The sequence below is a fragment of the Seriola dumerili genome, unplaced genomic scaffold (genome assembly GCF_002260705.1).
Source record: "Seriola dumerili isolate Sdu_G_001 unplaced genomic scaffold, Sdu_1.0 BDQW01000331.1, whole genome shotgun sequence".
Classification (NCBI taxonomy): domain Eukaryota; kingdom Metazoa; phylum Chordata; class Actinopteri; order Carangiformes; family Carangidae; genus Seriola; species Seriola dumerili.
Genome location: NW_019174586.1, coordinates 2,939,705 through 3,009,489, shown reverse-complemented (window position 1 = coordinate 3,009,489; position 69,785 = coordinate 2,939,705). Strand labels below are relative to the sequence as shown.

At 40.8% G+C, this 69,785-nt stretch overlaps 8 protein-coding genes across 10 annotated transcripts in view; 4 read left to right on the top strand and 4 right to left on the bottom strand.

Moving 5' to 3' along the window:
- Nucleotides 1-1,030, top strand: part of mrpl11 (mitochondrial ribosomal protein L11) — a 44,827-nt gene extending 43,797 nt beyond the window's left edge. The window contains exon 6 of the mRNA XM_022760056.1: nt 787-1,030. Coding sequence (XP_022615777.1) covers nt 787-901 — 115 coding nt within the window. The 3' untranslated portion in view covers nt 902-1,030. The remainder of the gene's footprint in view (nt 1-786) is intronic.
- A 3,900-nt stretch (nt 1,031-4,930) lies between these two features.
- LOC111232690 (neuronal PAS domain-containing protein 4A-like) lies at nt 4,931-8,918 on the bottom strand. The gene is made up of 8 exons (XM_022760317.1): nt 8,744-8,918; nt 8,143-8,306; nt 7,946-8,048; nt 7,531-7,840; nt 7,286-7,395; nt 6,992-7,127; nt 5,100-6,883; nt 4,931-4,980 (listed from the first exon to the last, which is right to left on the bottom strand). The coding sequence occupies exons 1-8, from the start codon at nt 8,916-8,918 to the stop codon at nt 4,952-4,954; spliced, it is 2,811 nt and encodes a 936-aa protein (XP_022616038.1). The 3' UTR covers nt 4,931-4,951.
- Nucleotides 8,919-29,535: 20,617 nt separating this feature from the next.
- efemp2 (EGF containing fibulin like extracellular matrix protein 2) lies at nt 29,536-39,448 on the bottom strand. Its single transcript, XM_022760037.1, has 11 exons — nt 39,251-39,448; nt 35,436-35,704; nt 34,780-34,828; nt 34,440-34,628; nt 33,794-33,916; nt 33,529-33,645; nt 32,726-32,845; nt 32,520-32,639; nt 32,251-32,377; nt 31,351-31,546; nt 29,536-30,483 (listed from the first exon to the last, which is right to left on the bottom strand). The coding sequence occupies exons 2-11, from the start codon at nt 35,535-35,537 to the stop codon at nt 30,322-30,324; spliced, it is 1,305 nt and encodes a 434-aa protein (XP_022615758.1). The 5' UTR covers nt 35,538-35,704; nt 39,251-39,448; the 3' UTR covers nt 29,536-30,321.
- A 1,568-nt stretch (nt 39,449-41,016) lies between these two features.
- Nucleotides 41,017-45,341, bottom strand: fibp (FGF1 intracellular binding protein). Its single transcript, XM_022760271.1, has 11 exons — nt 44,990-45,341; nt 44,797-44,881; nt 44,263-44,461; nt 43,860-43,986; nt 43,448-43,548; nt 43,093-43,226; nt 42,450-42,558; nt 42,266-42,329; nt 42,062-42,148; nt 41,809-41,906; nt 41,017-41,270 (listed from the first exon to the last, which is right to left on the bottom strand). Exons 2-11 carry the CDS (start codon nt 44,879-44,881, stop codon nt 41,201-41,203), a joined length of 1,074 nt encoding a protein of 357 aa, XP_022615992.1. The 5' UTR covers nt 44,990-45,341; the 3' UTR covers nt 41,017-41,200.
- A 2,597-nt stretch (nt 45,342-47,938) lies between these two features.
- ccdc85b (coiled-coil domain containing 85B) lies at nt 47,939-50,640 on the top strand. Its single transcript, XM_022759819.1, has one exon. The coding sequence runs from the start codon at nt 48,745-48,747 to the stop codon at nt 49,348-49,350; it is 606 nt and encodes a 201-aa protein (XP_022615540.1). The 5' UTR covers nt 47,939-48,744; the 3' UTR covers nt 49,351-50,640.
- A 234-nt stretch (nt 50,641-50,874) lies between these two features.
- On the bottom strand, nt 50,875-55,341 carry fosl1 (FOS like 1, AP-1 transcription factor subunit). Its single transcript, XM_022759815.1, has 4 exons — nt 54,893-55,341; nt 54,272-54,529; nt 53,084-53,191; nt 50,875-52,966 (listed from the first exon to the last, which is right to left on the bottom strand). Exons 1-4 carry the CDS (start codon nt 55,001-55,003, stop codon nt 52,409-52,411), a joined length of 1,035 nt encoding a protein of 344 aa, XP_022615536.1. The 5' UTR covers nt 55,004-55,341; the 3' UTR covers nt 50,875-52,408.
- Nucleotides 55,342-59,303: 3,962 nt separating this feature from the next.
- Nucleotides 59,304-66,544, top strand: yif1a (Yip1 interacting factor homolog A, membrane trafficking protein). Of its 2 annotated transcripts, none has more exons than XM_022759817.1 (9): nt 59,304-59,386; nt 59,755-59,806; nt 60,837-61,084; nt 62,008-62,112; nt 63,897-63,975; nt 64,065-64,122; nt 64,221-64,376; nt 64,647-64,740; nt 65,289-66,544. In XM_022759817.1, the coding sequence occupies exons 2-9, from the start codon at nt 59,776-59,778 to the stop codon at nt 65,445-65,447; spliced, it is 930 nt and encodes a 309-aa protein (XP_022615538.1). In that variant the 5' UTR covers nt 59,304-59,386; nt 59,755-59,775; the 3' UTR covers nt 65,448-66,544. The 2 variants fall into 2 exon arrangements, with proteins under 2 accessions (XP_022615538.1, XP_022615539.1); XM_022759818.1 differs by having other exon boundaries at nt 59,338-59,382.
- A 786-nt stretch (nt 66,545-67,330) lies between these two features.
- The window catches only part of LOC111232619 (forkhead box protein N2-like), a 5,750-nt gene continuing 3,295 nt past the window's right edge, over nt 67,331-69,785 (top strand). The window contains exons 1-3 of one of the 2 annotated variants that reach the window (XM_022760219.1): nt 67,331-67,470; nt 68,333-68,987; nt 69,299-69,420. In XM_022760219.1, the coding sequence (XP_022615940.1) occupies nt 68,376-68,987; nt 69,299-69,420 (734 nt within the window). In that variant the 5' untranslated portion in view covers nt 67,331-67,470; nt 68,333-68,375. Of the gene's footprint in view, nt 67,471-68,329; nt 68,988-69,298; nt 69,421-69,785 lie in introns of both variants that reach the window. The other variant, XM_022760218.1, reaches the window with a different exon arrangement.

The following is a 69,785-nucleotide window of genomic DNA, read 5'->3' as shown; positions in this document are numbered from 1 at the left end:
AATCAGTAATAGAAATGATCATTAGTTGCTGCCATATATAGCATTTACTGTATACAGTCAACTAGGACACGTTGGTATTTGATTGCTTTAGATTTTACAGTAGTGGCGCCTCCTCACCCACTCCTGCAAACTTACCTGTGAAGAGCTTCGCATGTGAAGATCCACCTGTGCTCACTCTTCCACAGATGTTTATCATTCAGGCCGCGCACAGCATTATATTTATCTTGCTGCAGTCTCTTTTAGTTCAACGCTCAAGCAGAATCTCACTCAACTTCAACCTGCTGCTTCTGTCTCTACTTCAGTTAATGACTTCGTGCTCTTCCCACAATCCCTTTCTTCCCCTCACTTAAAACTTAACATGTCTTGCGGCTGCAGTGCATTATGATTTATTGAGAGTACTGTCAGTGGAGAAATTTCTCCCTGGATGGTTGTTGAACACTGTTGCACTGTGTTGAGACGAGAGAGAAACCATTCCTCTTTGACTCTGGCGCCAAGTCAAGTCAATGTTGCAGATAGCTGACAGATTGTCTGCAATCAAGTAAAATTTAATTTTGTTATTAAGTATCACTGCATCTCCACTGGAAACCTGCTGATGTGTTGTTTGTACAGTGATATTAAATTTTAAATCATGATGCCATCCTCAACATTTTGTCTTTCAGCCTTTTAACAGTGTTTATATTTTACTGTGGCTTCACTTCCTGTACTTATAAATCACACATTTAGGGTAACTGAGTATCATCTCTCTCTCTCTCTCTCTCTCTCTCTCTCTCTCTCTCTCTTCCTCAGTCTCTCAGCTGATGAATACAGAGTCTTCTTGGAGCAGAGGGAGGAGAAGTTGAAAGCTGATGCAGCAGCAGCTGCAGCCGCTGCAGCCGAAGCTTTGTCGAGTAAAAAGAAATGACGACCTTTACGTCCAAAACTGACCCTCATTCCTGTTTATATTGACTTTATACATGATGTACCACATTCAAACAAAAACACTGTTCATGTTGTTTGCGTCAGATCTTAATAAACAGTAAGTTATGTGATATATTTTTTTCTGTGTCCTTATTTACAGCTGATATTAAGATATATTTTAGAATGATTTAGAAGAATTTACATCAGATACATTTTGGCAACAAAAAGATCCACTCAAATTTTGGAAATATTTATGACGCTGAGTGTCTGATTTCCTCTGAGCTGAGCTAATGAAAGTGTAATTGCTCTGTCGTGGAAGGGTTTGTACATTCAGTCTCTTTGATGTTATTATCTTTTATTAACACTTCCGGAAGCGATTTGGCTTTTTGTCAGGTTGTGCAGATGGTTTCCTGCACATTTTACACACATCTTATCAGTCAGAGACCTAAAGGCTTCATCTCATGTATAATTGCAAAATTCACATGGACTAAGGGCGGGAGTATAACTCAATATTATTATTTATTGAGTTTAACTGGAATTATAACGTAATGTCATGATTAAGTTTGTGCAAGCACATACATGATCTTATTTCTCCTCAAATTTTGAAGTTTTTACACATGTAAAGTCTTTGGTTTCATCTAATGAAACAATTAATCAGTCAAACCAATTAAGTCATTCATCGAGTAAAAACACCAACTATTAACTGGTTACAGCTTCTCAAATGACGATTTTCTGTGTTTCTGTTCCCTGTAAGTTTTGTGTTTTCTATTGTTGGTCTGACAAAACATGCAGTTTAAAGAGAGAGAGAGACATTGGACTCTGAGATCTTGTGTTGAGCAATTTTCACACTGTCGTGACATTTTATATGTGAGTTTTCCTGCATTTACCATGACATAATATACTGTATTGTACCATGGTACAGTTGTATCATGGCAGCTCACTGGAGTGTGTGTGAAAATTTTAAAACACTTCGAATTAAAGTGATTCATAAATGTGGCCATTTGTTTTCCACCTTTTGTGTTACTTTCCCTCCACCACAGCTCAGCAAGGAGAAGCTGTCTGAAATACAAAGAGGGAACAGGTGTCTTCAGTCCACTGTGGACAGGAGGAACAATTTCAGCAACCAATAACTGAACTACATACATATAAGCACGTGAGTATTGTTTCAGGTCAGACTTTTAAAAATGTGAGCCTTTCCTTTAATATCCTAATATATAATTTCTACCACATCACTCAGCTGTACATGGACCCTACACTTATCTGTAAATAGTGCCATTTGGATCTTTATTACACCTGTAATGTTTTTTTTGGTTAAATGAACCTGAGATATAAAACTGTGTCCTTACACCTGCCCTCTTCATAACCTTTTCCTAACATGGCCTCTTACACAACACACAATATGCTCCTTTCTGGTGCAGTACTTATCTTTGCCAGAGGATAGCAGCAGTCAGCTGTGCAGCGCCGCCTCCTCTGCTCATCTTCACTCTGTCAGAGACACTGCAGCAGCTTGTGATGGAACAAAATGTTCGCTTGCCGAGAGAAAATATAATGTTCAGGGCTTTGCCTCATTACATATAATCGATTCTGTATCATCTATTTTGTAGCAGAGATGATGAGATCTGGCAGAAATGATATTGTAGGCCTCAGTCCATAAAACCCATCCTCTATTTTTTGTCTGTCATGATTTACAGAAAACAGGCAACTTATGTGTGTTTTTGTTCTGTGATTTTGGTTATGTTCACCTATTCATCCTGTGGCGACAGAGTATCAGTTTGTCCCACATCCCTTTTTACTGTACCTCTAATTTTAGCCTCCCCTTACTCTTTCTTTGTCTCCCCTCTCTCTCCCGCCCTCCCCTCTCTGATCCTTCTGAATGGAGGCTGAGAATAGATGGGAGGCTGTTTCAGTCAGAGCTCTTGAGCAGGAATGCCTATATATGGAGTCTTACACCACGCAGAGCGCTGATAGAGTTGCAGGTACATCGAGTGAATGTGGGCTACTGTGATTTGTAGAGGGGGGGGGGGGTTCATATGCCTACTACTATGTGTGTGTGTGCATCATCATAAGTGGGAGGCCATCTGTGTGAGCCTGTGTGCACGTCCTTGCACGCAAAAAACCTCGATGCCAAGTGTGTGCGTCAGTCTGAGTCAGATAGTGTCTCATTCTGTCTCGTCATGTGTGTGCGTCAGTGCTGTTGCTGAGCGAAACTCGCTCCAGGGGAAGAAATGGAGGAGAGTGTACGGGAGGGAGCGAAAAGAGGCAGGGATGGTGGGATGATGATGGTGATGGTGATGATGATGATGAGGAGGCTGAGGGAGGAACGGGGGGTTTGACTGTGACGACACAAATGCATCAGCCGCATTAAGTGCACTTTAATATAAATGCATTTGTATGGCAACCAAATACACTTATAAGCATCACATAAGAACACTGGTCCACAATGTCCATTCTGCAGTAAGTAAGATGTTTAGAATATATTCCATTTTAGGCAATAAAAATCTCTTTCTCATATATACAGACCAATAACTGTTTCATACAAATGTACAAATGTGTACAACCTTTCTGAAAAGAACATATGCCTATATCCACAGACATAATGCATATGCTTTAACATCTTTTTCAAATATCACACATACAATAATATAATTTTACACATGTATATTAACTTAGCCTTTAATAGCTAGAACGTAGGAATCAATCCTTTACTTGACCGTAGACAACTCTACGTGAGCATGTCGACACCATGGGAATAGTACCATTCTCAACCCGTGTCGCTTGGTAACTGAATAGAAATAGCACCCCATCCCTATTTTCATTTTTTAAAACAAAACTTTTGTATTCTAACCCCTCTCAAAAAAGAAGAATCACTCATTCACATAGTCAATTGTGCCTCACTACACCGCGCTCCAGTGGAGCAACGATGTAACTGTCCATGTTGAATGGACATGATAAAGAGTTCAGCAGGTCAGGGCCGTTTCAGGCACACAGGAGCCGCTATAAGCTGCCAGCATTGCAAATATTGATGCTGCAAGAATATCCAGCCGACTGCCCTCAAGCCAAGAGGGACCTGAAGAGCCCACATTCAGAGTCTAATGTACAGTACAACGTAGCAGTGGATTTGTGGCATGATCAGAGCTCCGGCAAACTTCCAGACAATCTGTTGTTTGGTGTTACATCTCGTAAAGCAATGGACACCTTCAACATTCTTGAGATCTTCACATGCCAGGATCTCTTCACATGTTCTCTTTTTTTGTTTGCACATCACATTGATACACAAGATTTTAGATGGAGAGATAAATATGAAATGTTAAAGGTCTGAAGCCGCAAACTCAAAGCTCAAAGTATCTCAAGTTTTTAAGTTGAATACTATTGTGAGTTTTGATGTAGCCTTTAAGGCTTTGAGGACTGGGTGCTATCAAACCAGAGCTGCACCAGCTCTGAAGGCTGAACAGAAGATTTCACAGCAAGAAATCTTTCCTCTTTTGATCTAGTGATAGTGGTTGGTCATTTTAAGTATGTAAACAATTTGTAAACAATTTGTAAACATTTGACTTCCAGTACATTTGAGGTTTGGGTTTGCGTTGCTGCATGTCAAGCAAAAAGTGCTATAATTCATCTCCCTATTAAAATAGCAAGAAATGTATTATTTTTTGTTCACAACAGAGTTTTCACTACGAGTGAATACAAGTGCGCGTCTGGAAGTTAAACAGCGCTTACAAGTTCAGAGATGTTTCTCTGTCTGATCATATCTGAAGCTCGTGTTACAGAGAAGCTGAAAGATACCACATGGACTCAAAACCCAGTCAGTTATGAGTCCATGTGGTTGCACCATCATGTAAATGTTGCACCAGGTTTGTAGTAGTATACAGATTAATGAGTGAACAAAAATATAAAGCCAATCTTTGTTCTGAGGAGACATGTAGGAGTTAAAGTCCTTAAGTTGTATATACATTATGTATATTTATACACTTAATTATTTTTTACTTTTCAGTAAAAGGGGCTCCACAAAATATGACAATATGCCATACTTAATGAAGTAAGTCACAGACTTATTTTAGAACGGAGGAACACTTCCACTCCCATCTGAAAGACAAAAAAGGAAAAGAGAGAAAGAAGAAGTTAGTGGTGCATTTTCAGAGAATGGTTTTTCATCCCATTTAACAAGACTGAGCTAAAATGCGAAAAACAAGACAGATTCTTACCTTTGTGGAAGCACTGTGGCGATGGATGACATTGGAGTTGATACAACTCAGGTTGTTGCCCTAAGCCAGGGGCGATCGAGGCACCTGCCCCAAACATGGGTTCCAGGACGGCCAGTTCCTCCAGGAGGGACTGAGTGCAAGACACGGCGGGCGTGGGCGAGCCAATGGGCATGGAGGTGGCGGGACTGGGGGAGGCAGTGAGGATGAGGGGAGGGGAAGCTGGGATGGAGGAGCAAGAGGACACTGGAGATGACACCACCTCGATCTCCATTGCTTCCTCCGCTAGCCCCTCCCCTTCCGCCATCACCCCAGCCTCAGCAGCCACAGTCGCCCCGCACCCAGCCATGGAGTTACATTGCGCCGATTGGACGCTACAGAAGTGGCCCACTCCCTCAAACTGGGAGGGTTGGCGCCAGCACACTGGGGTTTGAGGAGAGGTTGGGCTGGAGGGATTGGGCATAGGGGAGGTGCAGGGAGACGGGGAGGAGATGCCAGGGGACTGGGGAGGAGCGAAGTCGTCTTGGAGGAGGGTTTCTAGGATGCTCTCTTCAAACAGAGAGTCATCATCGTCTAGGAAGATGGGAATGTCCAGACCTCTCCATGCTTTGATGGGATAAAACTCCCTAAGCATATGGACTGAATCAACATCAGCAGTTTCTACAGTGGGAGACAGGAAGGGGGAGGGAGGGGAGGATGAGGGTGACATGGAGGGAGGAGAGAGTTTGGACAAGAGTGGATCCAGGTAGAATCCCTCTGCCAGTGAGCTGATATGCTGAGCTAAGAGAGAGATTTCTGCCCTCTCCTTCTCCCTCTCTCTCTCCAGGGAGAAGAAGGAGAGGCAGGGCTGTTTACCAGGTGATGCCTCAGGGGTGAGGAGGCCCTCAGGTGGACACTGGAGGGGCCCCAGTGGTACATCTACATACAGTGGACCCCGTACCTCGGGCAGGGTCATTACTGTGCAGTCACCGTCTCCGGGGCTGTCAGGTGTGGGGGGCAGTTTCTCATAAAGGGAGCCGCTGCAGGGCTCGACAGGGAAGAGGAGATCAGTGGATGGGGTAGGTAGAGCGAGGGGAAGTTTGGTAGAGAGGGTGGTGGGGGGAGTAGGGCTGGAGGTGGTAGTTGGTGGGGCAGAGGCGGGCGCTGAGGGGGCCACAGAGGTGGTGGCGGTGGCTGTTGTAGCAGAGGGCGGAGGTGTGGTAGTGCCAGTGGGGTCAAAGCTGAAGAGGGGTTCACCGAATGGGAAGCTAGCCCCACTAACCTGGGGAGTGTAGGGTGGTGTGCACACAAACTCTTTGGTCTGCTGAGCTTGTGAGGTGGGGACAGGTGGGAGAGGCAGGGGGAGAGCTGGCAGTGGAGGGTCGAGCTGGAAGGAGGGTGGCAGGAGAATGTTCTGGGTTAAAAAGTCTAAGTCTGCTACTGTTTCAACAGTGACTGGGGTGGGCGAGGAGGCAGCTGAGGGGCTCTCAGTAGGTTGCTGCTGAAAGAAGCTTTCTTCCTCCAGAGAGGAGATACTGGAACGAGGGTCACCCTCCAGCTGCATGGCCTCAGCAGCAGAGCTCCCTGGTTCATCAGAGGAGCCCACGCTGCAGCCAGCAGTGCTGAAGTCAAAGGACTGGGCAGACAGGCCGCTGCTGCCTGGGGTGAAGACCTGGTCTGGGCTGGACAGGGTTTCTGGGGACTGGAGGCTCAGACTCTCTTGCTGAGAGGTACCAGCAGTCAGGATCAGGGTCAGCTGGGTCTGCTCTGAGCTGAGCTGCTGACGCACAGACCAGGCCTCAGACTCACTGAGAAAGAGAAGACACATGGAGTTAGTAAGGTGTGTTTGGCTGTATTCATCTGTCTCCTGCCTCCATATTGATGAGTGGTGTGTGATTTAAAACGTCAGTAAATACCTGATGATGTAGTTGTTGCTGCTGATGGGGATTTCTCCAGGCTGCAGCTGAAGCACCATGTAAAGCCAAACCCACGACTGATCCTGAGCTTGCACACGCACCACCATTTCAGCTCTGCCCTCTCCTCCTTCTCTCACTGTTGAACAACAGTCACAACACAAGTTGGCATCGTTTGTAATCCTATTAATCATCATAGTGTATTTCAGTGTGTGGATGTGCCAGTAGGCACAGTGTTTGTAACTGTGTGGGTATGGATGGTTGTAACTGTTAGGTATGTGTGAAGAGTACACTTACATAGGCTGCGGTGCTGAGCGGAGGCATGTGACAGATCCTGTGGGTGGAGGAGGCTGTACCAAGAGCGAGAGCGTAAAGCTGTCACATCAAAGCCAAGATAGGCGCTCACACTGCAGGGGAGAGTGGGTGGTGATGTGTTAGAAGGATAATGTTTTACCGCCTTAGTTATCTCATAAACAGATTAATATACCACTTCATATTAAAGCAACAGGTGGAGAGATGGGATGTTATTTGTGTGAACTCACCTGTCCTGTGCTGCCTGTAGCCTCATGTCCCGGCCATGCTGGGAGTAGAAGCAGGCCAGGAACAAGTTGCTCTCAGCAAGGGGAGAGGTGGAAGTCAACTCCCTCTCTGCCCCGGGGCCGGAGCGGCTCGGGTGGGGCTCCAGGGGGGAGCAGAAACACACCCAGACAGGGTTGGAGGTCCAGTAGGACCCGGCGGCAGGAGAGGTTGAGGGGGGAGAGAGGCAGCGAGCCCGGATCAGAACCAGCTTGTTCCCGGCACTCTGCCTCCGCACGGACTTGGAGGTGTTGAAGCGACAGCGGAAGAGACGGTCTATAGAGGAGAAGATGAGAGGAGGTTTATTTAAAAAATCGTATTTGTTGGTCATTAGGTGGAGAACCAAAAATATTGTACTTTAATGTATTCATTTTGTCTTACCCATCTCAAGTGATGTAGAGGTTGACAGGTTGGTCCTCATGATGAAGTGGTCTGAGGCGTCGATGATGTCGTACACACTGTCCCCCTGTGCCACAAGATCCACCTGAAAAAATACAAACAGAAACGTTATTTATGAAGCCCAAGGTAGAGCTCGATCATCCCTTCACTAAGCAGCGAATTAATCTGTGTGGACTCACCATGGAGTGTCCGAGGTGCTCGGAGACGCTGTCTGACAGGTACAGGAGCTTCCCCTCCCCGGTCAGCAGCATCAGAAAGCCTGGCAGCGCCTGCATCAACTCCGACAGTTCGTGGAAAGACAGAAACCGCGCGCTCTCTTCAAGACTAGCGGCAGTTCCCGCTTCTAGAGAGGAAAAAGGGTGGAAAGGGACAGAACAGAGAGGTGTCAGATTTGTTCATGAATCTGAAGCTAATAAGAACGAACACAGCATATGTGATCTCCGCAATAGGAAAAACAGTGGCCGCAGTGTATTTCAGCACCATGGACAGCGGTGCGGCTGTTTTTATGGTGCTAAAGCATTTCAGTACCACGGACAGCTACAGATTCACATTTAGACGCTTTTATCAGCTTCTTGCCTATATCGATTATTAAAGATCAATTAATGACCCACAGCTCTACAGATAATCCGAAAATCAGATTTATATCAAGGCACCTGCCTCTGGTGTCACTAAAACACTTGTTGATTCCACTCCTGTGAGAGATTGCGGGTCTGTCAATGCAGCAGTGCTACACGAGATTCATCAACAGGTCGTTTTTACTCAGAGTAAATTCATTCTTACCTTGAGTGAAGAAGACGGATTTCCTGGTGTACATGCAGGCAAGTGACATGATGTGCAGGTATGAGAGTCGCGCTTTATCTGCATCGGATATGGGCAACAAGTCCTTCAGGTTCCGGATCTCGGCGTTGATCTGGTCCCGTCGAGCCTTGGAAGCTCCTTTGGTTGAGCGGTACATTGTGGCCGGTTGTTGCGGTGAACTATCGAAATTCCTCCAGATGCGAGTTGGAGAGTTGTGCGCGGAGTGTTGTTTCACGTCGTGCCTCGGCTGAAGTGCCCTGTCTCCGTGATGTGTTAAGAGACAGGTTGTAAGAGTGGAGAAGCTCTGAGGTGTGTTATTGGACTTTCATCTCAGCGATTTTTTTTTTCCAGAGAAAGGTTTCAAAACCTTCTCCTGTCCTGTCTCCGTCTGCTTTAGCTCCGCCACAGCGTCCAGCTCGGATGCTGGTCGGCTGCTGGATGTCTATCCCCCTTTCGGAGTGCAGGTTAATCAGCGGCTGTAGTAGCCGTCTCTCGCACAGAAGTCCGGACCCCTAAATCTGGTTGAGGGACTCTGCTCGCCGGTCACTTATATAGCCTGGGACTCCGCCGGAGTAGGGGGGCTCCCAACGCACCAACACCGACGTAAAACGGAGGGAGGGGGGTTGAGAAGAAAGGGGGGGCCGAGGGGGATAGATATGTCTCATATCAGTGTTAGCAATGGTGGAACTCTCCCCCCTCCCTCTCCCGTGCCCTCTCCTTTCGGTGACTCTGCCTCGACGTCAGCACTTCCCTCTACTCGGTGATGACGTCGGACTGAAATCGGGAGCTCCGGCGACGCAAAAAGCCCGATTTGGACAAAACCGAATAAGGGGCGGAGCAAGCGTAAAACGTAAACGGAGTCACCGGACTCCGGTGTATTGGAGGGGGAGGAGGGGGGAGGGGGGGAAGAAGGAGGGGGGAAAGTGGGAAGACTGGGTTGCATACGAAAGAGGTCTGTGTGTTTATATGTCTGGCACCCGAGGCGGACTCCGCAACACCGCCCGTTTGCCCGGACCTGTCGTGAAACACTGCAGGTGCTCGTTCGGCGCGATTCACCGCTTAATTTTGACCACATTTAGCCTGCTGTCAATATTTGAAACATGTCGGCTGCTCAGATAAAGGCTACACCGCAGAGCTGGACAGGCACCGTTAAGCTGCCGTTACAAGAGGCGGACATGGATGCTGAGGCTTTTTCACATCGCTCCGTCTCTCCGTTGCCCTTTATGAATGGAAATCATTCCTGGGCAGCTGTGAATGCATAAACCTTCACATAACCGCCGTTAGCCTCCAATTTCTTTAGTTTATTAGACACGAATGCTGCGCATGTCCCGTGGCTTCACAGCAATTTCATATTTTCTTGTTAAGAGGGAAGGCTTGGCATTGAAACGCTGTGTAGCAGCAGTATATGTTTTTATTCTATGTGCACAAAACAATAGTTCTTCTATTCTGACTCTGAGATAACAATCAACGGACAAGCTGATATTAACATTCTGAGAGGATTTGTTTGGAAATGTTGATTTAGATAGTAGGACATTCTATAAATAAAAAACATGGACTAACAATCATAGAAAACAATCAGAGCATGAGCAGCTGCTCATACTGAAAGAAGCAGCACAAACACTAGCAAGACACTAGCAACTACCTTCACAATTATTTTATCCCTATAAATTGTCATTTAACTGTTTAACAGACGCCGTGGGAGTCGGAGTCTTTCTCTCTGTCGTAAAACTCACAAGTGACTGTCTTCAAAAGCTTAATGAAAAGTCGTTTTAGTGAATGACGTTCATTAATGATTTTTGACTCGCGCGCAAAACAGCAGCCGGCATACCTACAAAAACCTGTCGCCAGTCTCACGTGAGGCAAGCCGTGCTTTTTCTAAAAATAGATCTCACCGGTGACCTGCACAAGGACTGAGAGCCGCGCGCCCGCATCCAGCTCCGATCGTCCTATTTATAGGGAGGAGATTTCACTTTCAGCCCCCGAAATAGATCTGTAGTATGTGCTTCACATGTGGAGCCGAGCATACAGACGCACCTGAATGTGTGCCGCTGTACACACACACACACACACACACACACATACACATAACCCTACACATTTTTCATTTAGATGAATTACGATCACATTTGTCACACCGTCTTTATCCCTTTAATTATTTCTACTCTTTGTGTGAGGAGACGGGAGGGTCTCGGCATGGTGGTAAATATGGTGCGTTGAAAGCTGAATGGAGAGAATGTTCTGGCACATTTTCTGTATTTCAGTACTAGGACTTGATTTTAAAGCCACACTTGGTAAATAATGGTCGGTAATATCCAGTCTGTTGGCAGCGTACTAATACAGTCTAATACAACAGTCCTCTAATAAATCCTCCCTCATGAAGGTGATAGTCCAGTTTTTGTTGAAACTGTTGTAGAGATGTGCTTAATGGTCATTTTAGAGGCTGCAGTTTGTGCTGAATTATTGTGTTGTGTTGTGTTTGTCCACCCTATTTAGGCTATATCAATGAGTTTAGGGTAAATAACGAAGACACCCCTCTGTATAATGCAATACAGTTGAATCAGCACCTCTCTGAAACAGGTTCAATAAAAAAAAAGAAATATGAAAACCTTCAGGAGGGTATAGGGCTTGTTGCAGGACTGTTGTACTAGACTGCATTAGTTTTTGTACATGTGTCTTTCTGCAGAGAGTGTGTGTATTACTCGTGTTGTGAGGACCCAGATCTGTCATACTGTGGTGGCTCGCCTCCATTTTCATTGACAAAATCCTACAACATAAATCATTACATTTTAGAGTCAAGACTTGATGTAATGTTTCAGGGTTTAGGTTTGGGGTCAGGAAGGACGTGATTAGGTTAAGTCTCCAGGACATTCATGTAAATCACCGTAGTGTCCCCGTTCGTGATGGGACATGTTTGTGGGCACTTGTCTGAGTTTTTGAAGTTGACTAAATATTTCTGAAGCGATAAAAAATCTGATCTATTATCTACTTCATCTAGATGAATGAGGACGAATGACCAGTCAATAGGACAGGGCCCATTTGTTAGATAAATATTGATTAGGCTTCTGCGATCCACTATTTACCTACTTTGACACTTTTCAGTATGCAGAGTATAATCTCAATGATGAATCATCCTGCTTCTTGTTGGGGACCTTCGGCTTTACTTGTTTCAGTCCCTCTGTCTGTCTGGGTTTTGTTCTGTATTTCTTGCCCAGGCGCTTGCGGGTCTGCCTCTGTTTCTCCTCCTTTGAGGTCTGTTTTTGTCTCCTTTCTTTTTGGTTTCTTATCCGATGACTCAGCCATCTCTCCGCTTTCTCCTTCCATCACTGGTTCCTGTTTGGTAATGACCCAAAGGTAGCAGATTGTTACCAGATCATCAAAGAAAAATTGTGTATTTGCACCTAAACCCACTGTTAAATTGACTCTTTTTCCACTAAAAACAACCTCTAATCCTCATTTTAAATGTGTACAGTACTCATTTACTTTACCAGAGGTCATTGAAGCCGTAGAAATGAGAGATATAATTTTGTCATCTCTGCTGCACATCAGTGGGACGAGCAGCGCCCCTAGAGCAGAGAGAAATACATCACACATCAGTCTGTGACATCAGTTTTCCTTTTGGCTATTCTGGATGCAGCGTCACACTCATTCATTAGTGCAGTCCACTCAGAGAAGACGTTATTGTTCAGAGGTCGCCCAAATCTCTTTTTATTTTTTCAAAGCGGCTCTGAAAGGACTAAAGTTGAGTCATGCTCTTTGTTTCAGGTGCATCAAATAACCTTTTGTTCGGTTTGACGTGAACCCTGTTGCATCAGTGCGGTGTCAAAGATCATCCAGCTCCTGTCTAAGACAGCTGAGGGGCAACATCAAGGTGCCACAGGTGGGTTTAACTAAGAAGTCCGAGGGGCAGAAAAGAAAACTGCAATGTGTGTAGCAATTGAGATATCCTGAGTTCAGAGTTATAATTTCTGCCTGTGGTCAGGACAGATTTAGCCATGATGAGTATCTGTTGAGTTCAGTCAGAAACTACACACTCAAAATTGTTCTTTTTAGACTAATTACATCCATACAACAGGTTTATTTGGTTAACTCAAGTTTTGACATTAAAGTTAAACAAAGCCATATAATCCCAGCTCCACAATATTTACTGATTATGATTATTCATAGAGGGCAAGGAAAATGTTTTTGTTTTTTTTTCATAAATCACCTTAAAATCTACATTAGAGCTGAAACTATTGATTAATCAATTTGTCAGTTGGCAGAAAAATTCATTTCAATTCTTCTCTCTTGCAAAAATGCCAAACACTCTCTGGTTCCTGGCCTTCAGTTGCGATGATTTGGTGCTTTTCTTTGTCTTCCATGATTGCAAACTGAATATCTTTGCGTCTTCAAGCCATTAGTCAGACAAAATGAGCAATATGAAGATGTCACCCTGGGCTCTGGGAAACCACGACAGAAATTTTTACATTTTTCTGACATTTTACAGACTAAATGATGTATTGACTTATCAAGAAAATAATTGGCAGATTAAACAATAATGAAAATAGTTTTTAATTGCAATCTTCATCTCCAAATGCCCCAACTTTGACAGCTTGGTCTAAGTAAACTGCTACATTTGCACATATCTGGAAGATTTTGGAACATGGCGGCTTTGTGTTGTGTTGGCTCATGTCTGAAATATGATGTGTTCAGTTTGGTCTGATAGAAACGGTTCACATGGTGTACGTCATCATAACTGTAGATTAGCAGTGTCTAGTTGCGCTGGTGTTCTTCCTGTTGGAGAACTGTGATCTCCAAACAGGTGCCTGAACACATTCCTTTGGTTTCCTTTCATGTTACACTGATTTTAATCACTGAGTGATTTCTTTCTTCTTTCTTTCTTGCAAGTTGAGGAAACTTGGCCACTTGTGCCACAGTTGTGACAGTCTTAGTCCTTATTTACACAGTCTGATTTCATGTTTTATTGGTTTGTTGTTGCATTTATGCACGCACAGGGCAGTGATGATGCTGGATTCAATTTTATACTTACGACAGTAATGCTTTATATTGCAGCCCTCTTTTATCCAAAGCAACTTACAAGTGAGGGAAAACACTCATCATTGACTAGTTCCTTTTTATAGCTTTAGGATACTTTTTAAATAATGGTACATTTGTGTATCTACATTGGAAGACGCAGAGGTCCAGGGAAAAGAGTATAACCAGGAACATACTGCAGGCCTGTAGCCTACATGTCACTGCCTGCTTACATCATTGTACTTACAGCAGACTTCTGAGGTGGTACAGGTTTATGTCGACTGTGGAACTTCAAACAACTTCAACTTGCATTCAAAACTGATGCAAGTTTTGGAACCAAATGCCAGAACTACAGGCGGCAGCTGTAGGAAATATCTCAATAGTGTCCCTTAACAGTCACACTACTATTCATTTCACCACCATCGTCAATGGTGGACACTCTGTAATAACCGGTGTGTGACTGTCAAGGATGGTCATGCTCATGCACCCGTAATAATAGAACAGGTGCACCTTAGTTACGAAAAATTTATTGTATAAATTATTTTGTGAGCCTCCTATTCCCTAACTTGACATCGTGCTCCACTGGTCCACTGCTAGTACAAACTCTGACACTGTAAATTGGGAAGAATTATGCCGTATGTTGCAGGCCATCATCTAAAGTGTTCCCCTTGCTGCTGTAAAAAGGTTGTTTATTATATCAGCTCACACTACCTCTGTCTCTCAGAGCCGCTATCAGTGAAGCACCAAACTCTCAGGTTCTTGACATTTTCCTCAGGAACAGCTTCATCCTGCATTATGGCATTTCCCTCATCCTGATTTCCTTTAAAAATCTTCCACCCTTCACTGGCAGTTTGGCTGTGTGTACCCAAAGTGCTTGTACCCGAAATCGTCATGTTTCAGTTTCGTCAGCTGCCACAAAGTAATGAAATGTCCTCCGCAAGTTGCATTTTGAGTGATGACGTGGTCGTCTGCATCTCGGTGCCATTAGCAATGGTAAACTGTTCAGATTCTTCAACATGACTACCGCAGCATTCTTGTTTCTTGTAAAAAAAAAAGAAAGAAAAGAAGAACACATAACACATTTAAGTCTGCTGCATCATTAACTAGCCTAAAAGTAAATCTGTGACCTAGTCTCATATTGGCCATCATTAGAGTAATTAATGACAATCTCTAACTACAGAAAAGTCTTCCCTCTGGACTGTCACCCTCAACCACAAATTCATTTGATAGTGAATCACTTACATTCCAAACTTTAACTCATTATACTGTTCTTTAAGGATCATGCCAGTGTTTATACATGATTTGTTTCATTTACTAAACCGCATTTAAATTATTGCTGACCATCCACTAAAACCCTTTTTCCTATTTTATATCAACTTTCAGACTCCCCGGTATATGTGCTGGATGTTGTTGTACTCGTACTCTGTGCGGCTCTCCAATGATGTTTTAGCTTTTAAAATATCTTGGAAAAGACATTTTTTTCTTTATGGGCATCAAAGCTGCCAATAATTGTTTGTTTTATGTAGGAAATCTCTGCACACGATTACCAAAGCCCAACAGAACATCTCCTTGAGATAATTAATTTTGGAGCTTGGACACAAAGATGTATGGTGCCAGGGAGGAAACAGTTCCAGTCTGGCAGTGTTGTTATTGTCATCATCTTCATCTGTGCATCTTTTTAGCTTTTAGCTCTGATATTGAATTTTGGTTTGTTTGGTTCTGCAGGTTTTAACATGAGGTGTCACCACTGGGGTTAAAATTATGTATTTAAATTTTTTTTTTTTTTGGTCATGCAGTATTTGAATTGAAGATACCTGATATTCTCAAGTCATGAACTATGAGTTACAGGCTATTCAATAAGTAAGAAAAAAATTGTGTTGAGATGATTTTTCACCTGAGATTTCTGAGAGGCCTATTGGACCTGTATGAGATCAGCAACTCATTATGGTGGAGCCAAATTAATGGAATCAGAAGGAAATGTTTTTGAAATCGCACTATGGTCAAGTGCGAATCTCTGCAATTTGTTTGATAAAGGCAAAATGTGTCACAACATACATAAATGAAACATTGTGGTTCTGTAGAGATGCTACAAATCATATTCTCCAGATGTAAGGGAACATGCTTGTTTGGTATAAGCCCCAACAAAAATGACATCATCATCATTTTTTCAATGAAAAGGAAATGGAAAAATTATGATGATGCCAAATGATTTTATTTCTGCATATTGTTCCGCCCTAGTGGACACAGTCATGGTTCTCAGAGGATGAAACATAATGACTTTGGTCTGACTTTTCCTTTGTCAATAGCCGGTTTACACTTATGGTTCTGAGTGAAATGTCTCGAATACTATTTGCTGGATTGCCATGAAGTGTGGAACAGATACAGCATGGTTGTGGACACAGCTGAGTCTTGTTTAATTAAAACTAACAGGGCTGAATAACTGATTAAAGGTGTTTCACAAAGTCCAACTGGGAATCAAAACTGAACCCTCGGTTTCTGGAAACCACTGTTGAGTTAGATGCCAGGGAACCTGAAGAGCTGTCATATAATTTAAGATCTGATCTGTGGCAAAGACCAGAACTTCACTTTTGTTGTGATTTAAGTGCAGGAAACCATGAGACACTCAGGCACTAATCTCCTTAAAACAATTATGTAATATGATTGGAAGTTCCCCAGGTTTCACAAATACATAAATATAAATTAAATATGTCATATGTTACGAAACCCAGTGTATGCACAGTATAACAGAATAGAATAACAATCCTCTGTTCTCCTCTCCCTAATATGAGTCTTTTCAAGCAAATCATTGATTAGCCGAGTAAAGGAGCCGCTGATTCCCTGTTGTTTGAAAAGACCACAACTCCGAGTCTACTGCTCCGCATGTGAATCTCATTTTCACTGGATTTGTGACTAAGCACACATCACTTTCTTCAAGATGTAGTGTTTTCAGAGATTGCCTTAAAAAAAAAAAAAAAAAAAAGCACTCCAGACTTTCTCTGGGCAAAAATAGCACACATCTTTATGCAGGAGCTCCCAGAACAAAAACACTCAAAGTTGTTTGTTTTTTTTCCACCCAGCAGTCTCGTAGGTACTTAAGCTGTCCCGGTGTCCCACACACTCTGTTGTCTCAAGCGCTGCCATTGTTGCGGTTGTCATGATAATCCCTGCCATTATGAGACGAGGCTGTGTTGGTATCATAGGTGGGTGGCGGAGAAGAACATGGCTGTGGAGAGGCGGATGGATGAAGAGCGAGGGGTCGGAGGGATGAGTGCCTCGTCTCCCTGACAGCAAATGGACTCAAATGAATCCAATTAGCGGGCCTTCTTTGTGCCAGAATCTCCTGTTTGTGTCAATATTCATGTGGAGGCTCAATTAGTCTTATAACCCTCTTAAGCACAATCGCTCATCCAGGCATATTAACTCAGGCTCTCACTTATTCACTCACTCATTTTCCCGCTCATGGATCCATTTGTTTCCATGCAGCAGCTCCTTCATTCACTTGCTCACTCATTCATTTGTTTCCTCAGTCACTCTTTCACAGCGGCACGTCTGGTACATTTTGAACGGTATGATCTGTGTGTGGTTTGGTTATTTTCAAGTGTAATTTATTAAGAAAATTTGGTATTTTTCTCTCTTACTGTGACAATTATCTCTGTCTATTTGTGTTATGTTGCAAGTAGATACATAAAACCCATGAGAGGAGGCCAAGAGACAGAGTGAGGGCAACATGTTGCAATAGCATGGAAAACTAACGCTGAGTAATGGAGGAAAAAGGGCATAAATGTAGTCCTGGGTCAGGTTCTGGTCTTAGATTTGGCATAGTGGTGGAGTCGAGACTTATACCTGCTTTAATTGATTGATTGATTGATTGATTGATTGACTGATTGATTGATCGATGGAAACAAGCTGTGAACATGTCAGCAAAGAGCTGCTAATTTACTCACCTTGCAGATGAAGAGCAACATTATCGTTAATTTGAAGTTGAGTTTCTGGTCATGTGAAAGCCAGTCTAGTATTCACTCTCCTTTCGCTCTGTTTTGGTCTCTACCAACTGTTTTTAACAGGTTTACAGGTGCAGCTCCTCAGCTATCATCATCTCGAAACACATTTACATCGCAAAAGGGCAAAACAGTGTATTACATAGGTACCACAGTTACTGGACATGGAGCAGGCCGAGATCACAGAGGGACAATTTACAGAGGAGAAGATGTAGAAATAGAAGTAAAAGTCGTGGTATGAGGGAGAGCTGGACACAGATGAGGAGACAAGAGGAGGACAGAGGCAACATGCTTCTGTGAGAACATCATGGCAAAGATGAAGATTTTTTTGTGTGTTAAAAAGCCAAATATCAGATGAAATACTGTGACCAGATAGAAGTGTTTGGATAGCCAAAAAGATTTTGGAGCAGATTTATATTTTATTTTTCAGTTCTAAATAGTTTTCTTATATTCAAATAGTTTTTCTGTAGAGACCAAACACAGAGCGAACAAAAAGATTGAATTTTGGAATTAAAGTTGTCAGGTGGACAGAAACACGACTCCAGATAAATGATATTGTTGCCTCATAACTGCTGAATGTTTAAATAAGAAACTTGATAGGCGATGATGTGTCAAAGTTATTTTCACCACTTGTTCCCTCTCTCCCAAAGTGCCCAAAAAATCCCAAACTGTTAATTTTTTTAATTAATTTTAGTGACAGTGATGACCTCACTGGTGAAGTTCTCAGGACTCAGGAGTTGAATGTTCTGAGTCAGTGATAGTCTTTTGTGGGACAAACACAGTGTTGTGCTGCTCAGTCTGACGTGACTCCTGGAGTTTTGAGTATTGTAGCAGAGTTTCAGAAAATGTGCCTAAGCAGTTTGAGAAAAAGTACTAATTTAAAAACTAGTAATATCACTCGCTCATTTATTCTAACTCGCATTCAGTCTGTCACTCACCCACATATTACCTTGCTTATTGTCTCAAATTTGCTCATTCAGTCAAATTTCACTCACTCACTCATTCACCAACACTTACTCTCTGTCACTATCCTTCACACTTACACACACACACACACACACACACACACTCACTCACTCACTCACTCACTCACTCAGATTTACAGTCACTAACAGGTGTGACTTTCACAGCTTCGGCCGTTGGCAGCGACTGAAACTGCGGATGAGGAACGAGCAGCATGTTCCTCCACAACCTTAGTCATCACATCACAGGGAACAGGGAGAATAGATCATCAGTCTCTGCAACAGCTCCATCATACTGTAGTGTGAGTTATTGAAGTTTATTACCGTTAAAATGTCAAGGGTTTAACTGATGAAGAGAGATACATTGTGTTTATTTCTAATGTAAATGTGGCCATAAATAATACAGTTATTTGTGGACCACTTCAGGGTGAAGAGTTCAGGAGATGATGGAGGGGGATAAAGGAGGCTGAGGAGGGCTTGGGTTATGTAGGAAATCATTTCAGGGTAAACAAACTGTGGTTCTCATGCCAGAGGTGAAAGATACTTGTCCTAAGCCTGTCTTTTCTTTTTTTTCAGTTTATTTTTACACCCAGAGAGTCAAGGTTGCGCTCTGCTTCTTGAAAGGAAGGAGCTAATCTGTCGCCTAGCAACACCTCCCACTCCTGCATCGAAGCGGGAGTGAGAGAGAGAGAGGGAGGATGTGGAGTAAAGAGAGGAGTTGAGGAAAAAAGATAGAAATTTAGGTACACAGAGAGGAAGAGAGGGACGACCGGGAACATGGTGAACTGACTGGGGAACTGGATGATATACATTTGTGTGTAAGATCTGAATAATTATGTTTTTAAAGCTGGAAGTAGGAGACTGATTATCCCATGTATGAAACAGTTCTATATAATACATACATATATAAACACATACACAGTCTGTTTTATCTGCTCTTTAGTTTTTATCCTGAATTTCAAACTCTGATCAGGAACAGGGGCTTCAGCTATAGACACCCTGAACATCTGTTGCATTGCTGCTTCTCCCTGTATAACCATTTACCTGGACTGTTCCTATTAAACAAAAAAACTCACATAGAAAATGAGATTTCACTCACCAATTCAATAATCCCTACATTATCAAAATTAGGGTTTGTGTCTGTGAAGCTGGTTTCACAAATGTAGGAGCTGTAAAGATAAATAAAGATAAATTCATATTATCTCACAGTCTGCTTCAGTGACAGTGAATGCAAAAGATTTTAGAAGATTTTTTTCCAGGGTGTTTTCCTTCAGTATTATTATTATTGTTATTTTTATTTTTATTTATTTATTTATTTCTTTATTATTATTATTATTATTATTATTATTATTATTATTATTATTATTATTATTATTACAGTGATCATGCACATACAGGAGTGGAGGAAGGGGTATGGCATTTAAAGGATTTGAATCAGCAATACTGTTATATAGTTCCTATCTCAGCCACTAGGTCAATAGGGCACTTGCCTAGACTGGTTGTTATGTATGAACTGTATCTGTTGCTTTATTTATTTTTACATAATTACATCTGCAAGACAAATGGTTACCACTGTCAATAGGACAAGGACAATATCCAGGAAGAATGGATGAAATGAAATGATGAAAAATAACAGTGTTAATAAAACATAATCAGGTACAGTGTGAGATGGAGTCCATGTAGGTGAAGGTAACTGACATTGACATTGTCTGCATGTATTTTTATATCATAACGAGTCAGTCACACTACACAAAGAAAAATAATTCAAGGGTGCCCTGGTGGACTAGGGGTTCAGATGCTGACCATGAACTACCACTGTCCCCAGTCTGGATCCGGGCGGCACCTACAGTACGTTACATGTCATTGTTCTTCTCCACATCTCTCTTTAAATCATTCAGGAGGCGTTAACAGCTTCTCTGCCTTTTTTTAAAGAACATTTTTGAGATATGGACAGGAAATTTGGCAAAAGGGTGGAGGGTGACATTAAACAAAAGTCCTGGGCTTGAATCAAACAGGAGATGTTGCATTTATGTGGTAGATTTCTCAGACCACTGTGACTGTTTTCTGTCTTTTTCTAGGAACTCTTGATGGAACTCAAAATCATCTCTCTCTCCAAAATCAATACATGACCCTCCAGGTTGGGAACACTGATCTAGGTGAATCCTCTTACCGATTGCATGCTGGGACAGACTCAACCCCCCTCACGCCACCCCCATGGGTAAGCAATTTTGTGTCTCTAAATATATCAGCAGCACCACAAACACTCATAAAACAAAAGCAATGGCAATTACTGTTAAACAAAACTGATATATATATATATATATACATACATACATACATACACACACACACACACACATACACACATATACATAAAACTGGTAAATGTTCAAATGTTTAATGATAACACCTCAGTTCACACTCCAACACCTTCACTGCCCGTCACTCTGACTTGAAGTCTGTCGGATCCATCGACAGACAGACGCAACTTGTGAATATAAACCATACAAACACCCACGCACACAGCTCCACCCACACTCCTGCTCCTCACCTCCTGCCTTTATCCATCATTCCCTGCCTCCTTCTCTTGGTTTGGCTTTGTGAGCCAGTAGCCTTGTGCCTTTTCTCTCCGCTTTTCAATATGTAGTTTATTTTTAGCAGCCACGGCACAGAACAGGAGGGCAGAAGTTTTTCACTAGTGCTCTTTGGTTGTGTTCGAGTTCTCTGTCTCCTCAAGGTCCCTCTGGATTATACTTAGACTCACAGGAGAACATGCGGACAATAACTCGGTAAATAGCCTGGATATTTCTTTTGAGGATGGAGCCTGCCACGAGAGGCTTTATTGTACTGTGTGAGACTGGACGTGCGTCTGTGCTCAAGGATAAGATCTGTATCAAAGTACATTTCAGATGCACTTTTTAAAGTACATGTACAAGTACAACACATGTCACACTAACATTTGAATGCAAGAAATACTTGCAAGTCTTTGTTTCATTTGGAAATTGGTACTAGCAAGTATTTATTTAACATGCAATATTTATATTTCTGTATTTGTACATAGCATTTGTGTTCTTATTATCTAGATATTTGAACCATTATGGCTTTTTTATGGTGGACACAAGCATTTTTCTTCTCCCAGAGTACTGTACTGTAACATACCAGAACAGACACTGACTCTTTCTCCCCACAGTAAGTTGGTGCTGATGCGGGGTTGCCATGGTGACGTGATGTAGATGTGTTACATCATGAGAGACCTCCTAGCAGCAGATCTTTCATTGAGACTCCCTCTGTTTTTCGCTCTGTGTGTCTCGCTCCCCTTGATTAACTCTCATTTTCAGACAAGAGGTCAAGCACAGAAAACAAATCGGCCCAAAGACAAAGACATAATATGTGGATGATTTTGCATTTGCTGTTAGCTTAAGTGTTCATTTTGGTTTGTATCATCCGGACATACAGTATGTTCAAGATGAACAGATAGTTCGAGGTGTTGCATAACAAAAGCAGAGAGTGGGTTGATGAGAGTGAGGGAGGAACAGATGTGCTGAATGGGCTTCATATTAGCCAATAACCCACAATTGTACCTTCTTCTTTTCTTCTTTTCTTCCATTTGTCCTCTTTTTCCTTCACTGTCCTTGTGCACCGTGGCTCAAAATACATCTCTACTGACCTGACCTGGGGTTTTGATACCAATCACATGACTACACCCACATAACCATCAGAGTTGTCTTCATTATGTTCTCCCCCTCTGTGTCGTCTACTGTCCCGAGCAATTTACTGATTCATTCATTCTGGGCTGATTCATGAATGGATGGGGTCAATTACTTGTCAGCTGTGGCTCGTTCATTTCTTCCCATTGATGCCTGATTTCTATCTGGAGTGCTCCAAAAATACATTAACACACAAACAAGTACGGTGTCAATAAGCTGGAAAACAGGTAACAGGTTACAGATGAGCCTTTTTCCAGGAAAGCAGCTTTTTATTGGATATTCTTATTGTATTGAGTCATTAATAAAACACAAAATTAGAAACACTTATAAAAAGCCAAATGTACTGAATGAATGAATTCAGATGTGCGATTGTTGCCAATATTAGTGGTTTTTTACTGGCTGGAGAGATTTTATCTATTTTGAGAGGTTTTACAGTAATTGGGCAGATATGACGGGTCCAGTGATGAAATATAACTATGTACATTTACTCAACTACTGTACGTAGGTACACTTCCACTACACTGCATCTATTTAACAGCTAAACTTATTATCTACTTTACAGATTAAGATTTTACATAAAATATATGAAAAGAAAGTTTATTTTAATTAACCATTTTAATTAACCATTCAATTAACCAAAAAGGGGAAATTACCTAAATTTCATCCAAAAAAAAAGATCTAAAAAATGATGATGAATATAATAGAACTTTGTTTTTTCTTCTGTTTCTCTGCCGTGTTTATCATCATACGATCCACAAGATTTATTATGTGACCCTTGGCGGGTGACCCAAAAAAGTACTTTTACTGTTGATACTTTACCTACATTTTGCTGATAATACATCTGTACTTCATTAAGATTTTAAATGCAGGATTTTACTTGTGACAGAGTATTTTTACATTGGTGTATTGGTACTTTTACTTAAGGAAAAGATATGAAAATTTCTTCCACCAATGGTGGTCCCATGTGGTGGAAATATTCAGACCTTTTCCTTTATTAATGTCAAATGTACTTAATGCACCAAAAATAAAAGTACTCATTATGCAGAATATCCCGCTTCTAAATCATGAGTGTTCTATAACCGGATTATAATTATTGATGCATTCATGTGTACATCACTGTAATGTTGCAGCTGCTAAAGGCAGAGCACTTTATATACTGGATAGTTGAATCTATCATTTTGAATCAGAAGTTATCCATTATATATTTAAATAATCTGATTCTGCAAAGTAATTGTAACTGAAATAGTCAAATAAATTTAGTAGAAGCAAGAATTGGAAATAGTGGAGTAGAATACCTCTAAACTGTTCTTAACTTCGGCACCTGAGTGAATGTTCTTAGTTACATTTCACCACTGGTTAAGCCACAGTGAGCTGTTCTTCTTTATCTGCCTCAGCAACTAAAAGTCACAGCCCAAATATCTGTTTCACAATCAGTTTGTGTTCTCTGATTCACAAAGTTCCTCTCCAGCTCCTGCTCCCTGGCGTTCACATACCTTTCACTTTCTTCATTTCTGTTATTTTTCTCAGGGCTGAATGTCTTTTCAGCATAGGTCCCTTTTGCCGCCATACACCCACACACCCATAGCAACACGTTGTCGTTTCTTGGTAACCACATTTACGCAATGAGTAAAGAAATTGAAGGTAGAGCAGGCATGGATAAGGTCTAGCTTATAGCCTTATATAAATCTATCCAAGGCCCCTGAAAGAGGAGAGAGGTGTTGGGGTGGGGAGGATGGGGTGGGGGAGGGTCTCAGCATCTGGACCTGAAGTCTCAACAGCCCTCATGTAATTCAGCATCTCAGCTTAAGTTTCCTTTGTGTGAATGACAAAGATAGATAAATATGTTGTTCAAGTGTTTTTTGGGGGCCTCTGTGTTTGTATTTGCTCCTGAATCTGAACGTGGGCTTCAGTCATGCTGCAGTCCATGCTGTATGTGCAGTCATCCTCTCAGTGCAGTCATATTTTTAATTACACTGTTGTTAATCACTGACATGCGACCCATTATCCTGCTCGCTGCGATACCCTGCACTAAATTCCCAGGGTGTTCGTAGGAGATTACACTGACCCGAGGTGATGAACATACCCAGCAATTGAACCTGTAATTGGACCAGACTGATAAGCTAATTATTTCCAGAGCTAACAAGAAACGACTGCTGTTGTATCACAGGGTGACAATTTAGAGAGCATTTCACACGTAAGCTCCTGGATGATATGTGCAGGTCACTTCTGGTCTGACAAATGTTCATATTAAAAAGAAGAAGAAAATCCCACTGGATTTATTTCTAAATAATAGAAAATCCAATCAAAACTCATTGCATTTGCAAATATATTCAACCTTTATTCAGCTCTGGTTAAGTAGCTCTTGGTAGTTAATTAGATACAACCAGCTGAAACCAGTCTAATGCAACAGTCCTGCAATACGTCCTTACCTCCATGACATTTATAGTGTTCAGTTTTTGTTGACACTGATTCAAAGATTCAACTTTATGATCATTTTATGACCGAGCTGCTGTTTGTGGTGCTGTTGAATCATATTGTGTGATATGCACAGGTGTGTCTATTATTTTGTCCACCCCATTTATATCAATGAGGGTGTAGGAACCACCTCTGTACATAATGAAGTGCGGCTCAAAATCAACACAAACTACATCCACAAATAAAATCAGAAAACGATTTATTGGTTATTGGGGCAGTGAACAGAATAAACATCAACCTCACTTCACAAACACAAACATCTGGACACATATAGTATGTATCTATATTCACATTAGCTGATCTAATCCTCTATCTTACCCCCACAACTGGAAACACTTGGGTTCAAGAGGACCTCATGATCAAAAGATTATTAGTAATCCAAAGAAAAATGATCACCACCAAATTAGTGATTAGTTACTTTGAAACACAAATTGTATGTAATAATTTGTCTCTAAAAACACCTGAAAAAAACCTCAGATGTGTCACTGTTGTTGTTCTTTAAATGGACACTTCTGTGATTGTTTATGTGGTATTGTGTAACTGTCCTGCCCCTGATCTCTCTCTCTCTCTCTCTCCATATATCTATATATACTGTATGCAAATTCCCAGAGGAGAGAGCCATTTCCTGCCTAATGCCCTCACTAATTTACACTCCCTGATCACTGGGCCCTCTTTGTATTGTGCAGCCTGTTTTTGATGTCCCACAGATCCCACTGCCCGCTCTTTTCATTAATGAACTAATCTCAGTGTGGTGGTGGGGGGGCTGAGGGGCGTGGGTGGAGGGAAATGACACTCCACCTTGCTCTTTCATTCATAAATATAATACCTGCATTGTGGTGTAGTGGAGGGGGGGGGGGGGCATGAGCATGAGCCTTTTGTAATGCAATAGGAGATCAAAGGGGAACAGACTGCTCCTCTATCATGGCAGCATGTGTCAAACCCAGGGACAGAACAGGACCGGACAACCTGGAAAGGTGTCTCTTCTGTCCACCATGTTTGTTCCGTCGCACTGGAGTTGTTGGTGGACTCTGCCCCGCATGAGCTTTCGTTTCTCCTCTTCCGGTCCCACGCCATCCCCCACTGCGGCCTACAGGGCACGGCTTGCCCAGATATGAGATCATTCTTGGGCGAAGGTGCCAAAAAATGAGGCCCTGGCGTTCCAGCACTCCCCTCTGCCACCCCAAACACTCCTCCCACTCGTCTGTGTGGGCACTGCCGCTCTCAAACACATGCTCCCCTATGTCAACACCCACACCCTCCGAACACAGACACACCAACCTGAAGACACACAAACACAGAGACACATAAACACGAGCAGAGGCATGCAGATTCTGGGTACAAACACAGGCCTACAGCACAAATGCAAACATTTTAAATGCTTTATCTTATTCCTCCAATTACATTACAAGACTCAGACACATCTACAGACACACACGTTTACACATTCTCCTCTGGGCCCGCTGTGCTGATACAGTAGTTGTTTTGCATCTCATTGTAGTCGTTTTGCGTCTCTTTGTGGATGTTTTGTGTCTATTTTTAGTAATTTAGCATCTTTTTGAATCTCTTTGTGGTCGTTTTATGTCTATTTTAGTTGTTTTTTATGTATTTTTAGTCATTTTGCATCTATCTTAAGTCATGTTTTATCTCTTTGTGGTTATTTTGCATGTGTTTGTGGTCGTTTTGCGTCTCTTTGTACTAATTTTATGTCTATTCTTAGTTGTTTTATATCTATTTTAAGTCATGTTTTATCTCTTTATGGTCATTTTGCATCTCTTTGTACTTATTTTGTGATTGTTTTGTGTCTTTCTTGCTGTTTAGCGGCTCATTCTGGTTGTTTTGCATCTGTTTTTTGTCATTTTGCATCTTTTTGTGGTCCTTGATAGATAGATAGATAGATAGATAGATAGATAGATAGATAGATAGATTTGCAACATTTCTTTCAGTAATTTTGTGTCACTTTGTGGTCTTTTGTGATTTTTTTTTGTCTCATTTTGGTTGTTTTGTGTCTATTTAAATCAATTTGCTTCTCTTTGTGGTCAATTTGTGTTTCAGTCACATTTTGCAGGTGAAGCAAGGGGACCCCTTGACTGCTTGGCCCCCTGTATCCTGGTAGGCCAGTTCAGTAATCCATCCATGACAGTGTCATCCTGTTTCAGTCAGGTATTCTTTCTGTCTGGATGCCAACAGGAAATGCCAGGGGACCTGTAAACTACTCTCCCCTAATGTGCGCGCATACACACACACACACACACACACACACACACCTCCTACCATACTGCACTCTTTAACACTATCACCAGATTCTGTCATCTTTGTTCTCCATCATCACAAGATGCCAAGTTATGTAACAACAAAAATCTATTCTACAACATATTTCAAAGTAGTTGTACGTCGCAGTCGCTGTATTGCACATTATTTGTGAGAGGTAGAAAAAGTTGTCATCACTTTTTCCTCCCACAGGTGCATGAGTTCATGAAAACGGGCGAAAATGTAGGCTCACTATTCGCTTAGGTTATAAAACCAACCTTCTCTCCTCAGGTTGTTGCTATTCCTGGACTGCTGCTGTGAGAGGAGATCTGTGTGGTCTGCTGCCCCCTGGTGGCCGAACGTTGTCTGCTCCAGTTACATAAAACAGCGCTGTGTGTGTGAGTCATCACCCCCCCGCCCCCCCAGTGAGGACAGATGGGAGGTGTGTGTGGTGTGTTTGTGTGTGTTTGTGTGTGGGACTGGGCGGAGCAGACAGCAGTGGACTGTAAAATAAGGGCTTTCCCCTCTCTCTTTTTTCTCCGTCTCTCTCTTTTTCCTTAGTTTTTTTTTTTCTTTTTTGTGTGGGTCAGTAGAATCAGTTAACACACAAGTGAAGTGCTGTGACAGTAAAAATAGAACAGAAGGCTGCAGAGCTTCATTCCTGTTCAGTTTACACTGCAGCCATTTGCTGCCTTTCCTCCTGATTTAAGGATGTTAGGAAGTGGATACAAGATCTAATCCCCTTCTTCCTCACACAGAAATCAAACATTTTTAGATCATGTGCGAAGATGGGAGAGTGCTGATATTTCCTGTCTTTTCTCTATGACTGGAGAGTATTTTAGCATGGATCTTGTTTAGGACAGGACAGAAGTCACGAGGATGTTAGCTGTTAGCTGGTGATGTTTAGACAGAAGTGAATATATCTTGTTGAGTGTGTGGGTGCAGGTAAAGAGGGAGGTAGTTCTGGGATATTTGAACACACTGGTGACCCTCCTCTGTGTCGTGGGCCCAGCTCAGTGAATTATTGATAGGGTGCCCACCTGATGACCCTATAGACTTGCCTGCACTCTTACATAGACACACGCTTCATATTAAAACCAGGTTCTTTCCTTAAAACTCCTCATACCAGTGTGGCTACTTACTTGTGGATATTGGTAATACAGTGAAACTAGATAAAGCACAGTTTAAAGTTGCAGTTCGTCAGAGATTGATGTAGAAACATTTCTTGTACAACTGGTGGCTATTTTAAGACTAGTGGAGCTGGACAAGCAGGGATGATGGCTGCGACTACTGAGTGAGCCGTGGCTGCCAGTCAAGCCAGGCGCCGGCTATTTGCCTGAATAAATACGGTGTAGCTCTAAGGCCAGGACAAACCTTTGTTTGCGTTAAAGTTTTAAAGGCACATTAGAAAAGATTTAAAGGCACATTAGAAAAAGGGTGTCAGAGCCTGTCAGAGGATTCAGTATGATGGTTTAGTTAGCCCCGTTCAGGACTCAGAGGACAGTCCTGGATGATCGTCTGGAAGAGATCAGGGCAGCAGCTGACATGAGGCAGTTAACCAGACATATATCTGCAAAACCTGCCAGTCAAGTCTTCATCTTTTTAGTCTCCTATTAAAACAAAATATACAGTTTGAAAACACTTCTGATAAAGCATAAATCTCACCTTTGTTTCACTCGTCCAACTACATTTTCTAGTGCGGCGTTTTCGCGTCATAGTGGAGGGCCAAGTCACAATGGCCTCACTACTGCCCCCTGAGGCTGAGTGTGGAAAACACACGCTGGTACTTGGCAGTTATAGTGGCTGTTTTTTCCCCAACAACCACAAGGGGCAACTTTGAGCCCATCCTACACTTGACAACAAACTTGAACAAGCGACAAAACTCGTACGTACAGAGCAACAACACAACCCGATACTGCAAGGCCTAATGATGTAACAATAATGCTGGGCTTCAAATAGGAACACTCACCCAACTTTGTCAATAAGGATTATTAGGGCCATAACTAATGACTATTTCCATCATCGATTAATCATTTTGTCTATAAAATGTTCATGTTTCAGTTTCCCACAGCCCGAGGTGATGTAGTCAAAAAGCTTTCTGAATGCAATCAACAGTCTAAAATCAAAAGATATTCAGTTACATTAATATATAAAACAGAGGAAAGCAGCAAATCCTCACACCAGAGAAGCTGAAACTAGAAAATGTTAAATCGTTGGCAGTCTGTCTGTTTATCGACTGATCAACAAAATGTTTTGGCTAAATAATATTAGAAGTTTCAGAGGGATGGTGCTTCAGAATAAAAAGACCAAAAAGAAAGAAACTGATCAGTTTCACTGTGACGCAGAGATGTAAAGGTATATTGTTTTATTTGGGTTCAAATCTTTGACAAACAAAATAAACAAAAAAAAAAAACAAAGTACAACACGATCAGCAACGTGACAATCCGACAAATGGCAGTTACAGAGAGCTCGAACATAGGAATGAACAGTGGAGGGTGAAGGAGGAGAGTGGATGCTGAGGTCTGATCTGAGTGGTTGCTGAATCACGTCTGTCAACAGGAAACAGGGCTGACAAGAATAAAGTGACAAACAGAGTGGAACTGAAAATAAGGATGTAAACTGGTGAAAACAGATTAATCTAGTGACGCTGGGCGTGAATCTCTCCACCTGACGGCAGACGGCACAGATTTGTTATCACCCTGAACACGTGTGAAGAGAAGAAATCCCTTTGATACACACTGACCACAGAATGATGCTTTCAGGCAAAATAACATTAAACATGATTCATCCTAGAGAACAGAAAAACTGACAGATTAAACTCAAAGGAACAATTTGACTGGATTAATTATTGTAAGGCTGCTGTTTATCTGTGAGACTTTACTGCTACATGTATTTGTATACTGTACTGTATGTATATTCTTACACGCAGTATGGTGGGCTGACAAATGTGTGGCTTTTCTTTGGACAACTAAGTACAAAACGTTAAGAGTGTAACATCACAGTGATTGGTTGAACTGCATTGACCACTTCTTTTTACAGCTTCTTTTTCCTTTGTTTGCATCCATGTTTCTCCCCAGCTCTTTCTCTCCATCTTTTCTGTTTCCCTCAAGTCCTCTTCTTCTTCTTCTTCTACTTCTTCTACTTCTTCTTCCTCTTCCTCTTTAAAAGCTGTAAGGCCCGACGTAGATGGAGAGTCTGAGAGCGGAGCTGCCATGGTAGCTCAGCAGAGGGTTAACTGACACCATCTCCAGGTCCAACGTGTACTCTCTGGGCCCTGACACGGCGCGGGCCAGCACCAGCATCGCACTGATATTATTGATTTGCTGGAGAAGAAAAAAAATATATAACTGAGTTCATTTCTACTGCAGAGGGAACTGCTGTCAGTGTGTGGGTGAGTTTTTGAATTTCTATACCAACAATACATGTAAAGCATGTTTGAGCATCCAGAAATGCCCTTCATGAGTGACATGTATTATTATTAACAATATTGTTTTAAAATAAAGGACAGTTTACAAGGTATACCTATCCAAAACTGATACAACAGCCCTGCAATAAAGAGGTGTTGATTCAACTATATGATCATTTTGAAGGCAGTGTTGCCAGATTTGACTGAAAACAGGTCAGACACCCAATCACCATACAAGCAGCCCAATTTTCAATGTTCACTTTGGCCATCTTATATTATATAAATTTAACTACACATATTGAATATGAGCTTAAATATCAGTATATTTAAATACATTTTTGTCTACAAAGCTTTTTGGATAATGTTATATGTTATATTGGCTGTACTGACAATTATCAGTGTAAAATCAGTAAAACCCTGCTGAGTCTCAGGTAAATTCTGGAGGGATTAGGAGGCTGTTTTGTTTCTGATTTTATAAGCAGGTTTATTGACGTTTATTTGTGATGGAGATCAAAGATAACTGTATCCCCAGAAAGTGTAAGTCATACTGAATCTAAAATATGTTGCAATATGTTGATAATTGGGCCACACTATTAACTATTCACTAACTCCCTGTTGACAAGTGTTCAATGTTAAAATAAAATATTTTTCCTGTCCCAATATATCCATGTAACCCTGACTGTCTGATGACAGGTTCTGTTGCAGAGATCAACTGAAACAATAACCAATCAAGTCAGTGCCACATCGTGCTCTTCATCATGCTCTGCTCTGTAACAGTTCTCACCCTGATGTAGAAGTCTCCATTCTCATCACCGGAGCGGATGCGGAAAGTGTTGTAAGCCCCCGGAGAGACGCTGGTGGCTTGAATCTGGAAGATGTCGGAGGGGACGGTGCGCTCCGAGGTGATGGTCATGTAGCGGTGGACGATGGAGAAAGGCTGATCTCGACAGGCGGGCTTGCTGACAGGACACACACAGCGGCTGGACGCACACAATGGAAGGAAAAAAAAAAAAGGTCAGTGATTTGGGTCTTTGTGCTCATTTTGCATCTGTTTAGCTGCAGTTTTGCTTGTTTTTGTGGCGAATCTGTGTCCGTGCCTGCCATCGTTTTGCATCTTTTAGTAGTCATTGTGCAACATTGTTTTAATGACTTTACAGTAAGGAATGTTAAAAGCCACTGCAGAGGCTCTGACCCAGGGGCCCTGAGCTCTTTTGGCCCCTTCAGAAATCCATCCACCATAGTAGGAGCACAGAAACAGCAACAGTAATTCATAAATCAGCCAGCAGAGGGAGTAATATGACTAAGAGTAAAGATCTCTTAAAATCTAAACAAATATTGAACAGTAGCCATTTTTTCCCTCATGTTTTTCTAAAATGAATTTTATACTAACAAATCTTCAGGGATATGTTAATAGTGACCCACACCTGTTACCAATCCAACACTTGTTCACAACTGTAATAGTTTTCTTATTGCACTGGACCGTGTTCAAAAGAAAAGGTTGCAAAGTTGGACTCATATGTGGAAAAAGTAATTGGGGTAATCTTGCACTTTGCGCCATACTCAATACAGGGGCTGATTATATTCTCAGTCGAGGGCCAGCACATATTTGAGTAATTGGGAAAAGGTGTGTGAAAGTGTGTGTTTGTGTATGGGCACACTCAAGCTTTCATGAGGTGTCACTCACTTTTCAGACACCTGGATGTATGGTTCTTGGCATCGGTTGGTGTCCACACACTGGTATCCTCCGTGGATATTCACACACGTCTGAGACTCAGTACACTGATGTTCACCTGTTTCACATTCGTTTATATCTGCAGAGGAAAGACAGCTTGTGATGTTTGACCGAACAGAACAAGTGTACAGGAACAGAGTTGCTGTCAAAGAATGAATTAGTATTGACTCACAGAGAGGAAGGTGTTAGTTTTGAGAGGAAATGGGGGCAGGTGTGCTTACCCTGACATAGTCTGGTTCCCAGCAGCTGATATCCTTCAGGGCACACGCAGGAGAACTTGCCTGGCTCATTGACACACTGGTACTGGCATAGGTAACTGGAGTAGCTGCACTCATCGATGTCTGTCAAGTTGCAAGTTCAGGTTTTATTAACTGTTCACCATCAAAGACAGATTTACACAGAAAGACAGACAGGGAGGGTCTCTTACCGTTACAAGCAAAGCCATCAGGCCCCAGCTCGTAGCCCTGGTCACAGCGACAGAGGAAGGTGCCATATGTGTTGTAACACCTCTGAGAGCAGGGGGCACCCATGTCACATTCATTCACATCTGAACGGAGGTAATGGAGATTTTATTGTACACTGTAGAGGTAACATTTAAATGTTGTATAAAGTCGTCATAATTTTTGTGGGACAACAGACTGGAAAGCGAAACACATTCCAAAACCTTTTATAGGTTCTGGATCAAAAACTCAGAAAGAAATCAGAATTAAAGCTCCAAATAAATTTAAAGTCCCTGAAAACACATTTCCTCAGTCAGATTATTACTACAAATGAACCGGTCCAACATGAACTATTTTACTGCCAGAGTTGAAACACTTCTGGTTTCACCAAGGGATTTCTATCAATGCTGTTTTTCTCACTGGTTTTAAAGTGAGGTGTTGTCACACCCTTTAGGCCTGCACCAATTAGAATTTATAAATTATAAATCAATATGTAATGACAGTTGTAGGGTTGTTGTTACTGTTGCCAGGCCACTGTCAATCAAATGTGATCAAACCACAACTAATTAAGCAGATTAATTCAGCCATGAATATTTAATGTTACAGATTTTCAGAGGGCTTTCATTTTTTCCTCAGGCACATGACCAAGTCTGACGAAGATCTTTGTAAGATAGTACATATAGGAATAAAATATTAAAATGAAATAACTTTCACTATAAAGAGATGATTGAGAGAAAAGAGTGTCCTAAATGATCTTAATACTTCTTCCGTTATTGGTTGCATCACTCACCAATGCAAGAGCGGTTGTTTCCTGCCAGCTGGAAACCAGGTTCACACTGACAGGAGAAGGAACCGGGGACGTTGACACAGCGATGTTGGCAGTATCTGTACCTGCACTCGTCGATGTCTGACACAGAGAAAAAAGAGGTTATTTGGCTCAACCATGCAGCTATAACTAACTTCACCACAGGCCTTGCAGTGAAACATTTCTCTGAGTTTCCATATTTAAACCTACTTCGCTACACTAGTGGAAGGATAAATTCACATTATCTCACCAATACACTCTGTGCCAACCTTGCGGTAACCATCCGGACACTGGCAGGTGAAGGCACCCAGGGTGTTGATACACTGCTGGCTGGGCTGGCAGTCATGTTCATCTCGCTCACACTCATCGACATCTGTGTTTGTGGGTGAAGTGAAACAGGGGCACACATATCACAGCTGTAGTTATTGTGAGCAAACACAGCATCATTCAGCCTGACTGACCGATAGACTGTGATTGTTAGAGGGCAGACAGTGGCCGTTCTGCTCCCCTCGTTTGCACCCGACAGCTGAGAGTAACACATCATGTTGAGTCATATTTGCTGTCTCATGCAGACCCTGATGACCGCCTCGCCGTCCTCCGGCACAAGAAGGTTTCTCGGTTCTTAAAACACAGCAGCTGTCCTCGTGTGAAATCTTCCACATTCCTACACTGTCTGTCTGCCCCCCCGTGGACTCATACTAACTCACACCCACACAGATTGCAGCAACACGCTGCCTCCAGTCACAACACCTGCTATGGCCACCTGTCCCTCACAATCTGTGGCCGTCGACAATAAATTTACACAATCACACACACACACAAACATGCTTAATGATCACTCATCCTGTTGCCACCTGTCCACCCCTAACCCCCAGACCTACAAACCAGACACCCACCCACACAGCTGTCTCCCTGCGGCTCGTAGCCCAGAGGGCAGGGGTTAAAGGGCTCGGTGGGCGTGATTTGGGGCTCTGGAGCTGGGATGACTGCCGCAGAGCGAGGGAGGCACAGGTACCCTCCATAGTGGTTGAAACACTTCATTTCCCCTTTGCAGGCATCTGGAATGGTCTCACACTCGTTTATGTCTGACAGGAGATGCAGAGACAGATATTTAATTACTGAAATCAATCAAAAAGACAGGACAGGCCTTGGAGAAGAAGAAGAAAACCAAAGCTGTTACTGTACAAAAGAATTGGGCATTGAGGTGCAATAACCGCAGGTAAAAGAGAGCTTTACCTTTGCAGTGCTCAGTCTGAGGGTCCCAGTGATACCCATCTGTGCATTCCTACAAAAAGCAGAGAGAAGAGGAGTGTGAGAAAATGGTGGAAAGAAAGATGTGAATAGTCCCTCTGAGAAAAAGTTGCATAATATATTCATAATACATAATAAATTCCCCAGTAGTGGGACATAAAAAAAGAGAGAAACTCGTTTCCTCTGTATTCATGTAGGAGCGCTGGGCCAAAAAGACAAGAAGTCTGCTGCTGTTAAAGGAAGTATGACATTTTAAACTATTTTCCTCAAGCCAAATGTCACTTCAAAAACAAAGACTGGGAGGCCACAGTTTGGAAAAAGGGTCATTATCATTCTGGGAAGAAAGTATATTGCTGTGAGCAGCATGGAAAGAAAAAGTGAGGCCTAAAGAAACATGGAATTAAAACTAAAATTACCCCCAGTTAGGACTACTATAAAATGTTGGAAGTGGTGGAAAATGGCTGTGGAATATTAAAGGAGAAGAAGAGGTAATAAAGAGGATTTGAGGACAACATTTCAACACAAAAAAAGATGTAACATCACCTGACAGGTGTGATATCTAATAAAAGAGAAGATGCAAAGAAAAAGAAAGGAGTAAGAGAGGAGAAGAGGAGGAAGGAGAGAGATTCATCCATCCTTACCGTGTAGGTGTCACTTTCTGTAGGTGGCTGTGAAATAGCACTGCGGAGGAGCACAGACACACATATGCACACGCACAAGTTTGACACACAAACACCCTGCATACTAATGCATTAATTGGTGGGAGACGGGACAGGAACACACGTACAACATGCACACAAACAAACACACGCACACACACACGCACACACACGCTCACACGACTATCAGACAGGTAGCAGTGCCTTGAAGAAGAGACTTTGTGATGTACAGAGCAGCCAGGAGGTGGTATCTGTATTTCAGAGAGACACAGAGAGAAAGAGAGGTGGAAAAAGACAAAAATAGACTACATTAGAAATCACAAAATGGTTCGATTCAGTCTCAAAACACACGGGCGCTGTAAGCTGTTCCCACAGCTGAAATGGATAAATCAACTCAGTCAATTTTTAAGTAGTCAGTCAAAACACAAACAGTTAGGTTCTTGGCCTTGGTTCACTGTTTGTCAACCAAACAGTTCCCCCTTGATCGCAGCAAGAATAAATGGAATAAATCAGTCTGCCAGGTAAAAACATAAACACTGTGACGTACTCCATCCTTCAGCTGAAAATAACAAAGTCAACATCACAGAAATACTTTCATATTAGCTGCTCACAGAAAGCCCTCTGTGTCTGCAGACTGGCACAACTACAACTCAGTGGAATGATAGTCTCGCTGCAGCGCTGCCTCCACAGGTTCGGTTTACTGTGTATGAGAGCAGCGTCGGTGGGAGCTCATAAATCCTGGCGATTCCCTGCATATTTCCCAACAGCATCTCTTGCTCAGTTTCTGTGATAAACTTCAAGTTAATTTGTCTCTGTGAAAGGGAATCTCCTTCTCCGTAGAGTCTGTGTTGTCTCCCTGTAATGTAAGAGGGCATCAGCCTTTGTCAGTGGTGGAACGTCACTAAATACATTTACTCAAGTACAATTTTAGATACTTTAATCGAGTGCTTCCATTTATGGTACTTTAAACAGCTAAAGTTATTAGTTACTTTGATTTTTACAAATAAAACATATGATTCACTTATTAAATATGATGTATTATTATAGATTAAAGGCCCTGCATTCCCACAGAGGTGTTTCCAGTTATGCTGCTCAGTAAAGCTAAGCTGGTATTTACATGAAGTCCTGCAACAAAACTAATAAAAGAAAAAGTAGTATTCAAATCGTAATTTGTGCAACCCAAAATATTTTCTTGTACGCATGAGACTAAAATATCCTAATCTCTCAGGACCCTGGGATCTGGATAATTTAACAGTCAGAAAGAGGACATTAGGCATAAAAAGTACTTTTAATTTGAATAATTTAAGTACATTTTGACTAATGTACTTTTACTGAGCAGAATTTTAAAGGCAGGACCGAATATTTTGAAATTGAGGCATTGCTACTTTTGCTTAAAGGTCTGAGTCCTTCCACCACCACTGGTCTTTTCTGCAATGTTCTGTAGAGTGTAGTGTATTTTTGAGGTAGATTTATAGTGTATTATGTATGTGTATTTGCTCTGTGCTCTGAAGGACTTGGCTTTTCTCCCAGCAGAGACACAACCATCCCTCAGTTAATGTTCCTGGAGAGAAGCTATAAGTGTTTCAGCTGAGTCTTAGCGTAAACAAATCACTTATTCCAGCTCCCATAGACAAAAAGACCCAGAAAAAAACAGGCCAAGTGAAGGAATAAAAAAATATATTCTAAGCGAGTGATGTTTGCAAAGTCAGGGAGCTCTAGTTAAACTACATGACAGGAAAGTTGTAATCACTGCCTGTCTACGTGCATAGACACACGCTCTGATATAAACTCCAGAGGCCACATTTACAGGCACTGCTTATTGTTGTATTTCTCGTTGAAACAAATAGAAGTCCGCAGGGTGACGTGGACACCCGCAAATGCCCAGTGGATGACATCACGTGCCATTTGCGACCATTGTGTGGTGAAAAGCAGCAAAACATGCCTTCACCCTGTAAGCACAGACGGTAACACATACCACTGTGCAATCTGACTACTGCAGTACGTGACCTCTATGAACTGGCCGAGCAGCCACTTACAACCAGTAAGAATGCGACCCAAAACCACCCAAAAACAAACTGACCATCAGTCCAGGGTCCAGTCACTCACTGGCTACTGAGTCTGGGCAGCAGGGATGCATGGGTGTTGCCCTGCTGCCGCTGGAGATCAAGTGGCGGTGGACCTCTGGAATGCCCGCGGCAAGGATGCGGGCGCCAGTTCTCAGCTGGGATGCCCTGCCACGGCAGTGGTTCCCAGAGTATCAGGTTCTGGGAAACCCCCCATGGTTCACATAAGACAGCTGGTGCCAGATCTCCAGCTACTGCTCCCCCAACCTCTCATCTCTCCTCATTGTGTAGGAGGATGTCAAAGAATGTGGCCGTGGTGCAGAAGTTCACCGTGTGGGTTTGGACGACCGCTGACAGAGACACAGGTTCACTGTAACACCACCTCGCTAACGCTGCTGCTACTGCACGACACCTGTTGTGGGCTTTATTCACATTACATCTCATGATAAAATAATTCCAATCGAATATAATTGCCATTTGGAGGTTGTCTTGGCCTCAGTAACAGAAGGCTGACCCATTTTTAAATTCACACAGTCAGCACAGTTTAACAAGCAAAATGTCAGGGGGCTTATAACAGTGACCACATAGAGACCAGGAAAAACACACAGTTGGACCACACACACTTACACACACACACACACACACACACACACAGAAGGATGGTCATGTCTTGTAGTGTATACATAGCTAGCTTTGTGTTGTTATGCTCGGTTGTGCGTGGAGCAGCCTGAGAACATGGTGGCCCAGCACACTCCAGCTGTGCTCTGTTACCATTGTGGCAGTGAACCTTCACAATCAGGGAGTCTCCGTCTCACACACAGGGTAACTGCTGCTCTGAGAATCTCCACAGTTAGTGATGGATAGCGACCGGCAGGAGAAATTCACACACTGTAACTAACAAATCCCAGTGTCCATGCTGCTGCGACTCCCTCTGGAAAGACTGGTAAAGGGCTGGGATGTATCAGTATATGCAGACAAAGTAGCATGAGGTGATGGGCTTAGGGGAACTGAGCTCCTTCCTGTTGCCTTTAATATCCCACTTGAGTCATTACAGAAGTGGTGGAGCTGTCACGTGTTAGCTATTAGGAGTAACTGTATAAACTGTGATAAAATACACTGTCAAACAGTCGTAAGGCAGCATGCTACACTGCCTGAGATGTCATCCAGGTTTTAAGATTGTTTCTGTGTGTGTTGGATGCTGGCACCTGTTCCTCTTGTTCAACAGAAATGGCTGCTTTCTTTCAGAAAATTCAACTTAGAACTTATTATCTTACTCTCGTTTCCACTGAATGACTAAGAAAACTGAGATCGTGACACTGACTTTAAAAGTTGTACAAGAGGGATGAGGTGGAGGAATTTTGCAATATACTGTACAATAATACATGCCGTGTGACTCATTGCCTCTCTTCCTGTCTACCCCCCTATTACAGTCTCAAACACAGAGCCAAGAAGCGAACTACACAGACTGTGTGCCACATTATCTTGACTCTTGTGAGGAGCCAAGTGTAGCTGGGAGAGCAGAGCAGACAGCAGACAGCAGAGCAGACAGCAGAGCAGCGGTGCAACTGTGACGTGTATGGCCTGTACCAGAAAAGTGGGTAAGAGGTACATCTCACCTCCGTTTCTTCTCCCTACAACTCTCGCAAACATGATAAGTCGTCCGCCAGTTCACTGTTTGATACAAATCTTGTCTCACGTTTGTATAAGACATTAAAAGAACACAGGAAAACTCACGGAGGAATCTTTTCCGGTGGCTCTTCTGTCTCCCAGTCTCCCTCTGACCAGTGTGTCCTTCTGCTGGCTGCTGTCGTCCCGGCTGAGTTGGCGTACAGAAGTGGTCCCTTAAACTCCTGCCTGTATGACCCTGAGAGAGTGAGTGGGGAGACCGACAGCTGGAGCAGCTGAACACATGCAAAGGGAGGGAGAGAGAGAGAGAGAGCGAGAGCAAGAGACGGAGAGGAGAGAGAGAGTGAGAGAGAGACAGCCCATTCTTACCCCCCCTCTGGCCCCCTGCACTGCCATCCTCCACTCTCCAAACCCCCTCTCCCTGACCCCCCAGGATGCAAATTCCTGGTCTGCGGCCCAAATTCCAAAATTCCAAATCCGTCCAAATCGCAGGCGGAACAACAACTCACAGATTCACACACATATGCCCCCCCATCTTCCTAACCAATGCCCCTCTTACGAGTCCCACAACACACCTGGTTTCATTTAAACTAAACCCCTGCAAAAGCCCCAAGCTCTCCCACCCTTTCCTCCCTCCCTTTTCCCATTTACCCCCCATCTATCTATACTTACCTCCCCCATCTTGTCCTCTTTTTTTTTTTTTTTTTTTCCATAAAGCGTCTAAAGCCCTTGCTCTCGTCCAATCTGACATGCAGGATATTTATAGCCAGGGAGAGAGAAGTTAATGGAATGTGGACAAAAATTAGAGAGTGGAGAGGAGAGAGAGTGTGTGGAGACCTACTCGGAAAATTTGTCAGCTTATTTCACAGAATAAACGGGTGGCGCTTTTGGGATAAAATACTGAAAATAAACTGCTATAATTATTCCAAACCAATGTTCTAACTTTGCTGCTCTGTGTTTGCATATGACTAATACATTACTGCACTTGGAATCATTTCCGGCAGTAATTTTTTTTCTTGCAAAAGTTGCTGTCTGTTATGTTGCAAACTGTTTAAGATGTTGCTTAACCCACATTAGTCATGTTAGTCTTGACTCAAATTAAAGTCAAACTTAAAGGTCACCCCTGTGCTTCCCACAAAATAAAATCCCTTTCAAAATTAAATGAGCAGCATCAACATTAGTATAATTGCAGGCGTCTTTCCAAGACACATAAGAAATGTAACACCCATTACAAAATGATTGCCCACATTAAAGTTTATAACCAAATATTTTTTAATAGACATACTAATCTTTATATTTTTAGTAAGCACAATCACGGCATTTTTTAAATTATGGGAGCCATTACTGTATTTACTTATATTCATCCAGCTCTTTTAAAGTAAACCTCCAGTGTGTAGGTTTAAAGACCTTTACTTAGGTTCTGATTGTTTATCTGTCCTGTGTTTCTGGGTGGTGGTAGAGATGGCAGCTGTCAATACAAGGGATGTTGTTAAAAGTCACACTGACAACCCCCTAAATGGACCAACTGTGCCCCCCTGGCTGGTCTCTTATTCCAATGGCCACACACAGACACCCCAAACACTGGCAGAGCTGTCAATTCATGACACACGCAATCTGCTGATCACATTTTATATCTAAAACACTAATACACTTTCCACTGCCTACTGGATGCATACTGCTGACAAATCTTCCATCTTCACTTTTGCGATTTATCTCTCCCTCTCTTTGTCTGTCTCTAATCTCCATCCAACACTCACAAGATCAGTAAATCCTGTCTCTGGAATATAACTTCCATATAACACAGTAGATAAAATGATAACATAAAACAAAATGACATTTTGATGTAAATATGTTAATTTTATTTACAAACCAAATTTACAGACAATGTGTGGAAACTAGGGGAGTAAATGGGGAGCAATAATGGAACTCGAGAAGAAAAATTCATCAGCAAACAAAGAAAGCACAAACCAAAGGGCTAAGATAACGGCTTCAGCAGGGGGAAAACAAACCAGAGGAGGAGTTGGGAGAAGAGAGCGGTGAGCCGCAACGAAACACACTTCAGTCATGATACATTTTGAAGATACAGCTTTTGATGACACCCATGTATCTGTCCCACACAACCTGGTGTCTGAGGGGCAGAAAACAGAGAGAGAAAGAGAGTACACTGTAAATAAATGGAGCAAAGAGGTACTGTAAGTCTCGTGACAAACTGTAATTGTGAAATCTGGGTGAAGAGAGTAAATGTGGCAATCTTTGTCCGCTCGGTGTAATGGTGAGGGTGGGGGGGTCAACATTTCTTTTTATGAATATCTCTTTGTTAAGCATGTAGTGGTGCAGGCCTGTGTAAACCCTTAACTACATTCCTGAGTGTTTGCATGAGAAACAAGGTAACTACAGTTTAAGAAATCAGGGCTAGATAGGGTGACACCCACTGGTAGAACGTCAATATTAGAGGATTTTAACATACCAACTTTATGCTTGAGCAGTGTTTAATGACTGCCAAAATGCATACCCTTATTCGGTTATTGGTAAGTTCTCCAAAGCTCTCTACAAAATCATGACTGTATTTTCAGCTTTGGTCGCCCCCTTGGGAATTGATTACCCTGGCAGGGTTGGTGCCATGCTCTGCCTGATAGATTTTACAGAATAAAAGCACATTAACTCACTTGAATGTGTCAAGTATGTGTGCAGAGTTGGTGTAGTGAGTGAGGTAGAGTCTCATGTCCGCAGCTGTCCATCGGTCTGAACGGCACGGCTCAATAAACTGGAGGAGAAAAGGAGGGGAGGAGACGTTACATCACACCGTCTCAAAAGCAGACTTTAAAGTTGGCACAGGCCTAAGAAAAATCTGGGCCGGATGGTCTGTCTTTGCTTACAACACTTGAGAAAAAAGAGACTGCATTTTGATAAAGCACAAACCTTCTCCACAAGATCAATGAAGAAATCTCTGACATCTTTTGTGTTAGTTAACTTTGCAGCAATGTTGACAAGGCCTCTGGAAAGATTCTACAAAAAGAAAAAAAAGAAAAAGAGATTAAGATTCAAAAAAACTATCATCTCTTTCATTGCAGAGGTGACGAACTGATTATATTTAGGACATGATGAAGGTGTAATGTTTCTCACCTTGAAATTAGCCTCCATCTCATTAAAAGCTTTAGTCTTTCCTCTGAGAGCTGTACAGACCAGACTGAACAGAAACAGTGGAGTTAGAAATTAAAAAGAGACTGTGGATAAAAACATGTTAGAAGAATGGCACATTTTTTGTAGTCAGCAAAAAAGTGTAGATCTTTTTGTGTGTTTGTGTTACCTTTTGTGTTGATCCAGCAGATCTTTGTCCGTTATTAAAATCTTCAGCTCCTTCAACTCTTGTAAAAACTCTTTATCAAGATCGACGTCCATGTCTTCCACCATGTTATCTACAAAGAAAACTCAGAAAGTCAGACACTGTCAAATCAACTTAAAGGATGTTTTTTTTTTCTTGTGACTATTATGAGTACATACTCTTTTTCTTACAATTATTCAATTACATCATTACTCAGACTCTGCCTAATCTGGTTTCTCTTTCTCACTTTCTTCATTGGTAACTTACAAATTTAAAATTCACCCTTATTTTAATGAGGACCAGCAAAACCTGCAGGACCTCTGGTGGTCAGTGGGCCTCACTGACAGAGGCACTGCTCTAAAAAATGTTCCTTATTCGTAATACTTAACCAGCATATACAGCATACCTCTTGTTCTCAAGTGCTATATTTACCTGAAGCCCTTTCAAAATGTCTTTTGTTCTTCTCAGATTTACCACTAATGTTTTATTGCTCTGCAACCCTCAAACTAAGACACATTGAAACAGCTCAATAAGATTAATGTGTTACATAACTGTTAAAAAATGGTATACGTGCGTCTCACATTGAATGTCAGCAAAATGGCCAAAGAAAACAGAAGAAATCACTCACCAACGGCCCCAACGGTCCAGTTGTTGATAAGCAGCCCAGCACAGAAAGCAAAGTCCTGGAAAGTGAGATATTGTAGCTTTCTTTTCCCCGTCTCAAAGCGATTGTTGGCAAAGAAAACAATGGCGGCATAATCCCTGAAACAAGCAGAGCATTATAGGAGATAAAAAACAGGACAAGACAATTAGATAGAACTTAGTTGTTTTGGATATCCTGAACACCAGCCTTTTCATGTGATATTCTGTCAGAATTAGTAAACAATACAAAACCACAACAAAACAGATCTAAAGCAATAACAATTTTTCAAAAAATTATCCTGAGTTTGGAAGGCTTGAACTCTGCTCCTCTCAATGATTACCTTGCAAGCTTGTCAGAGAGAAGAAAATGCTGACGTATGTTCTCCACCAGGGGTCCCTTCAGCTCTTCCACAACTTTAAAAACACGTTTGAAGTTGTCAAACTGAAATTAAACACATGATGCAGGAGATTTACTTAAATTACAACAACATGACTTGTATAAAACCAGCACAGTTCTTGTACTGCAGACATTCAGCTGCCCCATCACCCAACTGATAAACTGTGCAAAAAGCTAGAAAAATGTTAGAAAATCGGCTTGTTGAAACGTTGAAACCTGCTATTCACAGAAGAAAAGCAGAGCAACCACAACAAAATTATATTTTCAGAGGTGAAATGTATCAACACAGCGACAGACTTTTAAAACTGATAATACATATAATACATATGTCATTGTGGAGCACAGAATGTATTTACTTGTCGTCTGCAGCTTTTCAGTGTCACACTTGTCTTGGCACTGATATCATCTAAGTCTTTCTTGGTCCCTTTAGAGAGTTTCTTTCCCAGGACCTCACGGACAAATGCATCATCAAAAGCATAGTATCTAAACAAAGAAACAGAGAGGCAAAAGGGGAAGTTTGTGACAATATATTCTCATCTACAATGTCAGCAAACAAGAACAAAGTAGTGTGTTTAATAACAATTATATACCATAATAGCATCTGCCTTGGGAAGAGAATAATCTAGTTCAAGAAAGATGCTCATTCCAAAGAAAGAAAAGATAGAAATATACATAAATCCTTGATCCAAAGTTGTCAGCCAGACACCAGAAACACATCAGATAATTCAATGCAAATAAATGAGAACATCATTACTGCACCTCTCTATGAGGATGGCTTGTCGATGAGGTGGAATCTGAAACAGGAGCTGGTTGGCTAGTTTGGCTGGACTGTGCAGCAGACGCTCACACATCTGGAAAGTCCTGTACTGGTCCATGGTGTCACTCAGCAGGACATCTGCGCTGGCCTCAAATTCCTCCAGCACTCCCCCCTCCATTCGTACTTTCACTGCATCATTCACTGGTGGAAAAAAATCGAACAAGCACTGTTCAGAGATTATATGTAATAACCTGAACTAACATAGCTACTGGTGTGGGGTGAATATACAGCAGGACTAACTGACTACTGCAACTTCATGATTCACACTGGTTGCTACTAGTGTGCAGGATGTGGAGGTAGATGCTGCAATAACTGAGCAGGTAATTATAGGTTTCGTTTTTACCGATTTGTTTCCCAAATCTGATGCTTTAGTTAACTGTTTCTTAACATTTGGATTGTGATACTTACAACTGCTTTTTTTTTTAATACACAGATTGATATGTTGCTACCCCATAAATCTATGGTGTGACCCATACCTGTGTGTCCGTCCAGCCAGAGCTGATAAACCTCCTCATCCATGATGGTGGTGTTTCCCACGAACACATCCAGCTCCACTGCCATCTGCGTGAGGACAACGAAGCAAGAGAGTCGCGAGGTGATTAACATGAAGTGTTTAGCTCAACAATCACCTGCCAAACACAGAAACCAGTGACATGGGGGACATTTTACCTTGTTTGGAGTGTTGTTCAAATAAGTTTTAAGCACCAAGCAAAAATAAACCCGCAAAGTATATCGTTAAATTACATTAGCTGAATTTAAATTGACTATCCATGTTTTACTAATTAGCTAACTTCCTCCATTGAAACTTAGCCTCCTGTGCTAGCTGCGTCGCAAAGTTATCAGCGGAGACTAAACTGACAACCAGACAACAAAACGGTCAGTTAAGAGCAATTTAACATGGCGGTATAATCGGGAGATTGGCGCAGGTTTTAACGTTTGTATTCAAAGCACGAACATCTACTAAAGCTGTTGTCACTGTACTGCCGTGGGTCCGCAGTGTCAACAACAGCAGTCATCTAACATGAACTTCCGGTTTTGTTGCGTCACAGGAAATGCTCTACGTCTTTACGTGGTGGTGGAAAATAACTGAGTACATTTACTGAAGTACTGTGCTTGGGCTCCTAAATACAGTTTTGAGGAGATTGTACTTTACTTGAGCATTTCTATTTTCTGCTGCTTTATACTTCACTATTAGTCAGTGGCAAGTATTGTACTTTTTATTCCACTACAATTATTATTACTTAGCAGTACATAAAGTAATTATAAATCCTCACCTACCATCTGCAGCATAAACGTGATGACATCACTGTGTACATTAATGCATCAATAATTATAATCCAATAGTATTTGGAAATGGGCAATTGTGCCTTATGAGTACTTTGATTTTTGGTACATGTATACATTACAATGTCGATAATTTAAAACTTTATTAAAACGTTGGATGCAGATATTCAATTTATTACAGAATATTATTGCTACTTTTACTTAAGTAAAAAATCCGAGTACTTCTTTCACCACTGCTCTTACATCGTTGTTGCCTCTTATTCGCTACATTGTAACACCGAACGTTCGCGTTACAAAAATGTATCTGTGTGTAAGGCTGAGGCTTGTTCGTAGTTGCCATAGTTACAGTAGAGCCATTAAAGATGACGTCACCTGCATCGATTTTTGGGTAGCTACAGCCAGGCACAATTCCAAAATGAGTAGCGATTTTTAATTAAATCTACTCATAATATCTTTTTTAGGCTTATTTTATCCTTCAGGATAAAGGTCCTGATTGGATAAACTGAACATAACCTGTGTGGCCTAATAGTGACTTTTATGATTGAATTTACGGATGCAGACAATACCATTAATCTCATATAAAGTACAGGACAGTGCTTTTTAGGTCTCAGTGAAACAAAATCTGATATTAATTAGGGTTAGTGTTTTGACAGCAGTTTGTATTATTACGGAAAGCATGATTTATAATATGATAGATTGCTTGTTTTAGGTTGTTCTCTAGTTATATTTGTTTGTTATTGATGTTAATTTTATGTTTAAGTTGTAGAACCCCTGTCTTCGTCGTGCACCCCAAAAACCAAAGGTTGATGGTGACAAAAAACTGGTAGCCTATAGCCTACTAGTAAAACTAACAGACTCCACAATTGGGATCTATCACTTTGAGTAGATCCAAGTCTTATCTCTCAAACGCCCCATTCATTTGAAGTAAGAAAGTCATCAAACGACAATGGATAATCATGTCAGGACTCAAATTACAACAGGCTTGTGGCCTCAGGCAGTAGCCTATTGTTGATCTCTGCCTTTTCATTTCTCTGCTCTTGGTTATTTTAAAATGTGTCAGATCAGAGATAGGATTCTGTGAGAGCACCGGGCCCCATCAGTGGCTACGCGCTTTGCCTGCTGCCTGCGTGTACACAATCTGCTCTCTTTTCCTCCAGCGATTAATCTAAATAAATCCCTGTAAATCCCTCCCCTCACCCTCCCTTTCTGTGTTTCTGCATGTGTCCTTCAAAATCACAACATGGGGGAAAAACGACTCAGTCAACATGTCTTTTTGTCGGATCTCTCGGTGCACATCACCACTCATTTCTAACCTCACATGACACCCTGATTCCATCCCCGGCTCCCCCTTGCACGGTTAACACCCTATATTGTTATGGCCTCAGTGAAACAATGGAGGTGGGACAGAGGGCGGAAGGATGTGGCTGAATGCCTCAGCATAAACCCGTGGAAAAAAGCCTGCAGTCACACTTTCCGCCAGTGTTCTTTGAAAAGAAACGAATAGGCCTACAACCAGGAGTCACTCATGGTACAACTAGGCCTACATTATGCTGTATCTTTCTCTGTGGTGAACTCCAAAGGCATGTAGGACGTTGTTGTGTTTCTCGTGTTTTGCAAAGATCTGGGGTCTGGTTATCTGGTTATAGCCCATGTCTTTAGTTTTTGAGATCCTATCAACAGAAAATCCAACAGGAAGTGGCTTCACATAGGCATTTCCTACTCATTTCCTTTGTAAATTGTGCTTATCCGCGTTGTTTCGATTTCAGAGTATCATAGAGGTAAGAAAAATAAATAAATATGATTTTTAATCCAAATGGGGGCGCACAAGTTCTTAACTGGGCGATCGCATGTAACAGATCTTCATCCTCACATCTTGCTGTTTTTCATAATGTAACTGTGATGGCCAGAGTAAGATCACAGAGCTGCTCGATTCTATTTTGCCATTCACGACCATGCCATAAGTATGGTGTGTCGAAAAGCCACTGGAAACCTCCGAGGAAACCACAAATATTTCTGATTACCATCTAACCGACGTGTCAAAATAGCGGTCATCGTAATAATTACAACTTCCGGAAGAATCACACAAAATAAAACCAACGTTGTTGAGGAACATGATCGGATTGAAACAAGAGTAACACGCCATCAATGAAAGTAAATGCTGCGATAAGTAAGAAATGTATTTCGTAGTTTAATTCGTTCCCAAATTTTATTTTGCAATATTTTCTCACTTATCTCATTAAGAGTTCACAAGTCGGTGCCTTTATTTTGAAGGTTGCAGAGATTGTTTTCCGTCAGTGCTTCAGCTTGACACGCAGCTCGCTGCTTAGCGGAGTCACAGCCGTGAAAGTGGTGGAGGCGGACATTGTTGTGGTAACAGTCCAGCTCCAGAGGATGAGCAAAGATGGTGCATTTATTATGAGCGGATAATGGGCGACACTGGATTGTGATTCATTTTTGTTTTTATACGGCAAGCCTAATTAATCGTTTGTAAAATAATATTAATAATAAGCCTCTGCACCGTACGGACACTTCCTCCAGCCATCGGGGAAGTGAGTTCATTCAGCCGAGGCGAGTGGAGCACAGCCTGATGAGACGATGCCAGCGCCGTAAAAATCACAACATCTGCGGGGTGTGCATCCGAGGCTGCTGGATTAAGCCTCCGTGGATCGACCGGGCCTTTATACAGACAGTACAGAAAAGCCCACGGGGCGACTGTTGCCTTCAAAATACTGCGAGAAGAGGTAAAATAAGGACAGTTGTATTCCTGGAGGCCTTTGGAGAACACAGCCTTCTGTTGAGAGGATGACAGATTGACATTAATTAGGGTTTGCGGTGCATTTTCACACACGACCTCATTAAGGCATTATCCACAGAGAACAGACATTGACTTCAGCATAAGATCTGCTGTGGGACTGAAGTCGCAGGGCCTTGAAGAAAGCCATCTAAATAAAGATATCACATGTTTCTGCCTTGATTTGGCCTCCGGTGTTGTGGTGATTGCATACATGACATCTGGCAGAGACTGAATAAAGATGAAGACGAGGATGTGACGACTCTGTGTTGGGCATTGAAGTATCGACACCTCGCCGTTTATAAAAAATATTCTCAGGTACCCTGTAGGTGTTAGGTTTTAATAGAAAATGAGTAACGAAGGTGAAATAATAAATAGTAGAGAACTGTCAAAAATGTCTGACGAGGATTTGCTGGCGTGCTCCAAAGAGGAGCTGGTGAGCCGGCTGCGTAAAGAGGAATCAGAGAAAATATCAGCCCTCATCCAGCGAGGACGGCTGATAAAAGAGGTAAATAAACAACTACAGGGACACCTCCTCGAAATCAGGGAACTGAAAGTCATCAATCAGCGTCTGCAGGAGGAAAACGTGGAGCTGCGGGACCTGTGCTGCTTCCTGGACGACGACCGGCTCAAAGTGAAGAAGCTGGCCAGGGAATGGCAACTATTCGGTCACCACGCGGCCAAAGTGATGCGGGAGGATCTGGGCGGGTACTTGAAAAAGCTCGCCGACCTGGAGCGCATGCAGGACGGGCTGGTGAAGGAGAATTTGGACCTGAAGGAGCTGTGCCTGGTCCTGGAGGAGGAATGTGTCAGCAGGAGTGACTCCAGCCCCGGCGGGTCCACCGAGCTCAACCTGCCCTGCATGGTGGCCCGGGACCTGGGGGACGGAAGCTCCAGCACAGGCAGCGTGGGAAGTCCAGACCAACTTCACCTGGTGTGCTCACCTGATGACTGATGGCAGGTTTATGTCAACTGTCAGGGCTTCTCCGACCTGAATAAGGAAGCTGTAGACTACAGGGGTGATGTGATTGACAGAATGGAGACACAGAAACTTTGTCAGACCATACAAATTAAATTGGAGCAAAAGCATTAGGGCCTTCTCAATGCTGCAAAGATTTGTGTGCCACTAGGTTTGGCTTGACAAAGACTCTTCACTGTAGACATTTTCAGGACTTTACAAAGACATTTAATAAATGTTTGCCAGATGATAATGTATCTAAATTTTACAGTGTTTTTCTAAAGACTCGTCTGTTTTTGGGAAATTCCTTTTTCATTGGTCTGTTGTTGAAAAAAAAAAATGGGACCAAAAAGTGGGTCACATATATAAATTTATCTCATGCACTGGACTAGCCTACACTGATAGAAGCCTTTTTTCTATTGCACTGGACAGCGTTATCATGGATCTTTAAATCACAGATCTAAAGATTCATTTCAATCCAGTTTTGAGCCATATTTAGTCCACTGAATTCAAATAGCACTGAAATAGATGAGTTGTGATAAAAAAAAAAGAGAAAAGAAAATATGAAATTATTTGATATTTGCTTTTGCTAGATGCCCAATAACGTGTAATATTTTATGCACTCTTCCTCAGGACAGGATTGGAGTGCCATATGTGCATGATGATTGTCACAATTTGTACAGGCCTGTGAACCAGTCTGATGTGAAGGCCCTTCAGGTTTACTGCGGGTGGGGCTGCTGTGCATAATGTAACGTGCTAGAGCCTGGGCAGAGCCAGCACACTTGTTAAGGTTTTGGATCATGATACATGATAAATGTCCTTGGACCTCACTCAGAGCTGAACTGAATAAGTTCTGTCACTTTTTTAAATCCAACTGGAAACTCTTTATATCAAACTGGAAGGTCTACAAGTTTGAATGATTTCTATTCTATTCTATTCAAGCCAAGCTGTTTAAATTCACTTGTCGGACATTTTTCTTTATTACATTGTTGTTGATGATGTTCAATTAGCATATCACAGAGTTTGTTTAAGTTGGACAATGGTCAGCTTTCTCTTCTGTAACTCATGCTTTGTATTTACCCTGTGACATTAGGGATCTTAACTTTCTTAACTTTGACCCTTCTTTATCTTGGTTTATCTGTATTAACTAGCATTACTAACCGATTTCAGTTTAAATCATAGATAATGCACATGGATTAGAAAAGATTTATTTTGTCGTTAGCTGTTTATTGGTGGGCTATGCTCGTAGTGCATTGAAGAGCTTTAAATACAGTGGCTATGACACTTTTTTGTTGTCCTGACCTTTCTTTGTGTGTTTGACTTTGCAGAAACAAGCATTTGCATTTACATGACACAGAATGAAGGATTGATTTCTGTACTTGTTGTTTTGACCTTCACGTCTGAACCAGCTGTGCCTGATTGATGCTCCCTCTCTGTCATACAGACTGACTTTATGGATGTTCATCAGTTTTATTTTTGGATCTGTATTTGCACAGTCTGGAGAGCTGAAGAGGGCAGTAATGCTTTCACCCACTTAGTGATGCACAGACGTCCTTTGACAGCAGAATCATACAGTGATTTTTTTCTCCCTCGTGCTCTCTAGCTCTCAATGTGACTCTTTTTCCATCTCTATATCTCTCTCTAACCCCATTTTCACAGAGTGATCCAATGCCCTCTGAGCCATGTATGTATTAGCAAGAGATTCGCTTCATTTTTGGGAAATGGAGTAACAGAGGACACAGTGTTCACAGTTGATGGGCATAGAGTGGTCATTAGTTTGTCAGTATTTTATTTTTCAAAAATAGGTTATTATTTTCTCAATTAATCATTTAATCTGTAAAATGTCACAAAATAATGAAATATGCCCATTATAATATCTAAGAGTCAAAGGTAAAGTTTTCAAATTGCTTGTTTTTTTGTTTTTTTTATGACCAAAGGTCCAAAACTCAAAGATATTCACTTTACATGGATACAAAACACAGAATAGCAGCAAATCCTCACTTTGGAAAAGCAGCAACCAGAGAATATTTTGCTTGATTAAATGCATGAAACAGTTAATCAACTATGATAACTAATCATCAGTTGATCGCCTCCGTGTTTCATGCCTACAGTATTTATATTCCAGTTTGGGTTAATCTGGTGTCTCAGCATTCAGTTTACAAAAATCTTTTTTGCACACTTTAAATGATCTGTTCTCAACAGAATCTGATGAATCTGTTGTTTTTAAGTTGTTTACTCATCCTCTTTTTTTTTCTTTTTTTTTTTTTACCAATAATATTACATCATTACAATTTCCACACATTTATGAACATTTGTTCTTTATTATCTGTGAAGTAGTACAGCTTTGACAAAAGTTAAAAGTAAGGCACTGCCCACCATAACAGTTCAATTGCCACAGAAAATTAAAACATTATCAAAAATATATTACACTCTTAAAAAATAAATATGTGATCATGTAATCTATATCAACTCCTATGGCCCAGCCTTAGTGGTCAATGATTTGCATAGACTATATTAGAATTCTTAAGATTCATATAGAAAAAAAAACAATAAATTCTCTATATGCCTTGGTGAGGACATTTATAAAGTGTTACATAACATGACATAAAAATGTAACAAGTCATTAAATGCAACATAATGTAAAGTATAATTATTATAAATATTATTTTTATCTATCATTAGATGGTGTTATCAGTTATTTGTAAAAGGCTTTTGTTGAGAATATATTGTGCATGCAATTCTTCACCTCAAACATACTCATTCTACCTCATAGCTTTTAAAATATAAAGTCTATATTTATATCAAATCTAAAAAGAGTGTAACATTCATATCCTGATAATGCCACTAATTTATGTGTTATCTAATAATAAAAAGAATACTTTTTCTAAAGATATTAAATGAAGCAGATGCACATAGTTCATTTTGAAATGGTTATTACAATCATCGTTTTCATTTCCGTCAGGTTTCCCAGAGATCCTTTTTGTCACACACACACACAGACATGGACTACGTTGAAATGAACATTAGTGTTTTGCCAGGATCACAGGGCCGTCAGTCACAATGTGAGGATAGTCGGGGAGTGCAGGGAGTGATCTGATTGGTCACCACTGCTGCTGCTGCGGCGATGAGCTATCCCACAGGGCTGTGGGGCATGAGACTGTTGGACATTTCCCTGATGTGATGTAGCATGGGACGTGATGGAGGCGCTGGTGTCTAAAGAGGCAGAGGGATAAGTGAAAACCATACCGGCTGTGAATGCCATTAGCGAGGGAGTGGATGTGAGAATCGGGGTGTGGAGCGACTCTGATTCAGTGGCAACAGCAGAGGCCGATGATGTCACAGGCTTGGTGGGGAGAGTTATCTTTGGTTTGGGTTTCTCCATCTTTGTTGGAAGTTTGGTTGAGGTTCCAGGTCTGCTGGAGTCCTCCTGCTCCATTTTGACGCCTCGCAAAGAGGAAATTGATGGACTTGGGTCAGAATCTGAATCGGAATCCTCTATTTTACAGATGGGACGGTGAGCTTCCAGGACAAGCTCAAGCTTGTCTCTCTCCTTTTGTAATTCAGCTATTTCCTTCTGTAAACGGGATTTTTCATCCTCCAGCTGGTCAGTCTCCTAAACCAGGGGGGAAGCAGAAAGAGACAGACACATAAATTCTCTCATGCCTGACTGAAACCACTACATTGTCTTTCAAGCATTAATGTTATGACATTTCCTATAATGTTCACTCACATTTTGCAGTGAGTCTGTGAGCTCCCGTCGGCGATTGCGACATTTTGCTGCAGCCAATTTATTCCGCTCCCTTCTTACTCTGCGTCTTTCCATCTCTTCATGGGATAACTGATGGGAAAAAGTGGAAAAAAATATTAAAATACATAAAATAGGTTATCCTGACAGAATGAAATGAAAGTCAAACTCAAAGCTTTGGGCAAACATGAAATCTCAAAATATACAGGGAGGCTTGGAGATTCCACCATAGGCAACGTGACACAGGAGAAATACTACCACCATGTGTGTGCTCTGAGTCATCACAGTCATGGCGGTTGAAAGATTTTGAAATGTCTGAGCTTTTGTGCCTTTGTAACACCCTAACTCTGACCTCATCCAGCGCACTACTGAATAATTACCGTTCATCCCATATTTCCCGCCCTTTCAGGAGGATGAGTCACACTCAGACCCCAGCGGTGACTCGGGTGTGAGTCAGAGAAAGTGACTTGCCCCTATGAGTCACATGACAGTCCACTTCCTGTACCATGAAATTACATCTCTAAGAACAAAACTGCGGCGGGGATATGTGCCATTGTGGGACTGATAAAACCAAAAAAGGATCCTACGGAGGCAATAAAAATGATAAAGGTTCTTGGATTAAAGTTGTGTTGGATTGGGTCATTTTAATGTGTATCCTATCTTGCTTTGACATCTAACATCACTTTACTAGCAAAAAGCAGATCATTGCAAACAGTGTGTCACAGGTGATAATTTTACTGAGTCAACATCGAGTAAAAGTAAACACAGAAAAGAACACAAACAGAGTGCATTTGCCTCTGGAGCTGACATTTTTCTTTTTTACTTAGAAAAATAAAAAAAATTAAGTAATATTAAGTAATGTTTCAAAATAATCTTCGCATTCCTATATGGATTCATCTGATGTGCAAGTCTAATGGAAATAAAACAGTTGTGTCACTGGGTAACAGGATATTACACACCAGTTACACAGAAATGACTGTGACACTCTCCACACCTCACTATCTGCATCCCCTCTAGGGAAACTATGAATCCCAAGAGGCCACCTTTTATTTTCTGTCATTGACAACTGTCATTGTTCAAACAGTAGAAATACAACAAATCAACAGTCACCAGTGTCTCTTTAAAATATGTTTTTAGCACTATATTTCTATTATTTAAGTATTACTCTCTTACATGTTCATCGTTTCTGCGCCTTGTTGAAGCTGTAGTGTTTGCAGCTGCTCTTATGACCCCTGGTCTGAGAAGCTGGGACTGGGAAGGTGGTGGACCCATCGCCCGGGCCCCAGAGAGGGTTGGGTAAGGAGGTACTGGTGATCTTGAAGGGCCCGGTGAATGCATAAGGGAGGGTTGGACCAGCCACTGGAGGTCCTGGCTGGATGTGATGGCATTGAGGCTTGGTACAAACTGGCTGCTGCCTGCTATGGCAAATTTCTATAAAACACAGATTTCAAAAAAGGGAGGGGTAAAGTTAGTGGACAAGGTAAAAATACTGTAACAGAAGACTTAACTTCAAAATGTCATCAGTAACAAAACACATTGTGTCAGAGGTATAAATAAAAGTTTATTACAGTGAAAGATGACTGATGTATAAGTTAATGTTTAAGTTAAACACTATAATGATATATATAATACAAAAGAAATACACAAAGTGAATAGTGTAGCAGTATTACATGTTTACTACATCATTCACAACTTTTAAACAAGTGTTACAGTTTAATTCATATTCTATTACACTGATTTGACTCTTGACTGTCAGGGATAGCCTGTAGTCTCGTTCAATGAAGGTACTCCTACCTGCTCCTGTTGTGTAGTTGTGGTGCTGGTGTGTGATCCGGTGTTTGACCCAGAGCTGCTGCCTGAGTAGGCCGGGTTGCCTCGTCCTTGATTCCCAAAGTTTCGATACATCCTTTCTTTTCAAATGAAGAGAAAATTTGTCCCAGCTGTGGCTATAAAGTCCTCTAGCCTCACGAAGTTACTTTCGGGTTGAGACTCGTGTGTCAATTCAAACTTGGGGTAAGCCCACCTTATTGCGGTAAGTCGGTAGAGTCCAAACTGGTCTGTCTTGAAGGGGGGATAAGGAAGAAAATACCGCTTCGCCTTTTTTTCAAATCGCACTAAAACGTCCGAAACTGACTTTCAGTACATTCTCTAGTCTTTAGTCACACACGTAGAAGCCGGAGTCTGGGAATGATTGTGAGGTTGTAAACTCTTAAAGCGAGACTGTATGTTTACCACGCCCCTCCGTCTTTACGGGAAATAGTGTTGCCTGGAATCTCTCACGAATCTTACCACGTGCCGTGACGTCGTTGACCATATTTGGTGAGAGTTTCCTCCTGAGCGTAACACATCGGGATTCCTCAGACAGCTTCATCTCATGAGCTGATACCAATAGTTCTGCTCCGTGTTTTCTGGTTTCTTTTCTTTTGTGGGAACACTATTACTATTACTACTACTACTACTTCCTGCTCCAGTGGAAGCACTGTTACTTATATAATATTGTGTTTAAAAAATCTACTTGAGCAAAAAAAAAGAAAAAAAAAGGTATAGTTATTTATATTGCATTCTACTGTTATTTTTTTATTTTATTATTTGCTGTAGCTAAGAGATAAGAAAACTATTGGATGTGATCATTACCATTTGCTAGCTAAGAAGATGGGAATCATAAAAGAGTAGTTTTAAAAATCTGACTTTTTTCCATTTCTAATGCTTATGGAGAGTTAACAACATAAACTGTGGTATACCACTTTGTATAGCCATGTATCAAACTTGGCTTTACATTAACTTAATGTAAATGTACATTTAGTAATAATGTTAATCAATACAATAGTTTTAAGTAAAGTAAACTTAAAATTTATACTTTTCATGTTCATATTGATGTCAGATCTTATCTTGAAATAATGAAAACATTTGTATTCAGTAATGGATGTTATTTTAACTGAAGTTTAAAGTGTACTACTCTACTAACAACTTACATTAACATGAAATTATGGACTTTAAAGTGTTCTCCAAAAATTACAAATACTTTTACATTACAAGAGGAATTTCCATCACTTCTTTCAGCATATAGACCTACAGTAACTGTCAGGAACAGCAGGGAGACAAAAAAAAGGGCTACTCTAATAGCCTTCTCTTATATCTTCAATATGAATCAATTTCAAGGTTACTACAGTTATGAAGTAGATTATAAAGTGTAGGGAAGTTGGGTGCTTGTGCCTAATTGTGTTGAGGTTTTTGGCAGCCACTCTCACTTTACAAACCACATCAATGTGCAAGCATGCCTGTGGAGATGAGTCAATCAATTGACAAAGCTGTTCGTTCATTTCACCATCCGTTTCAACGACTGTTTTCTACTTGCAAGCACAATATAGCACCTAGTAAAGATTCAAAAAATGCATGCTGTAGATTCGGTAAGCTTAGTCTGTCACAACAGCTGCTGACCTTGCAGTCCCTGAGGACAGAGTTCCCGGCAAAGGCTGGTTTCTCTTAGCTGCTGACTGTTGCACCAGTCTCTCATGTTACTGCTAATACCACTCCTGGGAATAAGGATTGTCATTAAAAAAAAAACAATCCCTAAATTAATTGAAAAGAAAGTTTCTAGTTCACTCAGAAAAGTCTCCTTCTGGGAGTTAAATGACAAGAATACTGCAGATTAATGATCACATCTATATAGGAACTGAGACATTGTCGTTTACTCATAACCTTATGAATGAGAAAAGAGACAGTGAAGGGAATCTGAAGCTGCCAGGAGCATGTCATTTTACAAGGCCTATACCTGCTGCTCATTGACCCATTTAACTGCTGAGTCTCATATTTCAGATTTCAACAATATTGCACCCTGTAATAATGAAAGAACACATGCAGGATAGTTTTTATTTCAGAGTGGTCAGTGGTATCACGTGAAGGGAATATGGGTTAAAGTTGATTGCCAGATGACTAAAGCTTCAGGAATGCAATGATGAGACACTTGCTATGTCTCTGATCGTGACATGTCACAACATGTTGGCCACCATTTTTTTGTCTGATTACACCTATACGCACCCACCTGTTGTTTCGTTTCTCTTTTATATGACGAGGAAAAGTCTGCTCAATACATACTCGCACTTTGCTGAATAAAAATTATTTTGTCTTTATGTATAGCCACATCTGAGGGTGTGGGTAAGTTATGTTTTTCTCTTTTACTCCACATTTTCCCTCCAAAAGCTTTTGGATGCATTTTGTAGGGGGATGAAAGAAGTTTAGATTCCATTACAATTTACTCACCCAAAAAATCTCCACTTGTATTCATATAACTCATCCACACCCACACACTCATCCCACCCACACATGCTTATAACAGCATCCTCATGCTACACTTGAATTTTACTTGGTTTAGTGGGTGTTGCAGTACATGCCTTGTTCGTTCATGTTTAAGAACAACAGGTAGATTATTTTACTATGACTGTACAGTGTAGTTTTAAACATCACTGTACAGAGACTGCACTGATTGTCTCAGTCATGGTTTACACTGTATATGTCATTTCTATTACGCTAAATTAACAGTGTGTACAAGTAATAAAATTGAATGATATTAAATGCTACTATAATCCAAATACAGTGTTTTCACTGTACATGGTGTGGGAAATATAATATAATATAATATAATATAATATAATATAATGTTTTAGCAGTAAAATGTACTGAGGTACTGATCCTGAAGCACTGTCTCTTACAACAGAGGTAGGAAAAGTACAGAGCCTTAAACTTATCAATCAATATGAATAAGTCCTGAACTCAAATATTAAAGTAAAACCGTTTTTGAAGTATTAGCAACCAAATGTTCTCAAGTACTGAACCCAATATTGTCCCTGATGGCAGTTCCATCAGTGTATGACTGTGTGAATGTATGTGATGTATGAATGTGTGAGTGAATGGGTGAATGTGGCAAGTATTGTAAAGCGTTCTGAGTGGTCAGTAAGACTAGAAAAGCGCCATATGAGTGCTATTCCATTTAAGTAGCAAAAGTTAAAGTAGCAGCATTGCAGCTACTCCAGATGGAGCTATATTTAAGGCTACAATTTAGTAGTTTAAAATTTTATGAACCCACCATATATTGTTATATTCAAAGTTTTAATCTACAAAGTGTGTAGTGACCATTCAACCACATGGGACACACAGAGAAGAGTAAAAAGTATAATAATTCCCTAAAATGTAGTGAAATATAAATTTGCTCAAAATGAAAATGCTCAAAGTACGATTATAAAGTAAATGACTTTTTTCCTTGAAGTGTTTTATTTCTGATCTATCTAATTGTGGGTGTTATATGTTGTACAGACTGTAAAACACTCTGAAGCAAACTTGTGATTTGTGACTATATGTTAAATAAAACTGACTTGACTTGATACATTAATCTGTAATGAGCAGCCTATAACAATATCATAGGTGGTCTAGCAATGCAAAAGTAAGGAAAAGCTGGATTACGAACTGGGCAAAGCAGGTGTCAGAAAAATGTAGAATCACAAGTAGTCATTATGCAGCATGGCCAGCCTGTCATTGTTATGTATTATACAATTGTATTATCATTATTCCTGTATTAACATCTGAGCAGAATTTTAATGTCATAGCAGTTTGAGGTGAGGCCAGTTCTACCTTTTTATATAGCTAGGCCTACTATCAAGTGATTTTATCAGTAAAAAAAATTATTTTACAAGCTCATCATTTGTGTGTAAAATTTGAATCTGCAAAGTAACAGTAGCTTCTTAAATTGTTAAACAAATAAAGTGATTTAAAGATTGCAATACTTTCCTCTGTTGTGAAGTTTAAGTAAGCTATAAACTAGCTTAAGTAAAGTACAAGTGACCTAAAAAGTGTACTACTTGAGTTAATGTACATTTATGTAATTTACCCCACACCACTGAGGATCAATTGTAGCTAAAGTCGTGTTTTATGAGTTTACTGTGTGTTGCATGTAATATTATATCCTGCACAACAGCAATTATTTACTTAAGTAGAAGAGCTGAGTTCTTGTTCCACTACTGTTGTCCAGACATGTATAGTTTGTGGCTCCTTAATGTTGAAATGTAACCTACCAGGCTGTCTCCACAAAACACAAAAGTCAGACATGACAGGTAACACATGGCAGTGCTAGTATTAGCTCTTACTGTGTGTATTGGTGCAACTGTGTACTCTCTGAAGTACTTACATGTTTTCTGCCACGCAGGCACAGCGAAGTCAGCCAACCGCAGTGGATGGGTGGGATCAGCCCTAACATTCTGATAGCCACGTAGCTAGCTACCAACGTTAGCTGTGTAGGTAAGTGCTCTCACTCTCGGTATTTTCTTCATAATTGTAATATTATTCCTCAGACAAGCTGTGTGAGCATTTACTAGGATACGGATTAAAGCAATTATATCGCCTCTCCTGATACGCAGATTATCAGATGAAAATATGATGTTATTAATTTAGCTTATCCGGCTAGGTAGCTAGCATCAACCGACAGCAACAGTGGTTCCGTTAAATAAGTTTATAAGAAGGTTAGCTGGGTAGCTAGCATAAAGTGTTGTGAGCTAGACTGTTATTGGTATCAAGTCAGTGTTAGCTTCGTTTAGTTAGCTGACCAAGACAAACAGAGCGTTCAATAAATTGAAATGTTGCTAACGTGTCATTGTTTTTATTTTAAGCTAACGTCAGCGAACGTTACAATGGACTTGCAACACCATGGGTACCGAGCAAGTAAGTGTAAAGATGAATCACCATCAGTTACCATTTTTGAAAAGTTTTGCAAAATATCCACCCACAGTAGCTACTTCCTATTTTCTTACAAACTCCACTGGTGATGTCACCTGGCTGGTGATGTGCCCTAAAAAGATGACCGTTTATTAGGCACAACTAAAACTAAAACTGATGGAGTATAATACAGCAGTGCTAAGGTAAATCCTACCTTCATAAGAGTTAGAATGTGTGCCCCCACTGATACACAGTACTGTGCAAACGGTTTAGGGACTTAAAGTAAACAGCAACATAAAGTTAAAGTAAGATGCAGTAAAGAGAAAAGAACCTAAATCAAATCAATATTTAGTGTGATCACACTTTGCCTCTAAAACAGAATCAATTTTTCAAGGTAGGTTTTGCAGGTAGGTTGTTCCAAGCATCTTGGGGAACTTGCCACAGTTCTTCTGTCAGTGTTTTCTGTCTCTTCATGTGATCCCAGACTGAATCCATGATGTTGAGATCAGCGCTTTGTGAGGGCCAGACCAATCTGTTGCAGGACGTGTTGTTCCTCTTGTCACTGAAGTTACTTCTTTATGACTCTTGCTTTATGTTTGGGGTTGTTGTCCTGCTACAGAATGAATCTGGGACCATCGAGACACTTCCTTGATGCTTGTGCATGATGGATGAGAATCTAAAAGATTAAAGTGCCTAAAACTTTTGTATGGCACTGTACTGTACTGTACATGTAATACTATTCAACAGCAGCACAAAACGAAATCCTCAAAATGTCCGTGAATGCTTTTCTACAGCATTTTGGCCAAAAAAATATTTCTTTGTGAAGGTAGGATCTAATGCAGAGTTGCATTATTTACTTTTTACACTACATTCGGTTTAGCTAAGGTTACCTAACAAACTGAGTGTAAACTTTGGATGACTTAAAGGGTCAATCATACAGTAATTGAACAATCGACATGGGCACATTTTTGGAGTAACTGTAGTGAAATGAAATAATTATCCTCCATTTTCTCTATTGTGTCCATCTTTTCCATAGCTAAACAGAGAGCTCGTGCAACTCCCCCCACTGCTGATTCTGTCCTGTTTGAAGACACCAGCTCTGCAGCACCAGCAATGAACAGTCAGGGATACTACAATCCTGGGTACAATATGGGAGGACCATCAAATGACATACAAGGAGGTGGTGCTGGAGTGAACAACCTGTTTACTGACCCAATGGCCAATGCTGCAATGATGTACGGTTCCTCCTTAGCCAACCAAGGAAAGGATATGGTAAACAAAGAGGTGAGGAAAAGTGGGATATTCATAGGGTTCCTCTCAATATGATATACAGTGCTGTATGTATTTGAATGGGGTTGGGGGTGTTAATCCATGAACCTATAAATAAGGTCAAGACCAATATTGAGTAATTGACACCAATTTACACAAAATATGCCTTGGCTGATTCAAATTACAAGTCACCAATTGTAATTACAAGTTTAAATATACCCTAAACGCATTCTGAACAATTTTCACATGGTTTTGAAATTTCTCTGAAGCCTTATAACCAAGCATACAGACCCAGACCCAGCCTGACTCTTAACCCCTTTCTTATTTGATAAGATATTAAGTCCAAACATCTGAAATATGCCAATTTGCTTTACAGCAGTGAATTTTTTTTTTTATCCATGCAAGTGGTTATTTTTGTGCCATTGTATTTAATTTTTGTCTGATAAACTGACTCGCTTTCACAAGTACATAATTTGAGGTTTTTCAACACAAAGAAACGCACAGATGTGTTCTTTAAATGACACAGTCCTTTCCAGGAGCAGCCTGATACTTTGTGCAGTTCAACTCCTCTCTAATGATGCTTTTCACAGTTCAAATTTTTACATCTTATAAGTGTCATTTTTAATGGACAGTTTTTCAGACAAGCAGACCTTCTGATCTGCTTTCTTCACCCAGTAATAAGGAGAAAATCATTTAAATAAATGCATCGCTCATTGATGGCAGATAAATTATACTGATGTTGTTTAGCTGGTTTGGCAACTTTGTTACGCAGGTGGTTCAAAATACATATACTGTGCGTCAAGGCAGAGTGATGCACAGTCCTGAGGGCAGCCACAGCCTTCTTTAAAAATGACTATGACTCAACTGTATTTATTAACTTTGGCAGATTGTTGATCCTCATTCATGAAATTAATGTTTGCACTTGCTCTCCCTTTCAGATCAGCAGATTCATGTCTGTGAACAAGCTGAAATACTTCTTTGCTGTCGACACCAGATATGTACTGAAGAAACTTATGATCCTTATGTTCCCTTATACACATCAGGTAATCAAAAGCCATTCATTCTGTCAGACTTTGTGCCAACGTCAACGTACAGGACAACACAAAACATTTAATAGTTAAAGTCTGCATGATACGTTTCTCTGGTATCATATTCTTAACCACTTATCACATTTAAACTGTGCAAACAAAATAATCAGCCACTTTATCACTAATCCAACTTTATTTATGAACATCATAAAACTGTGATTGCCATTGAGGATATAAACACACACTGAGCTCAGTTAATTCCCACACACTTTAACTTATTCTGATTGTAAATTAAGTCATTCTGTGCTCTGATACTGTACAAACTACACAGAGTGCAAACTCTCCTTACAAGAACAGGATCACATAGATTTTACTGTTTGACCCAAAATACTATTTGCTACTACCTAGTATTTACAACTGTTACAGTGTGGTTGTAATGTTAATTTAGTACCTCATGGCTTGGGTTTATTTAAAGCAGTAAGTCTGGTGATATTCTATATTTTTACTATTGTCAACGAAGCCTATGAAATAAAAAAAAAAACAGCAATGAATTGATCCTGATAACAAGTATCATCTGTGTAGCCAAAGCCTGATATACCATATTCCTTTGTGCCATGGACCTTGTCCTCCTCATCAATGCGCCATGCTGCTGCAGTGGGTGACGTGTTCCTTCAAAACCATCAACATGGCCACAGTAGATGTGGTAGTTTGAGTCGACCCCACATACACAATCCTGCTGCTGATCCACAGCTGAAATTAGTCCCAAACAAGCAATATACTCTAGTTTTAGTAACAATTGCTAAAAACTGATTTGGGAAATTATTCTTATTACAAATGTATATCTGCATATATACATTTATGACCCGTTTTTACATCTTCAGTTGTAACAAAGGGGCTTGGATCTGAGTACCACATGGAGGGTTCAGAAGTCAGAAAGTATTGAGAGTCAGACTAATACATTGTTGGTTTTGTCTTTTTTAATGGAATTTCATGACTGTAACAAAAATATAGAATATTGCTAAACTCATTCTCTGAAGGGGAGGACGTTCTTACAAACACATGACATAGAATAATCCGATCTTAATATCTTATATCATGGCCTTTCCTTTTAAATAACATTAACTCCAGACTTTAGTATCTTTTAAATGTCCAAGATGCAATGAAGACGATACAGATTTGTTTTGTGTGCTGTGGAACTGTGAGAGATTCTAGATCTACTAAACATCAATACATCAACAGCTCAGTAACATACTAAAAAAAGAGACATTAAGATGACATCAAGTGTGTTTTTTTTTTGCAGGATTTTTGATGTGTTGTCCCACAGTGGTTGAGATCTATTGCAGTGTAAAATGGTCTTTCTTGCTATGCCATCCACAGTAAACTGTTAAACAAAAAAGGCATACTAATGACAGCACTTGTTGTAATTGTAAAATGTTATTTTGCTGTAATGTAATATTGTTTATCTATTTTCTCTATTCTTACTTATGCAAGAATGGATCAGCTGCCACTGTGGTTTGCCTTAATTTATTATCAAGCTTTTGTTTTAATTGCCTTTTTATATAGTTTCTCACATTATTCCCTTTGTTATGGATTGCAGACCAAAAAAAAATTCAAATTTCTTAGCAAGTTTAATGTAGCTTTCACATTGTGATTGTCTAAACCATTTTATTGTTTAGTGTAAGCCAAGTTGTTCCATCTTGTAGACCCTTAAGGTGGGGGAAAAAGGGACAGAGCATCATTTGCATGTAACTGTTAGACTCTGCTGGCTGATTCATATTCTATTTGTGTGTTCTTGGTAGGACTGGGAGGTTCGTTACCATCGGGACACTCCACTGACTCCAAGACAGGATGTGAATGCACCTGATCTTTACATACCAAGTAAGTTTTCTATACAAAAATCAATAGCAGAGTATTTTGAGATGCCTGTATAATGTATGAACTCTCCTTTTGTCTTTTTTGTCTTTTAGCAATGGCTTTCATTACCTACATTTTACTTGCTGGAATGGCCCTGGGTATTCAGAAAAGGTGAGTAATTCCTCCTCATCTAATTTATTTATGTCTCACAATAAATATCTTTGTATTAAATAAGTTAAATAAGGATTGTGTGTTGTCCTTGTGTGAAGGTTCAGTCCTGAGGTTCTTGGACTGTGTGCCAGCACTGCCCTTGTGTGGGTCATCATTGAGGTCTTGGTGATGCTGTTGAGTTTGTACCTGTTGACTGTTCACAGCGACCTCTCAACCTTTGATCTCATTGCCTACAGTGGATACAAATATGTGGGGTAAATAGACCTTTGATGCAAATATTTTGAAATTCATTTATTCATTTATTCATGCATTCATTCATTATTGACAAAGCAAATCAGTGTGATGATTAGTTTCCTCATTCTGTATTGTAACTGAAGAAATCAAATACTAAATAAACAATTTAGACAACTTGATTATGATTCAGCTCAGTGGTTGAAATGTAGTTTTGTAAATAAGGATATTTTAAAATGTAGTTTGGTCCATGTCAACATTGTGAATGTTTTTCTTTATGTATTTTCCTCCAGGATGATCTTCACAGTGTTGTGTGGCTTATTGTTTGGCAGTGATGGGTATTTTGTGGCCCTTGCCTGGTCCTCTTGCGCCCTTATGTTCTTCATTGTGAGTATTTTGAGTCCTTATTGACATCATCCGCCACATTTATAAACTTATGTATTAATTAAACACAAAAAACCAAATCCACTGATTAATTGCTGCTCAATCTGACACAGTAAATGTGATTATTACACTACTATGAACTGGACATTTATGAGCTTTAAATAATCAAAACATTCAGCATACTATCTCTTTTATTATTTAACTCCACACAAGCATATTTCTATGCACAACAACTGGGGGAAATGATTAATATGAAGTCTTGCTTTTAAGGTGATGGTGCCAGGCGATGAGCATAGACTCTCAGAAATTACTGGTCCTGACCAAGAAATAGTTTGCCACAAAAACCTTTGTAAAACCACAACATGTTGTTTAAACTATTTAGTTTTTGCACAGTAGACATGAGAGTGGCATCAGTCTTCTCATCTAACTCTTGACAAGAAAGAGAATAAGCATATTTCCCCAAATCTTGAATGTTTCTTTCAATGAAGTCAACTCTGTCTGTATTTATGTTAGTCTGAATTGCAAATTTAAAGATGTTACTATCTCCTCAGGTTCGATCTCTAAAAATGAAGATCCTTACCTCTCTCTCCTCGGACTCCATGGGAACTGGTTCAAGTGCCAAACCTCAACTGCGCCTTTATATCACTGTGGCCACTGCAGTCTTTCAACCAATCATTATATACTGGTTAACCTCTCACTTGGTCAGGTGACCTTGAGGCATTTACTAACCTGAAGTCCATGTATGTTGGACCCAAAAAATGTGGTTGTTGAGTGTTTGTACAACTACCTTTATACGCTCTTTTGTCAGTAAACTCAAAACATGTGTAGACAGTGTTGAGCTGCAGCGAGTGTACAGCTTGTCAGATGGACATGTTCATAATGTAGTTGTTTCATGATGTAACAAGAAAGTGTGACACAGTGTCTCAATGGAAGACTTTTTTTCTGTTGTGTACAGTAACACTGACAAATGCTAATTTTTGGCCACCTAACTTTGACCACAAGGGCTTTCATTGAGATTTCTTTATCCTAACTTGGATTCAGTTTCATTCAGTTTTCATTTTATATAATGTCACTGGACATGCTTTCCAGTATTACACCTCACAGCCATACTACACGCCACACAGACACACAGACACATTACACATATGATCCTAATACCGTTTTTTTCTGGTATGTTAAAGTTGCTGCATTTCCTCTCTCCTCTTGTCAAACCTGGATTTTATTTATCTACATTTCACAAAGCATGACAATGTTTGGATTTTTGTAGAGAAAAATTAAATTTATTTAGCTTTGTGTATTCAATTTGACCAGTTTCTGATACTTTATTGTTTTCAGTACCAACAAGCTACATCTATACGCAACGTAATCCTGCATGAGTTTTATCTGACTTATTTACTTCTGAAGAATATTTGTTTCATTTAATAAGGTTCGATTTCTAAAGAAGGTGCTAGAGCTCATCATACGACCTACAGTCTATGACTGAGTCAGACATATTTTGCAAAGTTATACTCAGAGGTGGAAATGAACTGAAATTCATTTAGTTAGTGTACAATTTTGAGGTACTGGTGTTTTACATGAGAATTGCCATTTTGTGGGAATGAATGTTACATTTCAGAGAAAAATTGTGCCATTTTTGTGCCTATGTGCAGTGACAGCCGTGGCTGGAGGCATTATGTTTTCAGTGTGTCCATCAGTACTATTCTCATGAATGCAATATCTTGGTAGCACCTTAACTGAATTTCTTCAAATTTGGAACAAATGTAAGTAATGATAATACAATTGTGTAATAAATAACATATAACACTGACAGAGGTCATTATGCTGCATAATGACTACTTGTAACGCAACATTGTTCTGAAACTACCAGTGGTGGAAGTAAAAGAAGCAGTAGCATATAGTGTAGAAGTACTCTGTTAAAAGTAAAAGTAATGCATTCAAAATTGCTATTAAGTAAAAGTGCAAAAATATTAGCATCAAAATCAAAGTACCAAAAGTAAAGTAATGCAAAAATGCAATGCAGAATAGCCAGTTTCAGAATAATGTATATTTTATTATTGGATTACAAATATTGATCAGTTAATATGTACAGTGCTGGGTAGCTTAATCTGTAATAATACATGATAATGTATTATATTTTATATTAATAATCTGAATTCAGAGTAACAATAGCTGTCAAATAAATGTAGGGCAATAAAAAGTACAATATTTGCCTCTGAAATGCAGTGGAGAAGTATAAAGTGTTACAAAATAGAAATACTGAAGTCAAGTACAAAGTACAAAATTGTATTTAATTACAGCACTTAAGCATTTGAGTAAATGTATTTAGTTATAAATGCAGGACTTTTACATGAGTGCTTTTACACAGTGGACATGCTTTTACTTGATTAAAAAATCTAAATACTCTCTCCACTGGCAACCATCTATTTTTACCACTGATACTACTTCTTTACTTAATATTTAACGAGGTACTTTACATTGATGTTACTCACTGTCTTACTGCTGATTGGTCTGAGACTGTGCACTCGGAGCGGGAGCGCGCCTGGGAACGCGCACACTGCAGAGCGTCTTTTTCGTTTCCATGGAAACCGCGGACGGCAACACAGCACGGAGCGAGAGCTGTCCGACTCTGACTCTACTTTCAAACGCCAGAATCTCACCTTTAACTTTTCAACGACGTATTCTGGACATTCAAGGAGCTCTCACTTCTGCCACAATTACCGCTTTGGTAATTTGGTGAGTAACTAGTTAATATTTTTGCGTTTGAAGCTCTAGCTAATACCACCGAGTGGGTTACCTGTGAGGGGAAAAGGCGGCTTTCCTGACTAAATGAAACTTTATATTGTTCCGCCATTTGCCTACTGAATTGCTTTGTAAAGCCATGTGGTATCTCATGCAAACTTTCTGAGCGTTATGAATTTAATTTCACGTGCAGTAAGTCGATTAGTTTAAGCATGTAATCGATGCCAGCTCACCATCGATACAGCTACGAGCAACAATGACTTTTTAAAAGACCTGCACCTGTGCCCCTGGACACGTTTGGCGTTTAATAAAACGGGAGATGGTGCTGTGAGAGTGTACACATAGTGGACTTTGATTGCTAGTGGATGCACAGGGGAACGGATAGCTAACATTTAACTGAATCGAGCTGTTGAGCTATTTCTACTCTACACCTCTTTTTAGTGTAAAACTCCGTAGTTGGAATGAGCTTGGAGTAATTACCCTGCATGTTTGAATTACTGTTTTTGTTTTAAAAGGTAGTTTTTAAAGTTTCGTTTAATGTTCCTTTAAAAAATTGTTAAGGGAGAAAACAATACAAATACTTTCAGCTTAATTTCACTATATTTATTTCTGTCTACTCTGTGCAAAACACAGGTATTGAACATATGGAAGTGGGTTCTTTTGGGGGTTTTCCTTCGGATGTTGTGTACTACATATATCGTTAAGCCATACAAGGCAAATTTGTGATATTAGGCTATACAAATAAAATAGATTTGACTTAAGTCCTTTGTGCAAAGTTGCTCACTTATAATTCTAATTTGCATGAATCATTCCTTGCAACAGTCACTAAATTTATTTCTGTCATATATTTCAGCAGTGGTACAGCTGAATGACCCTGGAAGTTTCCTCTGGGAAGAGAGATGGAAAATAGCTCTCAAACACTGCCACCCTCCTCCCCATGTCCCACCACTTTTGGAGTGTCACTACCTTTTTCCTCCTCGCCACAGCAGACCTGCTCCAACAGTCGTATTTCGCTCCCACTTTCACCTATTTCATTCCCTCCATCCCCTACCTCACTTTCTCCAGCAACAGCAGAGTCCATTCACTCTTCCTCCCCGCTTTCACACTACACAGCATCTCAGTGCCTCGAAGGACAAAACATACAATGCCTCAGCTCTGCAAACGTATCTGACCAGGATGACCTGACCTGCCTCAGCTGGCTGCATCAGAGAGGCAACCTACTACCACTGCAGCCCCTTCCCAAAATGACACCACTGCCTCAGCTAGAGTCCTCTTCACCTACTCAGCCTCTTCCACCTGCCTCGTCCAAGCCACCCTACTCCTTCAGTAGTCTGATTTTCATGGCAATAGAAGATTCACCAGAAAAGAGGCTTCCAGTGAAGGGCATCTATGAATGGATTGTGAACAATTTCCCCTACTACAGGACAGCCTCTGGAGGCTGGAGGAACTCTGTGAGACACAACCTGTCCCTGAGCAAGAGCTTCTGTCGCATTCAGAGGGACAAGAGCCAGGTGGGGACTTAGCTCTTGGTTTCCACATTAAGAGTAACAGGGTCATCTATCAAGTATAGAGACTGTGCCTAAATTATAGGAGAAAAGTTCAAAAGTATCTGAAAACACTATCCTTGAGCAACACACTGAATCTAGATGTGTGACTTTGTAGCGAAGTCAGCAATTAAACTGCCCTACAGGGAAATTATTATAATGTACTCCACATGTTGGGGTTGTTATATAGTCTAATGTGTCAGTTTTGCTTAAGACTAACATCTTTGTATGGATGGTGCTGTTTCAGTGTTTCAAGTAGTTTTGTATTATTGTTTCAGTCAGTGGGGAAGGGATCACTGTGGTGTGTTTGTCCAGAGTATCGGCCTGCGCTCCTGGAGGTGCTGAGGAAGACCCACAGTTATCACAGCACTAACAGCAATCTGATAAACAAGCCTGCACTGTGAGTATAGTCACACAGGTTAAGTATACATTAGATATTCCCAAGTGTTCAATTGATCATTATACTGCATTAAATAAATAAAAAGCAAGCAGCACCTTGCATCTGGGTTAACTGTATTTACTTCATGACTAAAATAAGTGATTACTAAAGGTGGAGTAAATACATTTTTATGTTCATTGATTCTTGGTTTGGTCATTAGTCAAAGTCATGTCTAAATATTAATGGTGGTACAATTAGTTTATTACTTATAAAAAATAAAATCATTTCACAGAAGTTTTGATAATCAGTTAGGTTAAGTCAAGTTAAGTTAAGTCCAAGGAATAATGCTCAACATTTGCTTTAACCAGCTTCTAAAATGTGAGAAT

Excerpts from the sequence above, each read along its gene's own strand:
- ccdc85b (XM_022759819.1), top strand. The coding sequence starts at position 48,745 with ATGAGTAACGAAGGTGAAATAATAAATAGTAGAGAACTGTCAAAAATG.
- efemp2 (XM_022760037.1), bottom strand. The coding sequence starts at position 35,537 with ATGCAGGGTGTTTGTGTGTCAAACTTGTGCGTGTGCATATGTGTGTCT. Across the intron at positions 33,917-34,439 it reads GCAGGGAGACAGCTGTGTGG|ATGTCGATGAGTGTGAGCGA; the intron begins GTGGGTGTCTGG and ends CCACAAACACAG. Across the intron at positions 33,646-33,793 it reads GGTTGGCACAGAGTGTATTG|ACATCGACGAGTGCAGGTAC; the intron begins GTGAGATAATGT and ends TCTCTGTGTCAG.
- fibp (XM_022760271.1), bottom strand. The coding sequence starts at position 44,881 with ATGGCAGTGGAGCTGGATGTGTTCGTGGGAAACACCACCATCATGGAT. Across the intron at positions 42,559-43,092 it reads CTGGACCGTTGGGGCCGTTG|ATAACATGGTGGAAGACATG; the intron begins GTGAGTGATTTC and ends TTTTCTTTGTAG. Across the intron at positions 42,149-42,265 it reads AGATGGAGGCTAATTTCAAG|AATCTTTCCAGAGGCCTTGT; the intron begins GTGAGAAACATT and ends TTCTTTTTGTAG.
- LOC111232690 (XM_022760317.1), bottom strand. The coding sequence starts at position 8,918 with ATGTACCGCTCAACCAAAGGAGCTTCCAAGGCTCGACGGGACCAGATC. Across the intron at positions 8,307-8,743 it reads ATCCGTCTTCTTCACTCAAG|AAGCGGGAACTGCCGCTAGT; the intron begins GTAAGAATGAAT and ends TTTCCTCTCTAG. Across the intron at positions 6,884-6,991 it reads AGCAACAACTACATCATCAG|TGAGTCTGAGGCCTGGTCTG; the intron begins GTATTTACTGAC and ends TCTCTTTCTCAG.
- fosl1 (XM_022759815.1), bottom strand. The coding sequence starts at position 55,003 with ATGTATCGAAACTTTGGGAATCAAGGACGAGGCAACCCGGCCTACTCA. Across the intron at positions 54,530-54,892 it reads CAACTACACAACAGGAGCAG|AAATTTGCCATAGCAGGCAG; the intron begins GTAGGAGTACCT and ends TGTGTTTTATAG. Across the intron at positions 52,967-53,083 it reads TCACAGACTCACTGCAAAAT|GAGACTGACCAGCTGGAGGA; the intron begins GTGAGTGAACAT and ends CCCCTGGTTTAG.
- yif1a (XM_022759817.1), top strand. The coding sequence starts at position 59,776 with ATGGACTTGCAACACCATGGGTACCGAGCAA. Across the intron at positions 63,976-64,064 it reads ACCTGATCTTTACATACCAA|CAATGGCTTTCATTACCTAC; the intron begins GTAAGTTTTCTA and ends TTTGTCTTTTAG. Across the intron at positions 64,741-65,288 it reads GCGCCCTTATGTTCTTCATT|GTTCGATCTCTAAAAATGAA; the intron begins GTGAGTATTTTG and ends CTATCTCCTCAG.